The 70,872-nt window shown below is 44.7% G+C and overlaps 3 protein-coding genes and 1 pseudogene across 9 annotated transcripts in view; 2 read left to right on the top strand and 2 right to left on the bottom strand.

Annotated features, from left to right (window-relative positions):
- The window catches only part of mecom (MDS1 and EVI1 complex locus), a 67,605-nt gene extending 48,021 nt beyond the window's left edge, over positions 1–19,584 (bottom strand). For 3 of the 4 annotated variants that reach the window (XM_029844065.1, XM_029844067.1, XM_011618072.2), the window contains exon 1: positions 19,255–19,584. In XM_029844065.1, the coding sequence (XP_029699925.1) occupies positions 19,255–19,291 (37 nt within the window). In that variant the 5' untranslated portion in view covers positions 19,292–19,584. The remainder of the gene's footprint in view (positions 1–19,254) is intronic. The other variant, XM_029844066.1, reaches the window with a different exon arrangement.
- A 6,268-nt stretch (positions 19,585–25,852) lies between these two features.
- stard10 (StAR related lipid transfer domain containing 10) lies at positions 25,853–31,950 on the top strand. The gene is made up of 7 exons (XM_011618074.2): positions 25,853–26,331; positions 26,421–26,622; positions 29,399–29,546; positions 29,639–29,742; positions 29,930–30,047; positions 30,462–30,514; positions 31,298–31,950. The coding sequence occupies exons 2-7, from the start codon at positions 26,467–26,469 to the stop codon at positions 31,505–31,507; spliced, it is 789 nt and encodes a 262-aa protein (XP_011616376.1). The 5' UTR covers positions 25,853–26,331; positions 26,421–26,466; the 3' UTR covers positions 31,508–31,950.
- A 4,144-nt stretch (positions 31,951–36,094) lies between these two features.
- On the bottom strand, positions 36,095–37,878 carry LOC105418502 (uncharacterized; annotated as a pseudogene).
- Positions 37,879–38,693: 815 nt separating this feature from the next.
- Positions 38,694–65,374, top strand: LOC101069934 (arf-GAP with Rho-GAP domain, ANK repeat and PH domain-containing protein 1). Of its 4 annotated transcripts, XM_011618075.2 has the most exons (34): positions 38,694–38,818; positions 41,804–42,828; positions 44,792–44,955; positions 47,136–47,230; positions 47,313–47,392; positions 48,218–48,364; positions 49,633–49,702; positions 50,116–50,236; positions 50,340–50,518; positions 50,725–50,831; positions 51,825–52,024; positions 52,096–52,181; positions 52,259–52,441; positions 57,128–57,302; positions 57,375–57,509; positions 57,586–57,721; positions 57,800–57,896; positions 57,975–58,167; positions 58,982–59,021; positions 59,208–59,371; positions 60,489–60,701; positions 60,791–60,896; positions 61,017–61,164; positions 61,360–61,437; positions 61,596–61,673; positions 61,760–61,877; positions 62,133–62,240; positions 62,321–62,454; positions 62,534–62,616; positions 62,858–62,902; positions 63,282–63,345; positions 63,445–63,603; positions 64,198–64,243; positions 64,579–65,374. In XM_011618075.2, exons 2-33 carry the CDS (start codon positions 42,083–42,085, stop codon positions 64,216–64,218), a joined length of 4,473 nt encoding a protein of 1,490 aa, XP_011616377.2. In that variant the 5' UTR covers positions 38,694–38,818; positions 41,804–42,082; the 3' UTR covers positions 64,219–64,243; positions 64,579–65,374. The 4 variants fall into 4 exon arrangements, with proteins under 4 accessions (XP_011616377.2, XP_011616378.2, XP_011616379.2 ...); XM_011618076.2 differs by lacking the exons at positions 38,694–38,818; positions 41,804–42,828 and adding an exon at positions 43,502–43,797; XM_011618077.2 differs by lacking the exons at positions 38,694–38,818; positions 41,804–42,828 and adding an exon at positions 43,840–44,037.
- The last annotated feature ends 5,498 nt before the right edge of the window (positions 65,375–70,872 follow it).

The raw sequence follows: 70,872 nt of genomic DNA, 5'->3' as shown, positions 1-70,872 counted from the left end.
TTGTTAGATATCCCGTTAACACTTGTTAGATATCTAGTTAACACTTGTTAGATATCTAGTTAAAACTTGTTAGATATCCAGTTAACACTTGTTAGATATCTAGTTAACACTTGTTAGATATCTAGTTAACACTTGTTAGATATCCAGTTAACACTTGTTAGATATCTAGTTAACACTTGTTAGATATCTAGTTAACACTTGCTAGATATCCAGTTAACACTTGTTAGATATCTAGTTAACACTTGTTAGATATCCCGTTAACACTTGTTAGATATCCAGTTAACACTTGTTAGATATCTAGTTAACACTTGTTAGATATCCCGTTAACACTTGTTAGATATCTAGTTAACACTTGTTAGATATCCCGTTAACACTTGTTAGATATCCCGTTAACACTAATAAACGATGATATTTGTGTCATTTAGGCCGATAAGGAGATATGGAAATAACCACATCAGACGTGGACTCTAATGGCTAAAATTACTCCCAAAACACTTTAGTGTTGCAGGTAATTAAATAATGAACTGATTAATAGCTTTATTTAGACTTAATGCCTACATTTATTCATAAATAGATGGCCCACACTGAGTAAACGCCTTTGAAAGCCAAATTAAGAAATCAAATATCGTTAAAGTGGAAAGTCTACTCCTATAAACGCCACATGAATGGACTGGGTTTTTAAATTTGTTTTCATGACTTATCAGTCAAACGTAGTAAATAAAGACCTTGGCGTGTTCTCCCTTTAGAGAGAGAGAGAGGGGGAAAAAAGCCCAAATTAAAAATGTATCAGTGCTTTCCTTGCAATCAATTTGCAGCCAAATTAAATATCAAACAACCTAATGTTATAAATCGGCGAAACAAATCCGTATTATACGTGTTTAATTAAACTTTCAAATCCAAATGTACTAATCAGTTCGTAGCAGAGTACGCACTTGTTTCCCCCGTGTGACATGTCATGGCTGGCGAGCATGGCTTCACGCCGGCGCATTAACATGGCAATACCATTTCCATTTCCTCACGGACCGTTGCGCTTTTCTTTCCCTTTTTTTGTTGTTGTCTTTTTCTTCCTCTCTCTGTTTTTGCCTTTACATCAAAGAGACGAATGAGGCGAACGTGGAGCATTATCAGCACATCTTACAACAAATTAAATACTACAAGAGTTCAATCATTCAGCGATCAAAAAGACACTCGTCCATTATGTAATTAAAATGAAGGTGGAATGTTGCACTTCTGAAAAATTCTATAATTAACAGCTGTTAATTGCACACTTGCTGTGTCTCAGTCTTAATTAAGAGAACAACTTGTTACTGCATGATAAGCAATGAGGGTTTAATCAACAAAGCAAGAGGAATTTGTTTCTGCCGTGGCCAGCAGCAGGCTGGAAAAATCTTCAAATAACCAAGGGAGATTAAAAAGTGTCCATTAGGACCAGTCAGGTTTTATTCAGGATGGCAGGAGCGGGGTGCATTTTTAAGTCATTCTGCCGCAGAGTTCTTGGTGAATCACAGCTGGGTGGGTAATTCTAATCAGCCAGCTGCTGGTCCTGAGTGCTCAGTAGAGGAATTGTACCCTGCTGGTGGTGAGGAAGGAGGGGAGGAAAGGATGGAGGGGGAAGTAGCCCATCGCTTTCCCTTTGCTTCACTCACTCCTTCCTGTTTGATGGCTTTATATCAGCAATTAGTGTGGAGAGCCGGCAAAACAGCCCCTAAACCTCTACAACTTTTAGGGATTGGCACTTTCACACATTAGTCACGCAGACCTTCTGGCAATAAAAGCAAAAATATCTTGCAGGATGTGTCAGAAACAATGACAGGTCCTTTCTGTACATACCAGAGAAGGGCCTCTCACCTATTTCATGATCTGTTGAACTCTGGCAGCAAAATATAAACCGAGTCCAAAAGGGACGGCGCTTGACGGGCTTCACATGTGATTATAAATCACACTGTGTTTAAATAAAAGAGACGTTTACCTTTGTCAGCACCACTGAGCGGCTCCCAGGCCTTCAAAAGTTGTCAGTGCAACAGCCACTTATATGGTACATAAATGCCTGATAACCTCATCTCCCCTTTCCCTGACCTCCCCGTATTAAAATTGTATGCTAGGAAGTGTCCTTCGCTAGGCTGCCTCCCTTTCAAGCTCCATCAACAATCTATCATCAACACCAACTATGTTATGATGAGAAACCTGAAGGAGCAAAATACCTTGGGGACTCTGTATTGTGTACGATATGATATCTGCGAAGTGACATCTAGTTTGATTAGATGGATAAAATGCGCACCTTACAAGAATCAACAGAACTGTTTGGGGTTTTCCCAAACCCCCCCAGAGTGTCGCTACCCTTTCGGATAATGGCTTCTGGGTTTATCTAAGGAAACAGTCACTCGGACAAGGATGGTCTGGCCGTAATGCCAGATTAGTCCAGCTCAGGCCCACTTCCTGACTACAGAGGGCACTAATTCCAGGACAGACAGTGCAATAAAATTTGACAGTTTGATAGTTTGTACTTAGGTGTGATGTCACACCGTGCACGGTGGTGGGACATCGGAGGGTGGGGGGAACTCGTGGAATTGTTGGCCGCGTAAAGAATAAAATCATTTAAATTGTCAGTGAAGTTTCAAAGCAGCTGTGCACACACACACACACACACAAATAAATAGAGAGATGTGTGGCACACTAATCAGTAGTGGAATTGTGAGCTTCCTTTTTGTGTGTCTATTTAGCTAATAAAGGCCAAAGGTTAAAGACGATACCCTCATCACTCACAGCCACACTATTAATGTCTATAAATATAAGACAGAAGGAAAATCCATTTAATCAGTTATTGATTTTATTTTCATCTTATAACTATTACGAAACAGATCAAGAAAAATATTTTACGACACTCTAACTCTGTTTTTGTATGGAAATTCTAAGTACACAATTTCATGGCATCCCAAGTATCATGTTGAATAAAAAATATTGTAAAAAAAAAATGTTATTGGAATGTGTATATATATTTTTTTTTTGTTTTGTTTTGTTTTTTAATTATTTATTTTTTTGTTGTTTTTTTTTCAGGCTTCTGCAGGTGTTTCTCAGACACAGAATCTAGCTAAGGGGTTTGGTCATGTCAGTGGAAGACAATTTGGCCCAAAGGAGAGGGGCCGGAGGGCCCCGGCCACATCCCCATCCATCATTGTGACATTGCATGATGCAGTGCAAAATACACCTCTGTATGGATAAAGGTGGGGAGGGTGGGCAGGAGGCAGAGCGGAATATTCAAAGCCGAATGTTCTGCATCCACCAAAGAATGAAAAAAAGTACAAAACAGCTGTTTTCCCACTAATAAATGATGCCGCAAGGATATTAAAATGTAATCTGTTAGCATTAGGCAATATTCATTCGGTTCGTCCAGCCCCTCCCCCCACCCCTCACCCCTCCCACCCCTGCCCCAGCCTGTCCCTCACAACACTCCAGACAAAGAACCGGCTGCGGAAGATAAAGGCTGGGAAAGCTGCAGGGTCAGATGCCATCAGGCCCAGGCCCTTCAAGTCCTGTGAAGACCAGCTGAGCTGGAGAGCCAGGCACGTGTCCAACTACTCAGAATCTATCAGGCCCTGAGTGGCCAAACTCTCCACAACAGGGTTTACTAACCTATAGCCATTATCCAAGTCCACATTATCTAAGTCCTCCTCTGCACCCATGATGTATGTTTGTTCTTCTCCGCTTTCTGTGCTCCACCCTTGCCACATTTCCCTTTCTCCTCCTCCTTTATCTGGCCAGCCATCAGCAGGAAGATTCCCCCATATGAGCTGGGTCCTGCTCAAGGGTTCCAACTGCTAAAAAGACACTTTTCCCGAGCCACTGTTGCATCAGAGCCAGGCTCTTTTTTTAATAAAGCACCTTGAGACCATTTTGATTGGAACAGGTTCTTAATAAAGCTGAACTGAAGAAACTTTCACCCTCTAAACAGGCAGATCCTCATCAAATAACAGCTGTCAAAAGTTATTAGCAGTCAGATTTTTGGCTCTTGTGTTGAAAATTTGAAAAAAGTCCCAATTTAACATCATGTTAAAGAAAAGTGAAGGGAATTTTTTTTTTAAAGGATGGTTTGGTGCAACTAGTGATCCAAAAATAACCTGACACTGATGCAAAAAGAAAGATTCTGTAGAAAAACTACAAAATGTAGATGCACCATCAACAATTTCAAGGCCTTCATTAAAATTTGACTGTCCTTGCCATAAAATACACATTTTTAGAAGCAGATTATCCAGGCGAATTCCTGATGGTTGTACAATGAAAGTGGCAGCAGCACTTTTCATGAGCGGCCACACATGTGGCACCAGACACATCAGCAGCTGGAATATTGATATCAGGGTCGTCGAAGTAACAGCAGCTCCCAAACACCTCGTTTTGTGGCAGTTTCCAGGGAAGACGAAGAACTATGGGAGTAATTTCCATGACTTGGGTCATTTTTTTAACTAATTACACATCTTTTAGGCCTTTTTTCCCCCTACGTAAAAAGGAAAAACATTCAAACAAACAAGTCTGTGTAAACATAGCTAACACATCCATGTGGATGTCAATATTTGGTGGCAATATTTCATGTTTGCTTATTTTATAGAGACTATCGGATCAACATGTAATGTCCTGTAAATATGACAACACAGATTTTTTAAAGAAGAAGGTGTATGATAAAGAAACAATAAAACTGAATTCTTTTTTTTTGGTCAAATTGATCTATAGAATTCCCCCATCATTTTTCTGGGGGGAAATATGTCTTCTCACAGGTGGACCTACAAGAAGAGGAGAGCTTATCTGAGTCTATTTGGAAAGGTAAAAGGACGTATTCAGGCTTGCTTTGTGTAAAACAACCATTTAGCTTTAAGTCGTTTAGAACGAAAGAAACGTTTTGCAACGTGCAACTACTTTGTTGAATCCAATTTCATGGTCGGCGTTCAAAGTTATTGTAAAGTATGAGGTTTACAATGAAAGAATTACAATGAAATTAACAAATTCATAACCAAAAGATTAAAAAGCCTTTCAATTATCTGCCTCATGATACACACAATCATGTGCCAACGTTCGACCCAACAGAGAGTGGTGGTTCTGGCCGGTAAAAGTGCTCAATTGGCTGTTTGTTAAGATCTCTGTAAAGTTAAAGTAATATTAACGAATGTTCTATTGAACATTGAAGCGTGGTCCTTCAACTGCCACATTGAATATAATTTTTTTGTTTCTTACCACGAAGCTGTAACAAATGAACATGTGAGAGAAGTTAAAGGGTCTGAAACTTACTGAGTGTAATAGATGCAGAAATGTAACATTTTAAATGACCTTTTGGTGAAGACCCCACACTCCCTCCCCCAGTTGAAGGGGACTCATTAGAACAGAACATATTTACATGTGTACATTGTAGCACCACCTATGGTCAAGATGCCATCAAACCTTGTTTTTCATCAAATTTTTTATCACATAGTTTGAATTTGGATTTGGTTTAGTTCACACTTTACAAACTGGAAGCACCATCTTCGTGCAGTCAAGACTTCAACTTCTGACTGGGTAAAATGTTCATTTAAATTGATTTTGTTGCAAAATTTTCAAGTTTCAAAACAAACCAATTTTTTATTTTTTCAAAAGAACAACATTTAGACTTAAATTTGACTGCATCCTTATAAAGCAGCAGACAAACTAGCCTAATCAGGTTTTGTGCACACTTTATCCTTCTCTCTCCTTACATTTTGCAGGAGAAGAAAATAATTCCTCAGACATTCATTCCTCATGGCTTTACCTTTGTGTTACAGTAAATGTTTAAGACTCCTGGAAAGACATTACCTTTGCAAAAAGCTTTGTTGCCAGGGAATGACAAATCAACAACAGCATCATAGCTCCCAGGGGCGAGCGCCGAGTATTATGCGACTCTAAATCTCCCCACACAGATTTATCTGATTTTCTGCAATCTATTTATGTTATCAGTTTTCCCTTTTTTCTTCTTCATTGTAAATTAGGCAGTAAATAAAGCGATGGGGCCCAATGCATAGTGAAATCGGTTGAAATTGGCCTATTTAAGAATCCTGGTGAAGTGTAGCCGGAGCCATCCTCCTGGATTTGGAGAAATTCAGCTGATGCAAAACATGGAATTAATCTGATGGGAGCGGCCTGCACATCGAGCTCGGGGCTCTGACAAAGATGAATGGCATCATTCCAAGCAAATGGTAATTTCACTTTTTGTGACAGTGCTTAAGAGCAAAAGCGACTTGGGAACCACGAGGCATTTGCAATCCCATTGACAGACCTGGGTACTCACCTATCAGACACTGCGCATTGTTTAGAAATCATCTGATATTGATTGGTTTCAGACTAAACTTTAAAGATGAATTAGAGTGGGAGAAGGTTAAGTCCTAACCTTGAAAGATTTAGTGTCTATTCATCTTGTGTATGACTCTCCTCAACTCACTGAGAATAGAGAACCTTAAAATTCAATAGGGGCAGAGAGACACAAAACATGTCACATTCACCAAGTGAATCCACTGGAAGAAAACAAAAGGACACAAAAAAAGCATAATCTTTCCCCCCAGTTGATAGAAATGGTAATAGCGTGAGATGTATAATACTTTAAAGCCAGGCCTTGGTTGGACAGACTGCCTATTTAGGTTAAAATGTAGGCAACAACAGCTCCTTCTTAACGCTTTTGTTAACTTCTTCACAGCAAATGTTTACAAAAAAAATGTTCAAAAAAAAAACCCTCTTCAAATCCACTTTGCATCTTTTCACAATGTGGCGCTTCTCTCTCAAACATTCCCATTAATCGTTTTCTGTTTAAAATTCCAATTCATAGAATCCAATTTTCATCCTCTTGAAATAGACAAAGGCAGTTTGTTAGTTAAGGGGCTTTTTCTTGAATATATTAAACAACAGATTCGAGGATAATGCCCAGGATCTAACGACTCCACGCTCTCAAGACACTCAAGTCTTGCTGCAACCTTTCAATGGCTCATATTAAGATATAATTTTGTTGTCGCTAACTAATATGATGTCGCTAACTAATAACAGGACACTACAGGATTTTCTTGTTCCTCCTTGATACCATGCTGACATTCTGACAACTGAGGGCCTGAGTTGGGTTTCCTAAGTTTGTCAGGATGTACCATCTCACAGCACGGAGCTCTAAATGGACCACTGGGCAGCCCATCACAGCTGAGACACACCATTTAACATCATCTCCCATCCCCACCCCCCTTCCCAGCTGAAACGCTATGTTCTACTCTGAGGCTCTCTGGCCCACTTGACCTGTGTTTACAATACAGGCTAAGATGGGCAGGCAGCACCACAGAATGCCAAGTTCAGAGATTATCTTATGGTCTGATTGAGAGATGAGCAACCAACCCACAAAGTTAAGTCAACGTCCCTTTACCAAGAGTAGAAATGTGTGTGTGTGTGTGTTTGTTTGCATGTGTTGGTTTATATTTAATTACACCGAGCCCCAAACAGCTTAACAGTAGTCTGTTTAAAAACTACCCTAATTTCATGATACTGACACGGGGAAGTATGGCTGTCAATAATCACACACACACACACACACACAATGAGCCTCAGGATTTAGTTAACCTCCTAAGCCTGGACAGTCCTCGTTCTTGAATGTGCAGCACTTAAACTTTACCCCCTTCAAACAGCCAAGCATAAAGAGAGGAATACATCAGCAGGCTCCTGATGGCCCCACAGATGACTGAGCATGGACAACAGGCAGGTCCCTTGGTGAGACCCTAGATAATATCCCCACGTCCTCCATCACATCAGCAGCTTCACCCCTGCGCTTTTCATGTGAGACTAGATAAATGACAATTCTTTCTATAGAGCCAGTTTGAAGCAGCAATTCACTGAGGGTAGGGTTGAGGCGAACTCAGTGCTGCAGCTGTCCACCACCACCACCCACCATCCCAGCAGCAGGTTTCTCCCTATACAGAAATAGAAATACACGCTTCATTACATCCTCTCTCCCTGGAGTGGCTAGAGGCCTTTCACTGGAGATAAGCCTCTTAGACATGAAGTATTGCTAAGAGCAACATTTGAGTGACAGCGGCAAGGTTTAGCCATTCAGCAGACAATGCTCACATTCTCTGGCTTTAATCTAGGAGGCGGACAACGTTCTGTTTTTTAGACCTTATCTCCTCTATTTTTCCCACAGAAGTGACAGGCAAATGGAGGAGTAAAAGAGACAAGGGCTGAGGGCCATCCAGGAGCCCGAACCAGTATCACCGTTAGTTCCTATATTTTGTTGACAGTCCGTACTGTCATTTGTGTCCGTATGTGTTTGGGAAAGTGAAAGACACTAAACCAGATGGATCAATCACCCACATAGTCAGACATGTAGGGGTGGAAACAATTGCCTGGTGATGGTAGAGTGAGTTTGTTAGGGTGATAGGCAGGCATGGGATCTGGTAGTGGTGGGGCTAAGTGACTAATCTATGCATAATTAAATAATAGGAAAAGGTATGGTGCTTCAGGACAAGAGCAATGAGCACTCACTTACTGGCACTTAACAAATACAAATATAATGATTAAATATCATCTAATGGTGGTAAACAACACAGAGAGGCAAAAAAAAAGAACGTGAAACTTTGGATTTAATAAATCTTTGATCCTTCTTTGGGAGTAAGCACGACTTCTATAGTTGGGGATCGGACCATTTTGGACCATTCCTCTTTACAAAACTGTTGAAGTAGCAGTATTCTTGAACCGTCTGGTCTGAACCGCTCTCTTGGGGCCTTCCCACAGTAGGATTGAAGTCAGGACTCTGAAGCCTTTCTGTTGTTGATTTCTCTGTGCATCTGTCGAGCTTGAACTGGTGGAGAGATGGTCTGAACTTATTTTTCTCTCCATCACAGCAATCTGCCCAGGTCCTGAGGCAGAGCAGCCCTAAACCACAATGAGGCTTTGATTGTGCCTTTTCAAAACTGTGTCTTCCTCCCAAACGACCCAAATGTCAGCTGCCCACAGTTTTGCCGGTAGTGCTGCGGAACGTCCAAGCAGCCGAACTTTAATCAGCAGCAACGTTGTTTGGGACAGCAGTGTCTTCCTCTCTGGTGTCCTCTCATGAGCTTCATTCTTCTTTTAGCTTTAGTTGACACTCTATGACTCTTCTTCTTCTCATTGAGCCTTTAGAGCTCTGCTCTCCCAATTATGGCTGCATGGTTGCCACATCTAGGGACAGAAGCAGCGCTGCTGAACTTTCTCCGTCCGTTCGACACTGATCAATAAACATCCAGACCAACAGACTCAATTCTGTAACCCTTTCCAGTTTCATTCATGTCAAGAATTCATGATGAGATGTTTGTTGGCTGACTCCTGACGAGATCACACCCTTTTTCACCCTGCACCTCTTCCAATTCAAAACCTCCCCAAAACATCATCACATTCTAATTTTTGAGTTAATAAAAGGTGATTTAACGTGTGAATTTAATTTTGAATTTTCAAAGACATTATTTTTGCGTGTTCTGTACACTGGTTTGATCTTCGCTACTTTTTATTATTTTACTGTTTCCATGATGATGTCATTTTGTTCCTCCAATTGTCATCAATATCAATTATTTATTTTCTCAGGCAAAGCGTATGAATTGAAAGTGAGGCTTTAAATTATTCTAACTTTGCAAAAAGCAACATTTCCAACATCTTAGAAAAACTACAAATTAGGTGATTTTCATGATGAGGCTGCCCGCCATTTGTCTGACACTGATTGGCAGATCACACACAAGACACAGTCTGTACCATTCCAGCTACGACACAGATGGACACAGACCTGTGGACATTCAGACAATCCCTCTATAAACAGATAAAACAATTAAGTCAGGTCAGCTTATTTTCATTCCCTTGACCCTTGCCCTCACCTCCTACACAGGAGACAAATTACTGATGCAGTTGGTTTTGACCAGCGACTCCAGGGCAGGAGAGCACCCAGTGTGAAAGCTGGGACAGGACACATAAATCATACCTGTATTTGATCTGTGGTGGGTTGGCGTGACAGCTAGAACGCAGCCTAAATCTCTGAAACGCTAAGGTGATGAAATGGTTTACTTGTTCGTTGAGGTGAGACCTTTTTCCCTATATGGACATCTTTGGGGACGCTTGACAAACCAAAAATTTAAAAAAGATGATCAATGTTTTCCAATAATGTTTATTAAATGTACTGTATGTGATAATGTGAATGGTAGTTGAAGCTTGTTTGGTTTTTTGTACATTTATTTTTATGAGCAGGAGTACTAGTATTATTACTACTACTAATAATAATAATAGCCACAATAACAATGTGAAAAGTTCATATTTGGCATTCCTTCATCTGACTTTATCTTAAAATCAAAGTTTTCCAATAAATACGAATACGAAAGAATAATAGTTATTTCGCAAATATGTTGCACAATTGTCAAGCGTCCCAACAGAAAATTACATCAGAAAATCAAATTTACCACCAGTGTAACTGTGGTGCTGTAAACCATCCTTTATTTAATGCTTGGTTTTATGCTTTTCAAAATCACTTTAATACCCAGAGGTGGCTGGGCTTTAGGAGCTCAGGCAAAATCAGAATTGAATTAACACTGTAAGAGCAATTCATCAGAGTGAAGAAAACACTGCTCATGGAACCTTGTAATAGAGTTTCTCCTCTCACTACTGCACAAAAAACATTTCAGCTCGCATTACACAAAGGTTTACCTGGTTTTGTCTACAGAAGTACTCAACTCTGACTGACGAAATTGTGTAGAGCAAATTGTATTTATAAAGAGAGAGATCCAACGCTAGCATCTACAGAAAAATACATTAACAGTCCAAACTAGACAGAATACCTGTGGCAAAATGTGAGACGAAAATAGTAAAACAGAAACAAAGGAGAGGAAGTGTAGGATTTCAAACTGACTCTGTGTCCCTCAGTTGCTCTGCACCAAAAGGAATTTTATGCAAGCAAGGAATTAAAAATCAACTAAACTATTAGTTATGGGCTCTGGGCAGCAGTCCGCTTTGGTCCAGAATGCAGAGATGATAATGCAGTTTAAAACTTAACTCATCACATAATAACAACAATAATAATAATAAAATTAATAGTAATCGTTTGCTGATCAATCCAAAGCAATAACATACAACCATAGGGAATATAAGCCAATATTATGCATGGACAGTGTGACAATAACAGCAGAAGAGAGTCAGTAGGGGATTGGGCACTAAATTGGAGGATTTCTGCTTCTGGTCATGCCAGAGAGTTAGAAAGTGGGCTGGTAGAACTACCAAACTACCAAAGTTTCCTTGAGCAGAGGCTCAAAGTCCCTGTCATATGTTGCTGTCATCCGCATGTTGAGAAATGTCCTGCTAACGAAAAAGGTATCTTTCTTCCATATCTTTTTCCTTTATCTTTCTTCCTCTTCTTCCTTATCTTTTATACAGCATTGCTCATTGACTAAAACAGCAAACTTCCAGACCGAATACCCAACCTGCAGCGTGATACCAGGCCCATCTCCTGAGCACACATAGAAAATTTTGTCCAAGGACAGGCTTCGACCAGAGTGACAGGACGCCTTCACTGGAGAAAAAAGAAAGTGAAGTCATAACATTGTTTAAGTAAGCTAATCTGGTCATGGGTAGTACAGTGAAACCATTGACGTGCAGAGAAACGGTAACTCCAGGATTTGGAGAGGAGAGGAATTCTCACTCCATTAGAGAGGACACAGCAGATAACGAGTATCGTCTCTGTAGCCAAGCCAACTAGAATGATCCCAATCTCTATTGACCCTAAACCACTGAAGAGAGCACTGAAAGGGAGATTTCCCCTAATTCACTATTGATGTCGCTCTCTCTCAGATGTCTATTTCAAAAGTATTCCTAGTCTGTGATGTGAAACATGGCTTTTGGCATGGAAAGGCAGATAAAGACTGAAGCTTCTGCCATCGGCAACACATTTGCCACTCCATTTGTCCATTATTGACGGCTGAGTGGGAAGAAGCACAACAACAGAAGCAAGAAAGCTCCTGTAGTGCCGTACTACCGATCATCACGAATAATGAGAGCATTATGAGAAATTCAATTGCCCTTTAAGTTTCAAAAACTGAAACACAACATACCCCAAAGTCTCTTTTAAGGACAGTCTAGTGAAGAGACTCCAAAATTATGATACTGAGTTAAGCTGTGTAACAGGCCCTGCCCATGACCAAACACTATGGGAAGATATAAGGATGATATCAGGTTCAGAAAAGAGGGTAAGGACACTTAGTGCACTGAGACATTACCCAAGATTGCTTTAATCATGCAGTAGGACGATGCCTCAGATGGGCTACAGACTGGGCCTACAGGCAGGGGATGAACGTGTCCTGGTGTGACATATGCAGGGAAGGAGACAGTATACCCTCAGGATGTGGCGTTTAGGCCCTGTCAAAGTAGGAACATATTTGTTTTGTAGGCCAACGACTGCTTGGAGGTGGAAGATGGATACACTTAAGGTAGGTTCACACCAAATGCAAATCACATAAATCGCAGGTCCAGATTGAATACAAAGTCAACACAAACGCACAAGAGGACGCAAATTCACGTGGTACGAATGTCATGAAATAAGTGGCGCATAAATTTCCTGCGAATTTTAGCTGAGCTTCTCCCTCCTCGGTGACTGACCGGAAGGTCCCTGATATATATTCTTAAGAAAACTACAATAATCCAGCTCCAAATCTGTACCTTTGGGCGTGTCCGTGTATTTGTTGCAACAGGCTGCATTTGGAGCGACATCTTGTCACTCCCTCTGCCTCTAGAGACCTCTAACCTTATCCATTCATACTTCCTTGCTCCTCTCCCTTTATACCTACATTCCAGTTGACCTTCTCCTACACAATCCCAATCCTTTCTACTTGTGTCTCAGCTCTCATACTACAACCCTCTGCCATTGATTGCTGATGCGATTGGCTGCTTGCATTCCCAGTAATGGCCTTTCCTGCCAGCCAGCTGCTCTGCGCAGCCACAGGCAGATTGAACTGTCACATGGCAGCAATTGATGGTCAGACAGACAGAAACAGACTGGCTGCTGCCATGTCTCATCGTGTGCTGATCACCAGTGGAATATCCAATCCCAACTCCCACTGTGCACATAAAGATCGACGTACAGTGTGCACGCTTGTGTGTTTCGTCCAGTAGGTGAATACATATGCAAATGTGAATCAGTGTTAAGCTGCTACGCGCCCCTTAAGCATAAAGTATATAGTCTTGCTGCAAGGGGTGATGGGAATGTAAAACAAAGATGAGAAAAGGCACCTTTCAGTTGTACATGTTGACTCAAATAATGTTATTATTTGTATGGAGCCATCAAATTAGCTTTAGATTTCATTCATATGTACTAAGAACCTCCTCTATAACCAAAAACACGTGTGGTGGTATGTTGGTGCAGTGACCCACAGAATATTTCATAGCGACCACAATGTTCAGCGTAGGTGAGTTGGTAGGGTTAGCATTGTTCGTTCTGTGGTGCACTAATGGGAAAGGGTTTAGACCTGAGTTACCTTGTTTCAATGTCATATGCAGCGAAATGACCCAAGGAAATAAGCTAACCTTAACATTCTCATTATCTTACAAGTACTAACTCCACAGAAGTCACCAATAAAGTTAGTCGCTAACAAAAGATAGAAGAGGATTCTGGCAAAGTGAGAAAGTACAGCAAAAGAAATACATAAAAATTAGGAAATGTAACCCTTCAACAGTGAGCATGTAAATACCGTAAGGACAATAAGGCTTAAGTGAACTGTGTGAGCCAGAGATAAAATCAATTAGCTTGTTTACTGATCCAGAGAACAGCGAAACTCCCCAGCGCCCCAGCCCGGCGACAGCCCAGACAGAGGTGTCCTTTGCGGGTCCTTGAACACTGAGGTGAACCAAATGGTGCCCTCCTGTCAAACTAAAGCTTTCGAGCATCAACTGAACAACATGTACGAATGCTTCAATGATTTCTGACCCCACAGTGGACAGAAGGAGAGAGGAGGGATCTAGTGTTGGCTTCTAAAACATAGACAACTCTGTCAGAGCAGCTCCACAACATCAGCAGTTAATTAAATTTCACATTACTTTCTTTCCGTCTGTCTGTCTTTCTTTCCTTCTTTCTTTCTTTGAGCACAAAATGTTGGAAAGAGCATGTTTTGGATGTTCCTTTAAAAAATGCTAAGTAGCTGAAAACAGGGAGATCATTTTGGCAAATTTCACTTGCAGTTAAAAGGTAAACAACTTCGCCTGGTGTTGGTTGCACCTACTGTAATTTCATGGTGTCATTCCTTCGCTTGATTTCCTCTGGCAGAACACTGAGTGAGGCGCTCCTCCGATTCCTGGCTCACTGCAGCGTATTTGACCCCGGGGGTCACACAGTGGAATAGAGTAGTTGTGTCAACACTTTGCTGGCTAGCTGGTTAGAATAATATTTCTGTGGTGCATTTAGGATGCTAATGCTCATCAAAACAGGACATCCTGAGGAGGGCCGTGCTCTCTCTTCCCTGGCCCTACTCAGTAGTTGTTTTATGTTTTTAATGTTTGTAGAGGAGCGACAATCTCAGGAAGCCATGAGGACGGCTCATCAAAGCAGCAAGTGTGGGGCCCTGGCTTTAAGATCGCTGGAATGCAGCAGGGAAAGGAATCTTGTGCTGTCCTATTGTTTCCTTGTTTCCTCAGTCTCATCACACACTGACACTTCCAGTTCATTTACAGGTAAGCAGCGATAATCAGCCTTCCATTCCTCTGCACACAGTTGCATTCTTTCCTCTACTCACTGACGAGCTACACTTGTGTACATGCACGCTTCCAGATACACACTGAGGGGAAGTCATCAACACAGATCTGGGAGGACAAAGACAATGTGTTTCCTTGAGTCAGACATTCAAAGTGGACACTGATGGTCGGGCTGACGTGGAGCCGCGTTAAGTTGTGATTCTCGTTACAACCTATCTTTTAAAAAAGCTCTTAACCCTTTTTTCTTCTTATTCAGTATAACCAACACTGGTTTAGCATTACAGCATGTGTGCGACAGCTAATATCAGAACAGCTCTCCTATTAAATTGGCGTAGCACCAGTTTTATCAGAAAAGCCCCACCTTTGATCTGTAACCCTCCCCACGGCCATTCTTAGAGAGGAAAAACAAACTATTTCAAATATAATATTTATAACGATGTGTTTAAGGCTACGTTTACACTGCCGTCGAAAGTTACCCTAATCCGAATCGAATCTGATTCAGGCTACTTCCAAATGTGGTACCAAAACGGATACGTATCAGATTTTCTCGATTGCAACCCCCGTCTGAACAGCTGGTTCCCGTTTAAAGCTACTTTGGCTTCAAAATTCTGAGTCGCTGACAAACACAGAGGCGAGACCTAGAGTCGCCATGACGACTACAAACACGGAAGACAGCGATGATGGCGTTAGAGACTAGCTTCAATGGCTGCCGCCATGGTCATTTCCGTCAACATTCTGCGCGTGGCATCAATAATGTCAATCCAAGTATGTGGGTCACTTCAGGAGTGTGAGGTGTTCACTTTACAGTCTGGAGACAGGACACATTTACACGTAATCAGCAAAATAATCGGAGTTCAGCCATAAATCGGAATTGAGCATTTCGGCCTGCAGTGTGAAGGTAGCCCAATATGTTCACTTTTGGATTAAACCAGATACACAGAGATACACAGAAAGTTCAAAATCTTGCATCTTGCACCTTTATCGTTCGTAAGAATTACATAACGTGAAAAAATTCCCAAGTCTTTTTCAAAATGAAAATGAAACTGAATTCAAATCAGAACATTTCTTATAAAGTACAGAAAACACAACCCCCAACAATATCCAAAGGTAAAGTTATGATCCAATCCATGTTTTATTACAACTCCCTGACACTAGCTTATTGAATTAACTAACAGACATCGCTTTTCCAGGCGCGCTTTAGCATCTTTATAATAGGTGCAGCTTTATGCCATTTTATTAATGACTTCCGAGAACTGCATCCGTCAGCGATGTGTTAACACTATAACTCTTCAGATATCATATCGACACACAAATCAGTCTGACGCCCCGGCTAAATTTTTCAGCTCAGCAAAATGTCATTTATCTTGGAGCAATTGTTGATGAGAAATTGGCTCCGTGTCGCATTTGTGACAGCTGCCCAATAAACTCTGCAGAGTGCATTTGTATTCTGCTGAAAACTCACGTGACCACAATCAAACAATCACGAGCACGTTCATTCAAAAAAAGATGCTTTTCTAATCGATAAACATGTGCTAAGGTTGGGAAGGGGCTGTTCCATTTGGCTTTAGCCTTGGCTCAACCCTGACTCTGGCCTGGTCGTCAGGATGTGGATCGTTCCAAGCTGCTACTTCTACCTTTGCTATCCGGACCAAAGAAGAGGAACGACCACACAAACTACCACGTGGTGGTGACATATGAGAGGAAACCTGGTGAAGCTCTAAATAACAGTGAAGGGGCAAACATCCGGTTCACACATATGCCTCGACATTTTTAGCCTTGACAACTTTGGAAACAGCTTGTTGCTTCTGGATTTGAATGAGAATTTTCTGTCTTTTATGTCAGATGAATATGGGGAAAATAGGAGCTTCCCCATGGGAGCATTGGGAAGCAACATGGGTCATTCCAGGCAAAGCCAAAAATGGCATAAACACACCCCTTTTCATGATTTTGGACACACACCTCTAGCATGGCTAGGCTACGTTTGAGGGTTGGCTCATGGTTGTTCTTCTATGCGTGGAGGCATCTCACTAGCGTGTCATTATTTAGCAGGTTTGTTCAAATGTCCTTTTATCAGCCCCATGTTTGAAAGCGCTGGATGAGAAATGAGTAAATCTATGTGGCAAATCACCACAGACAAACTTGTACACAGTTTTACGTTCACACAAACACACACACGCACACACATCCTTAAACATCTATCTTTGTGAGGTCTTTCATAGCCTTAATGCATTACCCAGCTCCTTAACCTAACACTAAAAAATGTCCTCACTTTGCTAGTAGAATGCAGATTTTGGGAGTCGGTGCACACCAAGTACAAGAACACACACACAAAAAAGTTACCATGTACTGACTTGCTTTAAAATGTACATTCCCCCCCCTATTTCAATCCTTTACAGCTACTTTGGATTTTCTTAATTCTTAAAATGACCTGAATTATTTTTTTCAACTTACTATCAGAGAAGAACCCCCCCCCCAAAAAAAAATTATTGTACATTTTGGTTAAATTGAGTTCACTGAGGATCAACATTAATCTAATTTAAATTTAATTTAAAGATGCCTTTAGTGAACTGTGATCACTAAAAGGTGCATTGTACCGCGGTGTAGGATATTTTAGTTTGTTGGTCTGTGTTTGATCTGTGATAATTAATGGTGGAGTTTAAAGAAAGGTTAAAGAAAAAGGAGCGAGAGTGGCCCCTGTCACTGGCCTCACTTCATTTCTTAAGATGATATGGCAGATTTATACGGGCCTTTAGACTCGCTATTGTGAGGGCTGTTGAATTGAACCTTCTCTGTTTTCATAAGCCAGAATGGTTTACCTCTCAAGTTGTAAATGGGGTAATCTAATAACCATTTCAATGATCTCTGTCAAAAAAACACGAGGCGCTGAGGTGCACGCCCCCCTCCCCTCCCCCCTTGTTGTAGACGCATCCGACACCTCGCATTTTAATAACAATAGAATTAGTAACAAAACATTGCAAATGTCAAGTACAATAGTGAAACACCAAACTGGGGTTCTTGGGGAATATGAGTGATGAACCAAGGAAATATTTACATGAAGTTTTAGCTAAATGTGCTAAACGAAGCAATCCTCTGTGGATTTGGACCGTCTTGTGGGCCATATTGGGAAATGAGGGCATGGGTTTGTGGGGCACCACATTACCAGTGGCGAACCTCTATCAATACAATTTCCACATCTTCTTAACTTTTACTACTTTTTTCTGCAAAGGAAGATCCAAACAGGTTGATCGGGAATATGGCCACCGGCTGGGACGGGGGAGGAACTGGGAGGATTAACCAGCAGAGCTCTCATTAGTGCTGTGGGGAGTTTAAATATTCTATATTGACACCAGGCAGGCGCGTATGAGCCGATACTCCAGGGACTCACAAAACATACTTGTCACGATTGTATTTTCCCAAATTCTTTGCCATGTGAATGTGGAAGCTGATAGATGAGGATTTATTTTACCACCTCTGGGTGAGATCATCAGACTGCAGGCATGCAATAAATCAATTTGGTTGCAACTTTTCCCCCCTCCCCTGCTTGGCCAATATGCAAAGATGAAATGTCTGACAGAAAGATAAACGTAAGGCGAAGACTATAAAAATTACTGATTGCCTTTTAAAAAAACGTAGGGTAAAATTCTAAAACTTCTCAGACGCCTGATATAATGAAATTCTCTGTGAAAGTGAATAATGAATGATGATGATAACGAAGCTAACTTTGCTAAATTCTGCTTGCAGCAACTTCATTTGTTTATTTCATTGGGTGTATTTCCCAATAAATACATAAACTACAACAATAAATAGTCCTGCATATTTTAGCATAACATTTCTTCAATCGTTTTTTATTGATACAAATTGACGTTATAATATTTTTAGAACGTATTTTACATTCGGTATAATTAAAAATAAGGCAAATTTTCACGGCTAATACTAATCAAACTACCGTTGACAGTAATTATACAAGGATACAAAATTATTACGCAATCACCTTATGCCATGAAGAAGCAAATGAATAATTTCCTTCCATAAAGTCTTGTCGTGAACGGACTATTTGAACAGATTGATTTTATCGAGGTGTCTGAAAAGTCTCACTTAATCAATCGGAACCGTTCTAAAAGTGCATCAAAGTTGGATTAGAAAAAGCCACCAAACAGTTGCGATTTAATCCCAAAAATCGATCCATCAGCCTTCTCCATAAAACGTCTCTCACGAATTTAAGTGACCAGCAACAAGCAGGGCAACAGCGGCGCGGCGGAACCACCAGAACCACCCGAGCCGTCCGGTACCAGAACACTAGAGCGCCCACTACACGCAACCTGCGGCTGACAAAGTTCATCCGCTCCATAAACTTTTCAATTTTACAATTTCTTGTGACATTTCTTTCCACTTCTCCCCCGTCAAGACCAAGTCGGCTTGTTGTTGGTCTTGAAAGGTGACAGAGTGTTTTTGGTTAAAATGAAATCGGTGCAGAAAGCGTTAATAAACGCGGTAATAACAGTCACAGTCGGTCATTCAAAAGGGAAAAAGAAGGGATCATGCACCTACTCATGGCCAGTTTCCGTGCCCTGCCTTTGGACCTCATGATGCCGCTGTCTCGGCGTCGGATAGTTTGGAAAAAAAAATAAAAATTCTCCTATTTTTGTCCTCCTTTTTTAATTTTTTTCTTTGCTCCTTTTCACTGACTTTCTCAATCCAAACGCGCTATCTCTCCAGCGTTGTCAATGTACCTTTGCACATGCGCACATCGCCACATTTGCGGGGAGAAAGTGCCAGCAAAAGTTTGGTGCGACTTTGGCGTCAACCCGCTGCGGGTCCGATACGCGCCGGACTTGGACGGTGTTCCAGAAGGTCGCACATCAGCGGTGTCCGGCGTTGCTCCCGGGAGGGGGGGGTGACAGGAACATCAACCCAATCAAACAGTCGCTTTGCTTCCCACTAATTGAAACGCTGCCTTAAGGCGCACTCAGAGGCTTTGATCAAGCTGCCGGGACGGTGAATTAAAGGATGCAATTCTTTAAAATGTCCTATAAATTCATTTAAGGTGGTCGTATTTTAGTTTGGGTACTGGGAAGTTGATTATGTTCAATGTTCAATATTATTGCATGTTTATATCATCACCAAAGATGCGAAAAATCTGATTTTCCTTTGATTCCATGTAAAGGGAATCATTTCTGGATCTCCCCCGCCCCATCTCCACCCTCAAATAATAATAGTAATAGTAATAAACCCTAAATAGACAACTCGGATGTGAATTAAAACTCGCACATCTTCCGTGTTCATGTCATACCTCATAAAATTTGGGTAAACTGGTTGCGAAAAAAGGGCGGGAAACTGTATAAACACTCATCAGTTTCTTTCAATTTGTACTGAGAAATACGCAATTAAAGCAATTGGTAATTAATTCGATCTCCGTGGCACCAGGTTGACCCTGCAGATTAACTCTGTAATGAGTCGGGTCACCAGTTATCGATGCAAGGCCGAGACATGAGCGAAGAAATGGCAAAATGAAGACATGCCAGGCTATAAAACAACATTTGTCAAGTTAATTTACTCATTCAGGTTCTGTTAAGATTGCAACGACTCGCTTGAAGGCCTATTTTAATCACTATAACTCACAATTACACATTTAAAATGAATTTATGAAGTTTCAACAGGATTTCGCGGTAATCTTGGCATGTTTTGTAAAATGTTGGGTAACATTTATGTATTAGAAGCAGGAAGGATGCTGCTAAAATATCGTGTGATTTATATCAGGAGTTGTTGTTGAAAAAGGTTTGAAAAGGGGAAATTCCGTCAGAGGGAATTTACAGCTGTAGGAGAACAGTAGTTAATTAATTAACAACGATATTAATCACTGCTTTACCCGGAAAGGTGTGTCTGGAAACGCAAATCACAGATGTAAAGTCACAATACTGATATTCAACAACGACAAAAAAAACAATAGCTCAATCTGATAATTAGGACATTTCGAAGAGGAATAAGAATGAAAAGGCTGAGGGTCACAAATCTACGACTACTAATAATAGTAATAATAGGTACTCTGCTACAAACGCCTTGTTTCACAGATTATTAATTAAAATTAATCATGAGAATGAAAGAGAGGAAAAAGAGAGGAAGAGTTCCAGTGAACATTAAAAACTATAAAATAATTTGATGAAAACAATTACATTCGTTTTAAAACAAAAAGCCTTCAAAACTGACAGAGGAATGGGATTTATCCTGTTCAAGCATGAAATATATTTTTTAAATAACCTATGTATTATGTGAGCTGGCAAATGCAAGTTTATATGAATCGTTATTAAATAATGGCGCAAAGATCATTCTGAATGAAATCTTAATTACCGCTCATGTTTTGTATTATGTTGTGAAACTAAAATTAAAAAATGTTGAAGATATATATTAGATATATATTGATTTAAAAAAAATAATATAATACTGTATAAAGTAAAATTAAAATACAGAAAGTACATATAAATAATATTTAGTAGGAAATGCATAAAATGAAAAACAAAAACACAAAAAAGCCCGATTTCAGACAGCGGGTAAGAGTTTATTTTTAACTTTAAACTCTTTTGAGCGTCTGCCTGAAATATAAAGGGCCTTGCTGTAGCTGATTGTATCCTGCCCTCTAGTGGACACTCGTCCTACGTACATGGACATTTAGGAACAATTGTAATAAATTACAATTTTAACCTTTAATCTCGTGAAATGGGAGTTTGATGTCACATATGTGATTCTATATGTAGAGAGGTAGTTTTGAGGTTTGGATGTATAGTATGCGAGAGTCCGGTGTCCACACGGGCGAGAGTCGAGTTTCCAGAGTGTGTGTTGAGTAGAAGAGTCCGGCTTTCAGAGTGTGTGATGTAGGGGGAACGGTCAGAGCTTTGGTGAAGTGTTCCATGAAAACAAAAGCAGTTTTCACCAGCTTTCAACACTGAAGTGAAAAGATCTTTAAAATCCCTCCGTCAACTCCGAGGAGTTGTGTTCACGGTCTCAGGAGGAAAACACAGAGTGGCGGTGTTGATGACGTGGTTATTCCTGCTGTTGTTGTCACCAATGATGAGCATCATCAATAGAGGACCTACTTAACAAAGAGAAACCTGGCTCCTGCTGGAGAGGAGGAGGACTGGATAATGCCAGGTTGAAGCAAGTTCTTCACCTAATTTTCCATCAGTTTTCTTTCTGGACTGAAGGGAAGAGAGGAGGTCTTTAGGGATCGGAGGCCCTGGCACCAAGTCAATGGAATTAAAACTTCCTGTGTGGTGGAAGAGGAGAAGGTTTACTCTTGATAAAGACCTTGCATGGATCATTATAAGGCCCTGGAACTCCACTAAGCTCTGGGCTAAGAAGGTGTGACAATCCAGGGCTGCATGATACACGCCAGGGTTAAGAATAAGAGAGAGGCTGTAGCTCTGAGCAGTTTGGACGGGGGACCACATTCAAGGTTCAGAGCTCTTGCTAGGGTGTAGTCCATCAGACTAGAGTCAGCCCCCGAGTCAATTAGGACTTTCTGAGTGACAGACGTGAGATAGACGTGTTTTAGATTACAGCATGTGGAACTCACCGCGTTCTTTGAGGAGGAGGCCCGCAGAGGACCTCTTTGAGATCAGATGGCCAAGCTGATGTGCTGCGTCCCTCGTGAAAGTCACTGGACGGGTTCAGATGTTGCAGAATACACTGTACGCCAGGATAAGTTGAGTTTACTTTTAAAAAAATGAGGAACCTGGTTGCTCATTGGTGACTTTTCAGATAGAAAAAGAGGAAAAGAAGACAATTAATGAGGCTCCACCACTTAGTGAGCAGACACTTGATTGTCCCTGTCGAGATGTGCCCACAGGTGGTCCACCTGGACCATACCTCGCTACTTTCTTGAGATGGGAAGGTGATGTTGGCCATCCTGGAGGGTGGTCACCCAGTCTTCCAGCAGATACCACAGAATCTTGAAGATTTGCCCTGCCTAATCTGCCTTCAGCCAAACAGGTCAGTGAGGATCTTAGGTGAGGTGTTGCCTTCAGCCTCTCAACATGAATGGAAGCAATGCTGGTGCCTTTCTCATCCTTTCTTACTTTAATGGTACTCTCGACTTCAGACAGGCAGCTGGTGTCATTGTTGAGTGTGTTACGCAGAGGTGTGGGGGTAGAAGGATGTTCTGGCTTTGGGCAGTTTACCACCTCACACAGGTGTTGCCCCCATCTTGCTGCCTGTTAAGAGGTTGCTCCCATCTTGGCGTTCAGCCTCTTGACCTTTAGAGGTTTCCTTTGCTGAATTTCCTGGCACAAACCAGGCGTCAGCCACTGCTTGTTGTTCTGTTCTCTGAAGCCCAGGATTTGGGCCATATGCCATTTATTTGAATAACTTGTTTCTTGGATAGAAACCTTGTATCCTGGAGCACATCTGGGTTTGAGGAGCTCCCCCAGAGATGCCCTCAGCGATAGGTTTTGGGCACAAGTGTAGCTATCACTATCACTAATGACAACAGGCGAAACAACTGCACAACTGCTTGTAATTCAATTCCACCTCGCTCGTTTTGACTGTGTTTTTATAATTCACCTTTAGTCTTTAATTCAGTCTATTGGGCTGAGAAGCGACAGGTTCTGGGTTCAAGCCTTGGTGAGGATAAACCTCGGTAGGTGTTCTGGTAGCAGGTAGTGGTACCTGGAGACCTTCACAGCACTGCCGAGGTACCCTTGAGCAAGGTACCGACCCCACAAATACTCAGTTAGGGTTCTGGATGAGCTCATTCAGCGGTGCCCCCTGCCTTCACCCATATCTAGCTTTGATAGGCTCAGCACCCTCCCAGCGACCCCCAAAGGGATAAAGCGGCACAGGAAAATAGAATAGAAATGTGAAGTGAGTGGAACTCTCAAGATGAAACATTTCTTTCCATCGGCTCCTGCAGTGTCGCCTTTTCAGAAAATATGCTTGATTTCCAACTCCACTGCGGAGAAGTAGGAGGATCAAGGCTTTTTCACCTGTTGCCATGGCGAATCACATTATCTGAGTTCCACTGATGAGGGCTTTTAATATCTTCATGCATGAGCCTCACTCAGGGCTACGTTGGCGGGGTTGATCGATAGTTCTGGTACTAGTGGATGTTTCCCTCAGCTTAAAAGTATCTGATTTGTGTCTGTGTCTAATAGTTGTGAATGTAGTCGAAAACTGTTGGTAGCGTGTCAGCTTTAATGACCGTTGGATGCTCAGCTGGAGAAATGCTAGTCTGCACCTGTTTCTTTGTATTTCTGTGGTAGTTTCCTGAGGTACCGGTAATTGCTAGCGTGTGGCCTTGGGGGGAGCCAGTGAGTCTGACACCTGCTTATCTCTTTTTAAAAAATAAAAAAAAAACAACGCAAAGCCACTAAGATGCCAACAGAAGCGAGACTGGAGAGGGAAGGGACATATATACATTAAAACATATAGCCTAATCCTTGATCCCTTGGGATTGCTCACGTTTCTCCTCTGCTGTACCATCGCTGTTTTGGGAGAAAAAACATTTTGAACTTGACTCTCCTGATCTTCTGTGACTCATTTGGACTGATTTGGTGCATTTTGCACAACACGAAGACAAGGAAAGCTCCGCGTCATGAGTCTTATCTCAAAGTTGGTGAACATACAGTTCCCGATACGGGAAGAAAGCAGGAAGTAAAAAGAACACAAATGAAAATAAGAAAATAGAGATCGACCAAAACAAGAGGCTAAAACTCACAGGGAGAAACAGGAAGGGACCACTGACACCAGAGTAGGACGGCTGGGAGGGAGACCAGGGGACAACACAGGGTTCAGGGACTTGACGGGACCAAACGCAGAATGTTACCATCCCTACAGGTGTGGATACAAAATGAGGCACTTATAAGAGGTGGGGAATCTTATCAGGAAGACATAAAAAGACTTAAAAATAAAACAGGATATGAAGTCACACAGAAGGAACAGGCCAGACGTGACACTACCATGGGACAAGGAATAGCATCCTACAAGACAACAGAGAACCCCCCCCCCCCCCCCCCCCCCCACACACACACACACACACACTTATGTACACAGCTGAACTGGGAATTGTGTGTTGTCTGACAGAACTCAACTTACCTGGGGGCCACTGGAGGTGGAGTCTGGTTCAGGCTGGGTCTCATCAAGTATTCCACAAAAAAAGAGCTACAAAGGGTCTAAATGAGCATTAATGGCTCCTCTGAATTTGAACCTTCTGTTGTTGTGAACTGTTGTTCAGAACATGGACTCCATTAGCCTCATGTTAGCTCCATTAGCCTCATGGTAGCTCCATTAGCCTCATGGTAGCTCCATTAGCCTCATGGTAGCTAAAGGATTCATTAATGTTTAAACATATGATAGGAAGTAACAGGCAAAGACAGAACGCATCTTTTATTCATATATTTGTATTGTTTTGTCTACTTTTGAATGTTAAATTTGCTTATGAATTACTGTATTTCGCAGAATATTTTTTAATCATTATTATTACAACATTGTCATATTTTTATGTCAAATAAATGTTGATGCAAGAAACCATTTCAGTGGAAAGGTGGGAAAAGATTCAATTGATGCTTCAGCAACAAGAAGTAACAGGAAGTATTTCATGGATTGGTGAAATATGTGAAAACAGCAGCATCTGCTGGTAAACAACAACAACAACAACAACAACACACACAAGTATAAAGGCTTGGATTTAATTTGAAAAGCTTTAAAACTACAACAAAATCCCCAACACAAACAGGTCATCTGGTCACCCTAAAGTCAAAGATCTCCACATTAATTAGGGTTTGTTCCTAAAATCTGCAATATTGTTAGATCACATCATGGTCCACATCGAGTCCCGGTTAATTGCAGCAGTGTCATAATAACTGTTATTACACTTTCGGCCTCATTTGCAAATAAACAGTCTTTTTGAGTAACTAAAACTCCTTTTTTAATGACTTGAAAGGTGGAGTAGAAAAAACCCAGAGATACAGGTAATGAGAAAGTCTCTTTAGGTTGAGATCTTTCTTCAAAAGATCGTTTCCTTCCTAACTTTGGATTACATAAAACAAACAAACAAACAAAAAAGCATCCATCTACTGTCCATTGGCGTTTTTGTCGCCCCCCTACTTGAACACTGGCGTGTTTACGCATGTCCCTGAAGGCAGCGCTTTACGGAGAGCACCTGAACGCATCACATGGGGGCTTTTCCGCAGAAGCCGCAGCGTCGCTGCTGCCAAGCGTGATTTCCTCCTCTGCTCATCGGCCTCATCCTTCCGCCTTTCCCCGTCATATTCCCTCGCATCCCATAACTAACACCTGCCACCGCCGCGAGGGAGTGCTGCCACATCCATGTGAGCCCGCCAAAGAAAGTAGGACCGCTTGGAAGAAGCCACCGAGGGGGGGAGAGTTAAAAGAGCCCCGGAAATCATCCGCATGCTGATGAGAGGAGCCTCCGGATCTAAGCCGAGCTCGGAACCAGGCACCTTTCTAGCACCCGTCCTCCTTTCTCGTCTTTGTGTGGCTCTTCCGGCGCTGGTTACTTTGGAACGGGATTGCAGCTGTTGCACCCGCCCTGATCGCGCACGCGTCCGCGCGCACGCGTTGTCCATCATAAGACGCAGCCTGCAAAAACTTCCCGCTGGCAGCAAATTGAATTAGGCAAGTATTCGCAAAGCAGCGGCGGGCAGAAGCGCCCGCATCTGCTGACGTGTGTCCACGGTCTGTCCTTCTGTCTCTGGGCCCCGCAGGGCCCCGCCGAGTCCCCCCTCCGCGCCGTGTCCTCGATCACCGGCCATGTCTGGACAGCCTGCCGTGAGTATTCCGGACGACCGGGCATTTGCCAGCTTCAAGGCGGAGTGTCTGTGCGAGGATGGTTGGACCAGCACCTACAGCAAGCACGGCATCACGGTGTGGAGCCAGGACGTGGACAACTCTGTCCACAAAATCAAGGTGAGACCAAGCATATGTTCAGATCCAAACCCCGAGACCTGTGCCAGGACTGAGGGCCAGTAACTGTCAGGCAGTGTGGGACATTACCCATCGCTCCTCTCGTTGGACATGTCCAGACCGAAAGTCTTGAGACGACAGAAAGTCCATTTTAAAAATATAGAAATAAATAAAACTCAGTTCCTAAAACGGACATTTAACCTGCTGTGGATAAATAATCGTGTCCTCTTTTAAGGGCTGTAGACGTAATATTCAGGTAGATTTTATACATCTTTATTTAAAGTTCAGATTAGCTTGTGTTAAAAACCCAAACCTGTGTGTGTGTGTGTGTGAGTGTGTGTGTGTAATTTCATAGGTGATTAAAGAGCGACCAAATTAGAGCTGTAACAGGAAGAGGCAGAGTTAAAGTAGGACAAATGTAGTTAAAGTTAAAATCCTGAAACATTCTTAAATAAAGAGCGGGGAAATTTCTGTTTGTATGTTTCTTTAATATATTTCACTTTAAAGCGTTTCCCTTCCTTTTAAGGAGAAGCGCTGTATAAATAAACTTCATCCTCTCTGAAAGCCAAGAGAGGAAAATGTGGTTGGTGCGCTTGTTTTCCCCCAGTTTTCATTGTTCCACATCCGGACGGGACAGAAACTCCAGGTCCAGACTGTAAAGCAGGCAAATTTTCGGTCCCCTAAAGTTTCACTTGAAAAACCAATTTGGTTTCTTTGCTGAGAGCGTGAGCAGAAGCTCCTGGAATGATGCAGCGCTCGCACGTCTCAGCTGACGCACGTGGTTGTGGAAAGGTCCTATCCTGCTGGAACATCCGGGACTGGCGAGCCGGAGCGAGCCGACAGGTGTTTACTTTACGTAATGTGATGTGTGCGCACCTCACTGTGTGTTTTGTTGGGGCAGAACAGCAGAGGGCTTTTTTTTCCCACCAGTTTACTCTTTTGTGCACGGCTTAAACAGGCTAATCAGGAAGTAAATGGGCCTAATTTGCTTGTCATTCCTCAGGATATGTGCAATGTGCGCTAAAAGGAACAGGCAAAAAAAAAAAAGCGTACGCTTTGCTAATTCATCCCGGTTTGGACAGGCCAGGTGTGTTTTCCAATGACAGCTCTGTAAACTTGAGTGTAAAGTGCACACAATTATATTTAGAGTTAGGGTGGGGTTTTTACTGGTGCCCTTTATATAAATATGACCAACCCTGGAAGCCAAACATGCAATACACCTTCCTTTTTAACGGCAGTGCAGTTGAAATTGTGTGTATTTAGTATGAAATTGCCTCTGAGAGTGTGTGTTTCTATGTACGCATGTGTCAGGGCTCTAGACAAACACTGTCCTGTCATCCTGGGCATGTAAATATGTGTATTTTATGTATATGTAAATAGGAGAACTGACAAAAGACCCACAAAATCAACAGTAAAGACAATGCTACTATGTTAGTCCTGCTACTGTTAGCACAGGAGTGCTTCATCATGCTTCGGTTTTTTAAAGAAGAAAAACTCCTGTGTGTGTGTGTGTGTGCGTGCGTGTGTGTGTGTAACAGAACTGAAAGTTGACGCGCTACTATTTGACTTCTGGAGTTGAACGTAAAGATGATTAAAGCATAGCTGCAAGTTTAGCTAGCCAGGCTATTCTGCCTCTTAACCACAGGACACTCCCAAGATCTGTCTGTCTTTCAATCTGTCCGTCACACACTCTGGTCAAACCACAGAGTGTATTAAGGGCCCAGGGTGGGCTTTGCTGTGTGTGTGTGGGGGGGGGTGATTCTATTTCCAGGAAGTTCTTGTACAAAACCTCTTAAAGCTGACAAACGCCACTTTAAACACTTTCTAAGCGGATTCATCCCTGCTGGGGGGTCTCTCTGTTCCTATATTGTTCAATAAAAATACAATAATTTAGTGTTTTTACGCCAAAACACGTGAATGATTGGGCCCTAGAGCAGTCGCTGGGATAGTCCCAGTAGTATTTGGGGACGATCTCTCCCTCTGAATGGAGAATAATGAAAGGAGTAAAGAGTCATTGATGTACCAGAGCTGCATATAGATATAATCTATAGCTTAGGTTCGAGCTAAAGCTTTTGTAAAGCTAACCCCAAAAGCTAGAATATGTAGGGAAAACACAACAGGACAAAGCCTTGGTCAGATGAGCGACAGGGTCCAGGACCCGTGTCGAGGCCTTTAAGTCCTCCCCAGTTGCAGCTGGACGAGTGGAACCGTTGAGGCTCAGGAGGCATGCTGGGTAAATATTTAAGGTCGAGGCTGTGGATACTGGACCTGCTGGGTTAAAGAGGACACCATGAAATTGGTGAACATGCAGATGGGAAATGGGTAATTGAATCTGCGCAGCATGTGATGAGGGATTGTGGAAGATACGGGAAGGAGATCCGAAGATTGAAGGCAGCAGCACAGACAGTGTGAGCAGTGTTTCATCTAGAAAATCTGCTTAGAGGAGGAGCTGAAGGAAAATCTGAAGCCTTTATACGCGTTTCTCCAGAACACAGGTTTAATTGGAAGGACCCGGGTTCTTTCTTTAAAGGATAAAGGCTCCGGAGGTGCTCGGAATATTCCCTGAAATGGGAAGCAAACGGCCACAAAGCATAAAAGATGGAAAAAACCTACCAACTAAATGTTACTTGTGCTCACTTTCGGTTTCATTTTAGAGTTAAAATCCATTTTAAAGTTGAATTCACTGCCTTAAAGAGTACGAGGGGCAAAGGCGCGAGGGTACTTTGTGGCATTTCTATCCCAAAAATGAAGTTTGCCTCCTCCTGTGTGTGTCTCTCAGTGCAGAATGGTGTGTAAGGACGTCTCGGCAGACACCATGTATGACGTCCTCCACGACACGGAATACAGACGCAACTGGGACAAGAACGTCATCGAGACCTTTGACATCGGAAGACTCACCGTCAACGCCGACGTTGGTTACTACTCATGTACGAGCCTTCCTTCTGTCAATATGTCCATTTAGTTTGGGTTTTTTTGTCGCTAATGGTGTTTTGAGGCGCTGAATCTGTCTTTTTAACAGGGAAATGTCCAAAACCTCTTCGAAACCGCGACGTCATCACTCTTCGGTCCTGGCTCCCGTTAGGGAAAGATTACATCATCATGAACTACTCGGTTAAACACGATGTAAGTGCATGTAGTGACCACACTCGTCAGAATAATGAAGATGTGTGTAAAACGGCTTCGTATAGCAGCCAATTTCCTTGGAATTAGATTATGTGTAAGATAAATCAAATCTTTTTCTGTTGTTAAGAATATCTAAGAAGGAAAAAATAGTAGCAAAAATTCTTCATTCTCTTGTCTCTTGTTGCAGAAATACCCACCCAAACAGGACGTGGTGCGCGCTGTTTCTATTCAGACCGGTTACCTGATCCAGTTCCAGGGACCTAATAACTGTATCCTCACCTACTTGGCCCAGGTCGACCCGAGAGGTAAGTATGAGTTACACACACACACACACACACACACACACACACACGGGGTGTCGTCAATGGCAGGACGAGACGATGATCCCCACACATGAATTAGTTATGTAAGGAAGATTAGCGTTAGCGTTAACTTTAGCGTAAACAGACCAGACCGTGACCGGTAGCTTCGGCGTTAGCATTAGCAATCGCATTGATGTAGCTTGAGTGGTTACAATGTCTCCACTGTGTCTAAGTTCACTTTCAGTCCCCGTGGGGGGGGGGGGGGGTCAGAGGTCAGCCAGGGGGAAGCAGGTGGCACAGTTGTTCAAATTTCTCTGCAAAATGTCAGAAAGGTAAAAATTGTTTGATTAACTTACTAACTTTACTCTTTCGAATCCTATTTTTTGCCCCCCCGACCCCCGTTTTTTCTCTTTACAGGTTTATTGCCAAAATTGGTTGTGAAAACGTCCGCCTGCTTCGTTGCTCCTCGTGTAAGTCGCCACCAGATGAAAGCAGCATCTAAATCCTCTCCACATTTATCAACACAGCCAAAATTTGTGTTTCCAAGCAACAGCAAACGTGCATCTTAGCTTCACCATTTAACGAGGAGGTGTCTCTAAACGTGACCCAAACCAAGGTCCTGGTTCTGGGTCCGCTCCCAGAGGCTCTGACCCAGTCAGGTGGTAGCAGTCGGTCAGTAGGGGGCACTAGGACACCGCTCCCTCCTTAAATACACTGTTAAACATTTTTCAAAACAATATTTGACTTCTCCTCAGCATAGATTTACATTTCAAAGTCAAATTTAAAGTGTAAAGTTTAATCATCTTAACTGACTGAATGTGTTTTACGCTGCTCCTGGAAGGTCATGAATATGGCCACTTGTGGCTGGTGAGAAGGATGTTTAGCAGTGTGGAGGAAGTGGGGAGTTGGCTAATTCAGCTAGTTATTGCGGTGGTGGTGGTGGTGGGGGGGGGCACTGGGTTTCAGTCCCAAACTCTTTTAGTTTTGCTTCTCTGGTATGTTTGAAAGGGAAGTGTTCTGCTAGAAGTAATGATTAGAGGGTCATTTTTAGCAGTGCTTGATCATGAGCGGTCACAGCCCCACCATCCACCAGTCAGGCGTAAGATTATGGCCACATGCCCAGTGCATTGGTCCCAGTTTAGCTGCCAGAACAGCTCTGGGGGGGGGACCGCCGCGGTTTGTTGTCCACCGTTCCGTGGACGCTGTGCATTTACTGTCCACTCTCTTGGATTTCTGCCTTTTGTCTTCTCTAGACCATGAAGAAGATTCACAAAGCCTGTTTGAAGTATCCCGAGTGGAAAAAAGGACACAACCCCGGCTTTAAGCCTTGGGTCTACCCAGATCAATCAACTTTACCCAGGATCCCACTTTCTGAGCTCAGCATTCAGCACGCAGAGAGCTTGGAGAACATTGACGAGAGTTCCCTGGGCGACATTCAGCTGGAGAGAGAAGACAGCGACTAAGGAACACGACCCTGTGTCCCAATGATCACTCCAGCCTCATATTTGATTCACAGCTATTTGCATATCTTCCGTTGCATACGCCGACACGCTAACAGGCGTGCACACAGACACGTGTTCAATTCTCATATTGCAATTAGTCAGAGTTGAGTAATTCATTGAATACATAAAGTACACTGTCATGCAACAGCTGTACCCCCTCACAACTGGAGGTGGAGTAAGATGGTAAACACAGTGTGTCCCAAAGGGCTGCCATTTTAAAGTGATCTGAAAGGGCTGCCATTTTCCCAGCAGTTTTACATGTGTGAGTTTAGACATGCTTAAAAGAGGTTTGTTTTCCTTTCTGTATCTCATGCCCATGTTTTGGTAGAACATAAGAAATGTGCAGGACTATAGGAGGCTGGAACCACCAAACCAGCCAATAAATTTCAAAGGTTTTCAAATTTTACTGTCATTTCTCATGTTGTTGTGTTTGTTTGTTGCTATGGTGACGCAAAGTTCAGGATGCCTCCATAGGTGGGATTGTTCTTGAGCACGGTAGAGAATTCCAAAGCAGCATTTTAAGCTGCATAATTGGTGATTTCTCATGATAAAGTGGTACCGTCTGCCACCCACGTGTGGATTTAACTCTAAGGAACCGAGAAGGGGGACTGGGGCTAGGGGGGTGGAGAGGAACAGATACAAGTGAGTACTGATGTTATCTAGAAGATAGCGATTTAAAACATAATGGGGGAGTGGAGTTAGATCAGCATGCAGCTGTAGCCTCTGCAATGCAAAGTTCTTTAGGTGGTCGAGGATGACTGGAGACGGCTACAGACAGTGGCTAGGTCAGGCTTTATATTCATCAACACTGAGTTGGACCTAGCACGATTAGCACGGCTGTTAAAACAACACGTGCACCACCTCATTAAATATAAACGATGGGAACAGCATTGGCTAATGCTGTGTCTAAAGTGTACATAACTTCAAAGGTAATATAAGGATTTCAATTTTTCTGCGTTCTGGAATTATAAAGTGGTTATTATGGGAATTATGTGGTCCAAATGTTTGTTTGCATGCAGGCTACAAAGTGTGAGAATGTTCTTAACAAGAGAAATAAATGTTCCTTCCTGCCAGGTGTGGGTGGACCATGAGTGCATGCATAAACCCACCCTAGGTCTGCACCAGGAAGCAGATAGATCTTGGTTTTAAACTTCATAAAACACCTTTTTCTTCCTTTTACTGAGGTTGCAGAGGTCCTGCAGAGCTTGGTAGATACCAGGCAAGACAGATGTGGGTGGAGTGCTACTCAAGATGTTAAGAATTACAGTTTGAAGTTGTGTTCAGGTACACAGACTGTATAATGTGGCCTTGAGTCCGGTACGTTGAGGTCAGGACTAGCAGCAAGTTCCGCGGCTCGTTAGCCACCCCACATTTATCAAAAGTTTGACCCTGAGAATTCTCATGGTTCCTAAATTTTTACTTGCTTTACCGACAAGTTGGGCGTAGGATTCGCCTCGTGTCTTTAGGCGACACAACCAAAAGCAGTGACATGTGACTCCACCTCAGATTCCTGAAATGCTGGTAATAAAGGAGACGTTTCTGCTCACATCAAAACCTTGAAGGCTATTTGAGGAAGGGGCTGGTTTTTCTAGCCTGTTCAAAGTGTAACCAGCAGATATTTTCATGGCCTCATTAGATTCCTTTAATCTCACTTCCTTATCTCTAAAGTGTGTAACTGCAGTCATGGATCATACTCTGCTTTTCACTAAGCTGAAGACAGGCTCAACAAATCTTGGTCTTGGTATCCTTACTGGACCCCAGAGCCTGCGGAGATAAAGGCTCAAAACAGGGCAAGCTCTGGAGACAGCTGTCTATCAGATCTGCCTACAGGTGGGGTAGCTACCGCTAGTTTGTCCTGTTTCTCTGTGGAGGAGGATTTCCTCTCATTGGTGCTAATCAGACACGGGATTGGCAGCAACGGGAACCTCGTCTTAAAAACAGTTACCTCATTTTTAATATCCTTTTTTACAACATACCTTTGAATGGGAATGCTGTAGCGGTCACTTGTATTTCATAATTCTCTACAGCTGTTCATGTCCTCAAATATCATAATTCACCATAATTGTTCATATCTGTTCCATTGCCATAGTCCTGTTGAGCATTTTGCTATGTATGAGTTCCTCATTCGCTCGCACTATTTGCCGACAACTAAGTCGGGTAATTTGGCACGGTCCCTTTAACGGACCGTGGGCGTTGAGGGGCGGGGGTGTGTGTTTTTCCCGCTCTGATTTGATTTTTCTACTACTTGTTGTTGTGGCTTTAATAAAAGGCACACACGATTGTGTGTCAATGGTAATCTAAGTTGTATTGCCTTTACTTTGCAAACGCAACAATGCGACGATTATTCGCTCCTCAAAAAGGAGGAGTTCTCGATGAAATCCTTTAAGAACAAACTCATTTTACCACCACACAAACTCACCAGCAAAGATCATCAGGTATGGTGACGGATCAGAAACCGGTTGAGCCCTCAAATGTTAGATCCCTCTTTATACAAGCACAAGAAAAAAAGAATAGTAACACTTGACAATCAATAGAGGGGGATTCAAAACCAGTAGAGAAAATAATAACTCTTCATTTGAAACAAAAAAGACAACTGAACGAAGGTCTCTGGAGCAGAGAGAGTGCGGGGACGTGCCCAACAAATGAAAGAAACAGCAAATTAAGGCCAAAGAGAAGGCCTACAATGGTGGTGCCATCCCATAAAACTAGTGGATTATAGACAAAAAGGACCTACGTGTATGTAAAGTGGACAGGTGAAAAAGTGGATTGAGCGAATCTCTATCTATGTATGTATGATGTTCCCAGTGTGCGTGACTGAATATGTGCACATCATCACATCATCGTTTATGGAAGGACACATCTGTCATATGGATAAGCAGAAAAAAAAGGTTATTGGTGCGTAAAATAAATGATTGCTGTAGACGTAAACAGGTCAGTTAGCTGTAGAACACTGCGACTATATTTTCTCAAAATCATGAAAACGTCTGTTTTGTTTTTTTTCCAAAAAGAGGGGCACTAAAATTCATCATTACCCCAGTATTCTTACAGCTGGGATAACTACGTAATGTAATTAATACCTCCAACATATACGCCACAACCTGGTTTTGTCTTTGACAACCAACATAACAAGCAGAAAGAATGGCGGAGAATTTTTAATGGATATATCTTGCTGGAAAAATCGTCAAAATGCCTTTTTCTAATGTCCAAACTGAAGCTCTGCGCCTTCATACGAGCATTAATTGATTAATTAGCTGCCTCGAGAAAGGAGTTGGTCGGCGTTGTTGGCGACTTTATTGGGCGAGCAGTAGAAAAAGCACTGCAGAAAATGGGAAAATCAATAACCGGAAATTAGATTTTTATTATTTAGTTTTGGTTTATTGGTTCTGTTTTCAGCTGAAAATGGAGGGGAACTACACCAGTCTTCCATTTTTGGCTTCACAGGACAACAGAAGAATTAAATATTGTCTCATTCTTTTCATTTGCCAGATTAAATGTAATTACTTAGTGATCGGATGCTCCACAGACAGCACACTTTGGGCATCTGTCACTGTTAGCTAGCAGGATGTGGCAGTGCCAGAAGAGGACCTCAGCTGTAATGACATTAACACAGATTTATTTAAACTCGATGAAAGGACTCCTCTCATGCTCCTACATGCATCTAACAGTCTCCAGAGCAAGGACAGGAGCACCAATGCAGGACAACATGCAAAATGAACACGAATGACAAAATTCAGACTTAGCGAAAAGTGATTCCGTGTGTGATGAGGCTAACAAAGTCTTGTTTAACTAATTTGATGGATCCAATTAAGTGCAACTGGAAGCTGACATCATTGCTGGTTTGATTAACCTTGAAGACCATTGTGTCAGACTGTGGAACCACTGGTGATCATGTCTGCATGTTTGATACTTGACATTGCGCAAGCCTTTGTATATTTTATATTTATTATTACAATTGTCACTGTTACCGTAACAATTTAAGTTATTAGCGATTCTATGTAACATGGATCCTCCTGGGTCAGAAATAAAGAAAGGAATGAATGGAAAATTGTTTAAATTCATCTTTGTTTTGAGAAAAATTAACAATGTCTCCGCAAATGAGGTGCAGAGAAATAAAATAAAAAAACGCGTTACGCATTGTTAATGTTTTCTTCTGAAGCTAACCGTTAGCTAAAATGGCGGCACGTCGACAATCTAAACGTTGTTTGGAGACATCAGGACGATAAAGTCACAACATGCATGCAACACAAAAACCAACTCTTTATAACGTAATGGATAATGCTAAGCTGTCTGCTTCTAAAAGGTAGAAACTATATTAATCCACGGTTAATTCCTGATTACATATATATTGGTAATGTTTGTGATAAAGTTACTAATCATTGAATAGACACATTATTTAGATAATGTTTCCAAACCTTCAGGAGACTTCACTTAAAAGATACATCTCCTGGATGCACTGGGACACATCATCAGTGATGTATCCTGGGTTCATAGGGTGTTTCGGGTCTCACAACATCATACACCCTCGCCCAGGCGACCCAGCCGGGGTGATCAAGACCCGGCTTGTGTCCCAGTAGCAACCCACGGATCTGCCTTTTTCAGCCACAGCCACCTCGTGGCTTTCTCTGCAGCTTCACTCGCAGCTTTAATGGCCCTCTTTTTGGCTGTCCCTGTGATTCCCAGTCAGCCAAAGGCTTTGCAGAGGGAGCGTCCTGCAAAGCCTCTACAGCCAACTTCTATGGGCTCGTAGAAGGTCCTCCAGCCCCTGCCCCTGCACTCCTCCACCAGCTCCTGATACTTGGCACGTTTGCTTTCGTTGGCTTCCTCAATCCGCTCTTCCCAGGGCACTATAAGCTCCAGCATGATCAGGTGTTTCGAAGCCTCTGAGGTGATGATCATGTCTGGCCGTAGAGACGTTGTTGCGATGTGCTGGGGGAATAGCAGTTGTTTTCCCAGGTCAACGTGCAGTTGCCAATCAGTAGCTGTGTGGAGGAGTCCCGTTGTTATCTGTGGACCTGCACGAGGTCTCTCTCCAGCTTTTATGAAGGAGATTGCCTTCTTCGGAGCATGATGGCGTTTGCTGGTGCTAATGGCCAAGGCTATGCTCTCAGCCACTGCTTTGAGTACCTGGTCGTGGCGCCAGCGATAGCGACCATCAGCCAGGGACTTTGGGCAGCTGCTAAGGAGATGTTCCAGGGAGCCTCTTCCGGAGCAAAGGGAACAAGTGGGTGTCTCACTCTTTCCCCACGCATGGAGGTTTGCTGGGCTGGGGAGGGCATCGTAGACTGCCGCCACTGCATGATGTTTGCCCAGGTAACTTTGCGCTGTAACGCGCTCTCCCACCTTGTCCATGCCCCCTGCTGCCGGAGTCCCACTGCCCTACCCACTCGCTCTTCCTCCACGCCTGCTCGGACCTCCTCCTGAAGTAGGTGGTTTCTCTCTTTGCCCCGGGCATGGCTGACTTGGGTGTTTGGGAAGTAGCCCAAGCCTGTTCTTCCTGTTGCCACGGCCCCAACCAGTGCCTTTTGCCTTAGGCGTGACTCAGCCACCTCCACTGCCTTTTCTACCTTCCACTTCCTTCCTGTCTTCACCTCAATCCCGGCTGATGACACCTTGCAGTCCCTGGAGTCTCTGTACTGTAGGGCTTCTCTTGTGCGTGCCACCTTAAATTCTTCAGTGAGCCCACTGAAGGGTAGCTGCAGGGTGTTACTTGTCCCGTACAGTGCAGCGCTGTTGAGGCTGCGAGGAAGACCCAGCCATCTGCGCAGAAAGCTGCTGATCTTCCTTTCCAAGGATTCCACTGTTGTTACTGGGACTGCATACACGAGGAGAGGCCACAGGACTCTGGGAAGGATGGAGTGCTGGTAGATCCAGGCTTTAAATCTACCAGGCAGGCCAGACTTGTCCACCTTAGTGAGCCACCCTCCAAGCTCTTCCGTAGACTTCTGGATAGCAGCAGTGTCCTTCAGGCTGGAGTCAAAGAGCTTTCCCAGGCTCTTGACTGGTTGCTCCGTGATTGATGGAATTATGGTTCCTGAGATTGAGAATCGGAATCTGTCCACCACTTTCCCCTTCTTCAGTACCATGGACCTTGACTTGGTGGGCTTAAAACTCATCCTAGCCCATAGGATAATTTATATAATGATATAGATTGTAAAAAATGCACGAGTCATGACATAATCTCTTACCTTATTGTAAATAAAGTAAGAGATTTTAGTTTTTACAATTACTGACACACTTCTCTGCTCTTTTTGTGGCATTACTGATTAAACAATATCTCAATCTTAATTATTTTGAGAATCTACTTACCCTCATACTTTTTGGATTGACCTTAATACTTTTCCCAAATTGATTCTTCATTTGAATTAAATATTCAACACGTACTGTGTAGTTTGTTGGAAATGAGAAAATAAGCCTATCAGCCTTCTCATAATTGTAGCCAGATTTCAAATTAACTGTAATGATAATGTAAAAATCAAAATGTAATTAAAAAAAACCCCAATAAAACCCATAAATGAGGTCAACTAAAACACTCACCTTATGACATTGACATCGTCGCTTTGTAGCTCAAACACGGTGCTCTTATTGTGAAAATCCTTGTAGTCCTGCAGTTGTGAGGAAACAGTCCAACGATGACGTTGTATCATTATTTTAACTGTTAATGTGGGTTTGTCAAGTTTATACTCATTTCTTTGGGGGTAAATTGGTCCCTGGAACCAAAGCGCTTCCAAATAAGAAGCTTTTACTCTGAAGGGTTTCGGCTCCCCACTTCCTTGTTCAGTTTTCATTGTACGATTAAATAAAGGGAAATCGGGCATTTTGACGCCGACAGTTGCACTGCACGTCTGACATTAGTGGAATGGGAAATCACAACAACTTTGATTTGTCATTGTGCGACGTGAAACACTCGATCCGAACTATATTTCCTCCACGACCTAATCATGACGCTACGAGATTCCATGAAAACGCACCGGGTGGTGCGGCGGTCACGTGACGTCAGTGCGGAAGTGACTGTGGGTTTCAGTCAAGCTAGCAGAAGCTAGCAAACAAATAACCGGAAGCACTCAGATCCTCGCCTCGAGCTAAAACTACTCATACGACCACGAATGAGTGTAGCTCTTATTTTGAAAGATATAACAGGAAGTGTTGCGTTGTATACGTCTTGGATGAACATGTTCACTCTTGCTTGTGTTTGTCCGAGGCTCTAATTTTTTTTTTTTCAAAGCTGAACTTCTGTAAATTGAAGTGAGTTGATGCCGCACAAGACCCGAGTGGGTAAGTTCATGAAATAAACAAGTACTTGGGATATTTTTTGGATAACAACAAACAAAGTTAATTAGCAAATCGCAGAAGAATTCAAAAGAATGTGGTAAAGTCATCCACAAACAGGGTTGGTCAAGCGTAAAAGTTTCCCCGAATCCGAGATGCTACTGTCAAAACGTGGACTGAGCTGTATCTTGGTTCAACAAGAAACACTAAATATTTCTGTAAATTCTCAGTGTTGCTTTATTCCAAAGTTTAAACTGCAGGCGAATTAAAGGGATTAGTCCAAAAGGTTGTTAACGCACAGCGGAAATCATTATGCGCAGCATTAAGGGGTTTCTGCTGTTTTGGAGATGGAGACGTCAGTGTCAGCTCTGCTTTAAACCTGGCCTGACCTGGAATTATCAGCCTCTTTACTTCACTTTTCCCCTAATTTAAGCGAGGGCTTCTATAAGTTCTGGTCTATAGTTCTAAATATGTAATTTGTGGATCAGTGAACAATTTGAATGTGTTTTCCTGTTAATGCAAAATGGGTTAAATCTGTCTTTTACAATACTGCCTCTGACATGGAAGCTATTTTTAATGTCAGATTTTTATTGGAGCAGTTTTGATTCATCATAAGATCACCAACCAATGGCAATAAATGGAACCATGCGCTCATTTTCTCCCCTTTTTTTGCTGTATTTGGGTGAGTAATAGGTGAGTGTTTTGCCTCCGCCATGTCAGCATTCCTTTATTTCCCACCTGATCAAGGAACAGGCAGTTTTATTGACATTCTACGTCCTTTTGCACTGAACTCTGAGGGCACTTTAGGCTCAGGTTGATCCAGTGATATCAAGGTTCAAAGCTGCATCTTTGACGCGTTTGTGTTCTTTCTTAATGAGTGTGCGTGACGATGGTCTCATCCATGTGACACGCTGTCGTGGTTGATGACACTGGTAGTTTTAACTGACGCACATGTTTTAGTAACACTAACCTGTCCTAGGAGGCACCTTTGTGAGCCTACAGGCCCCGTGCTGTTACACCTTAAGATGGGAGTTTGATTTCCCATCGGTCGTGAGAGTATCCTGTGGAATGTGGCTCTTTGGACACATTTGCATATGTTCAAAGAGTTGATGACTAGAGGCCATTGTTCTTTAGTGGCAGGACTGAATCACTATTCAATCCTGGTGGAAAGTGGGCTGGACGCAGCAATGTCCTTGTGATGGTGACGTAACTCGTGATGGAAGTGCAAACTTTGGCATCTTCACCATCGACCTCAAATCATCAGATGACTAAGATGCTTCCAAATGGCTTCGAATCAGAGTGTGACGCATGTTTGGCAAGAATTTGCTACATCTATTTCCATCTTTTGTCATATACCTACCGAACAGTGACACAGAAAAGGAATCATGATGCATTTAAAGTACAGCCTTACCCATTTGGGGTTCAGAAGATTCACAAAAATGCAACAATTCTAAATACTGTAAAGTGTTTTTCCACCTGTACGTAACTGCCACACATTTCTTTGAGGATTGTGGTTTTTAATATCATCAGCAAATCCACCACAGATATCAAAACTATCGGTGCAGTAACGTCAGCTATAAGTAAATTCAATTAAAACATTTCTAACTATCTATCTAGTTATATGCTAATCAATGCTTGTACTCTGTTAACGTCATTAGGAGCAGGAGTGGGAGCGTTCGCTGCACTTGGGTTTTTATTGCGAGATCCTGGAATTCTTAATGGATTTGTGTTGCCAGAGCTCCCAATGCTCCCAGTGTGCACTCCCAGTTACCGGGACTGGGAGCAAGATATGCTGGAAAATGATAATTATATCAGACAATTATGGCACATCTAAAAAAAAAAGGCGTGCCATTAAAACATATTAGAATCTATATTTCAATGACAGTTTAAGGTTGATTATTACGACTGTTTGGGTGTGCAAACGTTTTGTAGTTCCTCTATTTAAGAAGTGAAGGAGATTCACACTGAGCTCTGCGGTATTTAGTCTGTTAGGGGAAACATTTACAGGAAACGAAAAGCAACATTGCTAAACACACACACACACACACACACACACACACACACACACACACACACACACACACACTCACACACACCCACACCCCCATAATAGTTTTTGAAGGTGGATATTTGACACTTCGAGCTTCCAGATTGCACATCAGCTGCTGTCAAACAAGCCGAGACTTTTAACGTACATTGTTTTGTATAAAGTGGGAGCCAAATTCTCAAATGACACCCATTATGACATAAATGAAACGACATAAATGAGAACAATTATAACGTATCTCTTGGATAAGAAATACAGAAATGACAGACCTAATTATTTTACAGAGATAATGACCGTAGTAGCGGTTTGTCCACGACTCTGAGTGTAACACAGCACCCCTAGTGGACAAATACAAAAATGTCTTTTTTACATTTGTCATATATGGTGTTTGGCGGGCCAGACTGAAGGACTTCCTCAAATTAGATGGTTCTTGTTCTAAAAATACTGCTGCTCCTTTCTTGGGTGCGCCGACAGCGGAATATCGGCCCACCGCCACCACACCTTCAGCTTCCAGCGCAAATTAGCACGAGACAGCATTTAATCATAAAGAGAAACTTTTTCTTGTGGCGCAAGATCACGCGGCAGCCCATATTAGAACGTTCCCCTCTGCTCTCAGTGACGCTCGTGGCCTGTTGCGCAAACACACTTTAATTCCTTATTTCACGATAACCTGACGACGGCTCCCCCTCCGACAGGTAGCCAAGGGTCGTTGTTTGTGCAAAAAAATAGCTGCGTTTAACAGCGGTGCTACTTTGCAACGCGGCATTGTTGATATTTTCCTGTCCAAGATTTAGAAAAAGAACCAATCAGCTCATGTTGGAATATGGAAGGAGAACCCCAGCCTGGTCCATCCTCAGTCTCAGTCTTAACAAATAAATCAATAATGTTTCACGCTGTCTGGCTGCCGTCTTATAAAATATGCATTTGTTTTTTCCTCTCTCCAGAATGTGGCAGCCATGTTCTGAGGTGTGGGTGAACATAGGTGCATGTGTCTTCCTACCTACGGCTGTTACACGCCTCGGCCATGTCTGAGCTGGAATCCGTCGAGACGGTGCCGGAGTGGTTGCACGCGCTTCACCTGGAGCAATATTGGGCAGCGTTTCAGCGAGCTGGGCTGGCTACGTTACATCAGTGTCGCAGCCTCTCTGCAGGTCAGCTGGAGTGCATGGGAATAACTCTCCCGGGTCACCGCAGACGCATTTTGTCTAGCCTCTTCAAAACGCATGGTATCGGTGAGCCCGGGCTTAGAGAGTCGAACCCCCCCCCAGTGTGTAGCCCAAACTGGGTATGTCATCCCAGGGGAAGAAAACTCTACCCACAAGGAAGGAGAGGAAAGATATAGAGAGACTTTGAGCCCTTCAGACAGAAGACAGAAACCTCTCCCCAGAGCGAGACAAGTGTCCAGAGTAAAAGAGGAACCAGGAGATGGAGCACAGCACAAGCCAATGCCCCGGCCGAGGCGAATGCCCCCTACAATTGCACAAAAAGGCAGTTCAGTTGGAGGAGTGGAGCACCCTGTGCCTAAAGAGAGGACTAAGTTTTGTGCTAATGTCAGCAGCCCAACTGTTGATGCTTCTTTACCCCCCATCCCCCAGCGGAGCACTCCCAACTGTCCCCCCGTGTGCTTCACCTCCCACCTGAACCTCACGCCTCCCAACGCACCCTCGGCCTCCCCTGACCTGAAGAGACGAGCCCCGGTGACTCGGGGAAGAGTCGTGTCTCAGAGTTTGATCCACGCCAACAAAGCGTCCGACAAGCCAGCGCATTCCTCTCAGCCGGGAACGTTAAGCCTTCCGCCACCGACGGGACCTTTGAGTAGGAACGGGGGAAGAAGAACTCTAGCCACCCCCAGCCGAGCTTGTCCAAGTACCCGCACACATGCTCCACCGCTCCCTCCCAAAGCAGGCGTGACAACGAACTGCCAACCATCGATCCCTCAGTGCGTCAGTCCACAGCCTCCAACTCGCAGGTGAGGGCCATTTTTTTTAACATTTGCACTAATGAAATAACGATGCGCCCTCTGTTTACAGGCGTGTGAGGTGTATGTTAACATTATGTTATGCGTGTATGTTAACAGACCTAAAATGGTCTACGTGTGCCCACATGCTTTCAAATGCACCTTTTTGTGGATATAATGTTGTGTGTGTTGGTACCGTATTTTCTGGACTATAAGTCGCACTTTTTTCATAGCTTGTCAGGGGGTGCGACTTGTACTCCGACTTATTAATACATTATTACAGAATTTCACATGTTTGTTCTTTTCACACTGACAACCACCAGAGGGCGCTCTAGGCGTGTGTACCTGAGGAACGAGTTCCTTTAGCGACGCAGAAGAAGAAGTGGTGCGTCGTCTATGGAGTTAGACTTGATTGTTTGGTAAACTTGCTCGGATGTTCTTTATGCTATAGTTATCTGAATAACTGTTAATATGTTACGTTAACAAAGCAGACACGTACTCAGTTCGTTGTGGGTCATGTAGCTGAATTTGTTACGTTAGCATACCGTAACGCTATTGCTAATCTATGCTAATTGCCCTTCAAGATGAAATGTATGTTCTTGGTCTCGGATTTTATCAAATAAATTGTCCCCCAAAATGCGACTTATAGTCCAGTGCGACTTATAGATCTGTTTTTCTTCTTTATTATGCATTTTTTGGCTAGTGCGACTTAAACTCCGGAGCGACATATAGTCCAGAAAATACGGTAATTGCTTCATCGAGCTGTTCCAACAAGGCTCCACATGCCCTTCTTTTGACCGTACACCGTTTCCTGATGCGACAGAATCAGACTTTTCAAAACCTGTTTGTAGACTTCCTGCTGTCATCGCTCCAGGTCACTTTATCTTCGTTCCTTAATGTTTTAAAGCCAGCAGAACCAATCGAACACTGACGTGGAGGTTGGACAACAACCATTACAGTCAGTCCTACACAATTCCAGTCGTAAGTGGTTGAAAATTGACATTTGCTTGTGACGCCAGAGATTAACTGATGTTAAGCGATAAAATGATTGACCAGGAAATACTTTTGAAAGCATGTAATGACTTTCTTTTGAGTTCTCGCCTTCCCCCGTCTGTTGGTCTATTCTGGGTAATTCCTCCTACATTTGCAATTTCCTATGTCAGTGTTGTTGTTTTTTCTGCTCATTTTGGAAGAGGACTGCTCTTGAACACACCAGGGCAGGTAACGCCGCTCCTTTTATTTGGCTCTACTCATATTCAACATGCACTTTATCACCATCCGTTCTGCTTTCAAACTTGTCTTCATGTCTTTTGCAGTTACAGTTTCGTTTGTCAAACTCTGTTTTCGTAATGTTTAGTTTCCGAAACCGAAGCGGGGCTGGAAACTCAGGATCGTAGTTTCCAATTCTTTTGAGCCTTCAGTAATAAGAGCATGGCGTAGCTGCATCCTAAATAAATAAAGTAAGGATGCATCAATAAAGCCAAATCACTGATACCGATAAGGCATGAATATTATGTGTAGTATCTAGATGGCTATGTCAGCACTCCTGAGAAAAAGGAGGAACTGTGTCAACGGATTAGCTTCCTGTCATTGTGTTGGCTCATGCATATTAGGGCAGGAACCCAAGTATATGACAAATAGATGATGAATATATATATCAGGACTTTACAGGATTGCCAAAAACAAATCTTACAGTCGAGTATTTATTTAGGCTTCTGTCTATTCGCTGTGGCTTAATTTATTCAGTGCGTCAACCTCAAATTGCTGTTTTTAAACTTCCTCTAGAAGCGTAACTCTCCAGCAGTTTAACAACCTTTTCTGTCTTCTTCTTCCGAAACCATTTTTTACGAGATGATTTAACCTACAAACTCCCGGTTTTTGGAGTGGAATATTCCCTGTGAGCCTGATGAATGACCACCAGGCCAGGTTCTGCCCCCTCCTCCTGCACACCAAACCTCTACCTCTGTATCCTCAGCCGGTCCAGCACCCAGGCAGACGGTGAAGAACAACAGATGGACCAGATTTCGCAGGTTCCAACCTGCAGCAGGACAAACCAGTCGCAAGAAAACACGAAACCGCCAACACAACCTCAAGTTGCCGCGACTACTGAGACTGTTGTTCCAGCTATATGTCGGTCTGGTAAGTCATCAATACTTTCTGTGTGTATAGATTCCAAAAGAAAGATGTTTCATTCCGTTAAAACTTGTTTAAAGGCAACAAAAAAAGTTCGATCCCCCAGTTTAAAACAGGTAGGTTTGATGGTCTGTCAATTAAATCGATTCCTACTGAAATTTCGACACTATAACAGAAACATCAGAAGAAACAGTGAGACAATCAATAACTGTGTCCTCCCTCCTCTTAATCCTCTCCTGTGTTTCATGTTTTATTGAGCAGTTTTTACTCAGAAATCTGTAATTCAGTCAGTGAATCGCTGGATTCTTATTGCACTGGAAAGAAACTGTGTCATAGACGTAAAACCTACAGAAATATAGGTTTTATCATCCGGATTTTACTGGTTTTCTGGTGGGCGCCTCCAGGCAAGAGGTGGGATTCACCCTGGACACGTCGCAGCTCATCCCAGCGCTAAAACACACACACACACACACACACACACACACACACACACACACACACACACACACACACAGACTCCAAAGGTCCATTTAAAGCAGCCCCAAACGCATGACTTTGGACTCTGGGAGGACGCCGGAGGACTGGAGAGACCCAAGTCCTCTCCGCTCACCCCCAGGAGATTAGAACCAAGAACCTTTAGCAGGGTTAAACCAATCCACCACAGTGCCATACCTACAACGGATATGTAAATGTTAGGTAAGTAAAATTAAAGTTACAATGGGTGTTTATAGTCCTGAAACATCTGCCTGGGGACAACTGAACAAATAAATGGCTGGATATCGGCTTTAGTCCTAATCGCCGAGCTAAAAATTCCTCACATACAGCTTTTGATTCTTATTGGAGGATTTGCCCTGTGGCTTGAACCCTTCAGAGAACTTTTCTGAACTGTAATTTGCAAAAAATGAGGCAGAGTCGGGAATTTCAGGCCTCTCTTTCTTCCGTTTCTTTCCGTCCACCCTTGGTGGATTTATTGGGGTGATTTGGGTGGTTGTCATGTTGGGTCCAGTTCCATTTCCCCTCAAAGGTTTTATTTTTTACAGCGTTCTACATGTTCCCCGTGACGCACGGTGGAATTCATTGCATCCTGATGAGCTGTTCAGTTCCAGCTCAGCTCCTAACTATGACAATGCTGAACAGCTGGTGGGAGGTTCTGTTGCTACAATGCTGGATTTGATGTATAGCAACGATGTCCTCAGTTTCATTGGTCAGAACAAATCAATTTTTGATTTATCCGCCCAAAGAACCTTATTCCAGTAATGCTAAGCCTTTATTCACAAAGAATCCTGAGACTAAAAGTAGCTGTTAGCAACGTCATTTTAAGGAAAATCTTAGAATTCTCCAGTCATAAGACAAAAATTACAGTTGAAAACCTGTTAAGAGGAGTAAGGAGGACTTTTAAGAGGCCTAAAAGTGTCTTAAACAGAGAAGTTGGTGGAACAATGGAGAGGAAGGAGGGATGTTCTCAGGGGTTTAATTATGCTACTGACTCGGTTCTGCAGGGATAATGTTTGTGGTCTTTTCGTTTTTCTTTCTCCTTTTTTTTGGTAAAAGGGTAGACAATAATGACCTTCGGCCTACGCGTGTTCCACTAGCTCCCTTCTCTCTTGTGTTTTCTTTATATTGGAAGTAAATCTCATCTGTTGGGAAGGCGATAAATGAGAATTGAATGAACATTTTCTCTGGCTTTTTTTTAGTTTTTCTGGGTTCCGGCAACAAGACTTAAAATCATTTGAAGGATTGCACGTTACTTAATGCAGTCCGTTCTGTGAACGGTTAATTCTGCCGTCCATTCATGACTAGTGGCTTTCAGTAGACCGCGTCACCTAGCAACGGGTCAACCACCTCCTCCTGTTTCGGTCTCTTCCTCAGCGTTGCTCTGAGAAACATCCTGTAGCACTCTTTAGCAAAGAGTCCTTGCTAAGAAGTTTTAGGCTAAGTGTAGACTGTTTTCTAGACATCCCATAAGGTCGAACAATCTTCTGTCTGTCTGCTGTATGTAGCATTATGGTCAATCAGTCCAGATCAGCACAGAGTTTAATTTTTCTTAATTCCTAATTGTTCGTGTGAAATTACATAACTGAATAAATGTTTCCTTGTTCGTTTGCTAATATGTCATTTTGTTTTATTAAACATTATCAGTCACCATTAATTAGGCTGGTTAAAACTGCATGTTTCTTATCTTGTAGGCAGCCCTCCTAGTCTGGATCCACTCGGGATGGAGGACTACGAGGGTCCAGGGACGCACAACCCCCAGGTTGATCGGGTGAACACACCAGACAGGGTGAGTGCCAGTCTTAGCATACTATAGAAACACTGACCTAACCCCTCATTCAGCCCAAAACATCAGCTGTCCTCTCCTATAGGAAATGTCCCTGCAGGTGCCAGGAGAGCCGGTGAGAAGGTTCAGTTTATGCAGCGATGACGGGCTGCTGGGCGACGATGTGTGAGTTATTGATGAATGAGCTCAATGCATGAAAATGCACATCTATTGTCAGTGTAGTCTCATTTTAGTCTCACATTGTGATTCGACTTAAAATGCTGAAAATGCTACACAGCGTGCGCTAATTAGCAGCAGAGATGTTGGCGACCCTGGTCAAAATTTCTGTGGCTCATGATTTTATCGCCAAAAAAACTTAGAAAGCAGCACCCAGTAGAATTGAGCTCTCCAAAAACCAGATCTTGATTAGCCTGTTGGAATCATGGCCCTTAAGAATGGCCAGATTCATTTAATCACCTCACAACAGTCGTGGGTTCCTCTAAACAACGTATAGGTGATTGGCGCCTACAAATGAGGGAAATGCCAGTTAAACTGTTTTCAGGTACCTATTTACTTTGTCGGGAATTTAATGAGGAAACGGCAGCGACCAGGAACCAAATAAAGTCTGAGAGATGAAGTAAACAAAGAGTCAGATTTCACTGCAAAATACTGGATTCAGTTTATTCCAATACATTTTGCAATCCAACAGAAAACCACCATTAAAAAAGCTGATTGAAAAGAGGATGGTTTGATCCCATTAACTGAAATTCCAACTGCCTAATATTCTGATATTCTGACTGAACTCTTTGCCACTGATCCCTATAAAACCTGCTCAACGATCTGATTTCACTCCACTTTTGCGTCATGCTAATGTGGAATATTAGCAATATTATCCGGGAGAGTAGAGCGCACGGATGTACATGTAGGATAATGCTGCATTTTTATTACAGTATGATGTGAAATCCGTTTGGGGTGTCAAAGTGACATATTTTGTTTTCATTTCTGTTCAAGGTCTAGTCTGTTGCAGGAAGAGGGTCTCAGAAAAGACAGCCTTTTCCAGCAGGCATCCGGCCGACTCCCTCCAGTCGATGCTGACGACAGTTCCGAGCTCCCCGCTGTCATCAAGATGGGCTGGCTGGATAAGAATCAGCCGACGGGGTATGAGTGATTGCACATGAGGTTTAATCCTTCTGGGGGTGTTCGACTGTTCCCCAACCTAAAGACTAGACCTAAGACCTAATGATAAGGTGCGAAGGTAATGAGGTCAGACCTTTTCAGGGCAGATTTCTATGAATCTGAAACTACACATGGGATGTGTAATGTGTAGATAAGGGTTCTTGGCCATATTATCACACTGAAGTGAGTCACACTAACCCGACTTGGAACGGGCCAGCGGTCCCACGCAGTCAATTATTAATTGCTGAAAAGGTTGGCTGACCACAGGGATGGGGCGCAGCGCTGCAGGCCTCAGAGTCTGGTCCGGTTTGTCGGTCAACTGACAAGTGTGGTTGGACGGAACAAAAGTGGAAACATCGTTTTTCATCCGGGGCCAAAGAAAGCCCCTCAGCGTTGTTTTCCTGATCCCAGAATGGCCTGATTCATCATGAGCCACGTTTAAAACCGACCGGCGTGAACCGGTACCACGGTGTGAAGCGCCGGACGAGCCAAAGGGATGTCGTTGGGCGGCGCCCACTTCCTCATTAACTGCAGATCCTGCCAAAAAAAAGGAACAGTTGTACAAATCAGCCACACAAGAGCCGCCCTGCTGCTCGGCAACCGCTGCTCGGCAACCGCGTCAGCAGCGTCTCCCGACGGGCTGGGAGTGACACGCGGAAGAAGGCGGGGCTTTTGTAGGTGGCGAAACGCCTGGCCCAGGTGCCTCGTTAAGGGCGCGACACCGCCACCCGTGGCCATTAGACACGAAGCTAGGCTAAGGACAAGGACGGCAGTGTTGTTTCACGCCGAGGAAGAGAAGAGGCGATCGTTGATGGAGAAGGTCAGAGACGTTGTGTTTGCGTCGAGTTCTGGGGCGGCAGAGCTGCGTGCTAGTGGTCCAGGGCAGGTTTGAGAGGTGGTGAGGGACGAGTTCACCGCGGAGGTGGGAGTGAATCAGGGCTCAGCCCTGAGCCCATCACCTCACAACGGCCCTGGAGAGGAGAGGTATGGACACAAAAATCCCAGACCTCCGTCATGCAGGTCATCTCCCCGCTTATTGTGGCTTATGTACCGTATTTAGGCAGTAGCTAACATAGCTACATAACATCGTAGGTCAGACAGACTGTCTCCAGCCGTCCTTGGCAAAGGTATCAAAACAACTCTGACGGCGGTAAAAATCATTCACGTATTGAAACGGAAACAAGTGAACTCACACATCAGGCAATGAGGTCATCAGCGTTTTACTTTTACTGTTCTTTGTTCTCATACAGAGTTCTAATTTACCAGAAGCGGTGGGTCAAACTCGATCCATTCTACCTACGATACTTTGACAATGAGAAGGTAAGAGCAGACTCCCTTATGCTAACACCTTTACTGACCAAGCCTTCTGTTGGTGTTTTCAAAACCAGAAACTATCAAACCGATATAATATGTAACATAAGTGTTGTCGGTAGTGGTGCTAATGTCAGTGTGGGTTCATTGTAGTAAGATCTAAAAAGCTAAGTAAGATTAAGAAGGCTTGTTTAATTAAGGGAGCCAGTGGGGGGAGGCCAGACTGGGAGCGGCGTGCTCCAGGCAGTTCCAAAACCAAAAATATACATTTCTGGATCAGTAAAATGTTTTGGGTTTTCTAATTTTTCAAGATTCTTTGCAGAATCCTCATTAAATGTATTGCATAACAGCTCTGTGTGTGTGTGCGTGTGTGTGTGTGTGTGCGTGTGTGTGTGTGTGTGTGTGTGTGTGTTCTGTTGCAGGAGGTGTATTCTAAGGGGTTCATCTCCACAGCTTTCATCACTAATGTGAGCAGCGTCGGGGAGCTGAAGTTTGAGGTGGCCACAAATAACCGAACGTTCACCTTCAGGGCTGAAAGTGATGGTGCGTGACTCCACTTTCCACACGTACACATCTGCTGCACGCAGGCTTTTGTCTCCGTACGGCTGAAACGTGACTGTTACCGTGTGTTTGCGTATCCACTCAGTTGAAAGGGGCGAGTGGGTCGTGGCACTGGAAGATTGCATCGGGGAGAAGCAGCAGCTAAACGCCATCGGCGCGTCTGTGGTCCCACACTTTGAGGGCTTTTTAGAGCACCGCGGGCTGCGCTCTAAGATTTACACAGTTGTCCTCTCAGATAAAGTCTTCCTCTTCAAAAATATGGAGGTAGGGGAGCGTCTTTGTGTTGTTGCCTTCATGACTGCTATATGAAACGGATATGTGTTGGAGTTTTTACTATTATTCGTTAAAATGCAACTATGCTAGCTCTCCCGTTTCATCGTGTGTATCAGGAGTCATTTCACGTACTTGACTGACACTGATACCGAAGTATCGACAGCAACGCAGAAGAACTGGGCTTTGTTTTCTTCCAGGACTATCGGATAGGAGTGGGAATCACGTCTATCGAGATGAATGTGGCAAATGTGAAGAAAACAGACCGGCGCAGTTTTGAAGTCATCACTCCATACCGCTTATTCAGGTACAGGTCAAATTAGCATAAACCTCTGAATCGTTGGACTGTAGCTTTGCATGCAAAGCGTAGTAAATATATACAGTGGGACCTCTACTTACGAACGTCTCTGCATGCGGAATTTTCAGGTCCGCGGGAAAATATTCCCTCTTGTTACGAAAGAAATTTCAGGATACGAAAGGCAAAAATACGCTACCGCTGCTACTCGCAGCTCGCGGAGTTTAGCGAACGCAAACGTGCTAGTAGCTGCTCTGCCATTGGCTATCGCTTAGCCAATGGCGTCGCCTTTGTTTCACTTTTATTCGCTATGGACCCCAGGAAAGTGATGGAGAAAAGTGAAAAAGAAGAAGAAGAGAGCTCTTTTGTCCATACAAACGAAGCAAGAAATAATAGAAAAGCATGAAAAAGGGATGCGTTTGGTTGATCTCGCCAAAGAATATGGCCGTAACCGGGATTTATTGTGGGTGTTAGTATGTTTGTCCATTAGATGGCGCTGTTTCCACAAGTGTTAACGTTCGTTGCTAATGACGGCTAATGTAAGATTAGCCTGTAATAAAGTTCATTTTGTTCCTGGGGAAGCCTTGCACTGAATTCCTACATTTATTGTGCGGTAATCTAATTGTAATATGTATTTGTTACATGTTTTGATGCATTTTTATGATTTCTAAAAATCTTTTCGGGGGCTTGGAACAGATTAGGGCATTTAAATGGAAAACGCATCTCTACTTACGTAATTTTCAGGTTACGAAACAACTTCCGGAACCAATTAATTTCGTAAGTAGAGGTCTCACTGTATTGACTTTTGTCAACAGTGTGTGTTTAAGGTGTCTCCTATGTTGTTGAGGTGGTAGCACAGCATCTTCTCAGTGGGTTAACTCTCTGTCCGGACAGTCCCACGTCCGCGGTTGTGAATATTCTGCCGAGTATGAACCGGACCTGCTTTCTCGTCTCCTTTCTGCCGCCGTGCTGATGCTGATACGACGTGTTTATCTTGCCCTGCAGTTTCATTGCGGAGTCGGAGCAGCTGTGTAAACAGTGGGTCGATGCGATGCAAAACGCGGTGCACGAGGCCCTGTCCAACTGTGAGGTGGCAGAGCAAATCTGGGCAGAGCCGAGCAACAGTTTCTGCGCCGACTGCGGCACAGCCAAGCCAGAGTGGGCCGCCATAAACCTGTGCGTTGTGATTTGCAACCAGTGCGCAGGTTCGTGCGGGTGGTAAGTTGGGATCCGCGAGGGGGCGTTACGACTTGGATTGAATGTGTGTCTCCTTTAGGGGAGCACAGAGGACTGGGCCCGAGCATCTCCAAAGTTCGTAGTTTGAAGATGGATCGAAAAATCTGGACGGAAGAGCTTTTACAGGTATAAACATGCATGTGTGAAGAGTACGATGCGTTCAGGGTCCGTCCCACGTCCTCTAAACCTCACCTGTGATTCAGGTTTTCCTGTCCATAGGCAACGGGCGAGCAAACAGCTTCTGGGCCGCTAACGTGCCGCCGAGTGAAGCTTTGACCCCCTCTAGCTGCAGAGAAGAAAGACGTCACTTCATCTCGAACAAATACCGCCAGGGCAAATACAGAAAGTACCACGCTCTGTTTGGGAACCAGAAGGAGCTCAACAATGTAAGTTCAACCCCTGCTTTGGTTTTCCTGTCTGTTCCCATTTCCAGCCTTTTGTGGATGGCACCACACATATGATAGCCTTTACATGTACTTTGACAATGAGCAGGGATCCAAAATGTTCGGACGACGAGCAGACATGGCAGAAATGGGACTTTATGCTGGGTCCCCCCCCTCCCCATCCCAAGCAAACATTTGTTTAGACCAGACATTCAGGTTGGAACGCTTCCCACTGGACAGTAGTACAAAGGTTTAATTCATGCGTCTAATGCGCGTATTTGAAGACATCTAACCGAAAATGGGATCACGTTACAGCCCGATGTCCAAGAAACTGGCAGCACATGATCCGACTGCTGTGAGCTGCTTTGTCGACAGAAAGTCCGCTTGCATAAATGATTCACGCCGTCGAGCGAGAAGTGTCGTCTGATTCATGCGCGCGTGTAAACACGCTCATCTCTGAGCACCCTCCTCTTTAATTTATGGTGCTTGTTTTTCTTTATTTTGAGAGCAGGCTGCACTTTGAGTGTCTTCAGGAATGCTAATAAGTTAGACTGCATCTGAGAGGGAAGCTGGGCAGAGTGGGAGAAGGAAGCTGGGCAGAGTGGGAGCGGGAAGCTGGGCAGAGTGGGAGAGGGAAGCTGGGCAGAGTGGGAGAGGGAAGCTGGGCAGAGTGGGAGAGGGAAGCTGGGCAGAGTGGGAGAGGGAAGCTGGGCAGAGTGGGAGAAGGAAGCTGGGCAGAGTGGGAGAGGGAAGCTGGGCAGAGTGGGAGCGGGAAGCTGGGCAGAGTGGGAGCGGGAAGCTGGGCAGAGTGGGAGCGGGAAGCTGGGCAGAGTGGGAGAGGGAAGCTGGGCAGAGTGGGAGCGGGAAGCTGGGCAGAGTGGGAGCGGGAAGCTGGGCAGAGTAGGAGAGGGAAGCTGGGCAGAGTGGGAGAGGGAAGCTGGGCAGAGTGGGAGAGGTAAGCTGGGCAGAGTGGGAGAGGGAAGCTGGGCAGAGTGGGAGAGGTAAGCTGGGCAGAGTGGGAGAGGGAAGCTGGGCAGAGTGGGAGAGGGAAGCTGGGCAGAGTGGGAGAGGTAAGCTGGGCAGAGTGGGAGAGGGAAGCTGGGCAGAGTGGGAGCGGGAAGCTGGGAATCCTTCTTCAGCTGTCTGCGTTGTGAAGGTGTTGGTGGTTGAGAGCCAGCTGGGCTGTTGTAGCTGCACAAACACCACGTGAGCAGATTGTGCACCTGACCTCCTTTCCTTTTCAAATGTGAGTGAGTCACTGTGCACTCTTGCTTCTGAAGGAGGTTATGTTTGTTTACCCCCCCCCCCCCCCCAAAGAATCCAGACTTTTCCACGTACCCACGACCTCTGTCCGCTCTGGGCACCTCAGCGCTGCAGAACCTTTTCTCTGCTTCCCTCCCCATGTCTGTGCCTCAACACGATCCGGTTTGGGCCCACAGTTCTGACCCGCCCCGTCCACCTGTCCAAGTCACGTCCAATCAACTGAATTCACCGTAGATGGACTCCAACAAACATATAAAGCATGATGAGTGGAAACGGAACAACTGCAAGTATTATTGTCTGCTGTGTTTTTAATGGTATCAGTGATTCATAGTCTCCCAACAATCCGGACCTGGACCTTCTGGCCCCTCCCTACACCAGCTTGCAGTGGAACTGGTGCAGAATCCCAGTGCTGCCCCCTTGGCTGGAGCACTTTGTTGTGCCTTGGGACGTAGATAGTTCCCCAAGACTTTATGTGTCTGGGGGGGGGGTTTATGGCCATTGACTAGTTTACTACTGTCCTCTCATGAGACAAGCAGCTGACAGTGTGTGAAGAAAGACGCATGTGTGCTAAACCCCCCCAAAACCACTGGGTTTGAAACACCGATTCTCCACGTTCTTCCCTTTTAAACGCAGCTTGGACACAGACGCCTCATTTGATGTAATAATGAGCTATTTCTGTACCCGCTCTCGTCACTGATCAAATTCTTGACATTCTTCAGACGTGTTGCCATCTTCTCCGCTGGGTGTGGCTAGAAAGTGTGTTTATAAAGGGATATCTTCACGCCACCGTCGCATTAATCCCAACTTTTGTGCAGCAAAGCTGCTCCTTGACAGTTGAAGACAATATCCAGGTTGGCTTAGTTTGCCCTCTTTCCCTGCGTTCATTCCCTTTCCCGTTTTCCCTGGATGTGACATCACTTCTCGGTGCTCTGACTGGAATGTGCCGAAGCTCCGCCTCTTCTCTCGTCTCTGCCTAAAGCCCTTTACTCTTTCCCCGAGACGACTGAGAAAAGTCCGCCTAGCTCCCGGCTCCTCGCGTTTGTAAGTCCTTCCTACTCTGTTCTCTTGTTGATTTACCACAGTGCATTTTTCATTGATTTATCGACCGCGGTAGAGTTCTCATACCTGGCGCCGGGGCGGGAAAGGAAGCTAAAAGAGGCTGCGTGTGGTGCTGGTGTGTTTGTTATCAGGACTGCAACTGTTGCGTCTGTGCTCTGAAAACCTTCTGCTGCCCACGCTGTTCAGGTCATGTGGGTCTGAGGTAATGGCACTTTTATTCTGAAAGGGTTCGTCAGCTCAGAAGCACTTTAACTAGCTGGGTCCACTAGAGTGGGGAGAGTTATTAAATATGTATAATAATGTATGCGAAGGCATGCATGATTCATAAGCGTGTGGCTTCCTAATGTGTGTGTTTCATCTGCGAAGCTGCGTCTGTTCCATGAGATGAGTAGTTATTTTGCTCAGCGCATGTTATTGAGTCCCTTATTGACTTTTTTATTCTGTCCACATCATCGTTGTCCTAAAAGCTGAAACGCAACTGTTGATGTTTATGGAGGACTGTGGACGTCAGGGTCACATCGTCCCCTGCTGCTGCTCTTCTATTTTGGTCTCTTTCTTTCCCCTTTCAGCTGATTCTCCACTTCCTTGTTCCAACTAGATTTTTCCGTCCACCTCTGGCTGTAATTTTATATCCCTCCTCTTCCAGAAATATTCCCAGTCGGTTTATAATGGAACACACATTTGAATTTCAGTGGATGATCCAGAAGCTTTGATCAGCTGCTTTGACCTTTGGATAACCAGAGGTCAAAGTTCAGAATCTGCAACATCATCCAAATTGGATGAGCTCTTCCTTGATCCATTATCACCATTTCCTGAAAGTTTCATTAATATCTATTCCTAACATTTCCAGTTATTTCAGTAAGCCGGACAAACAAATGCCAGCTGTCACAGAACTAGCTTAGCAGCGGTAACGAGAATATTACTTTTAAAAAGCACTAAAAAAGTCAATAATAAGAATTTGGGATAAGAGCTGGTTCCTCAGGAGACTCTCGAATCATTTTCGGTTGAAATAATGGCAGCTAAAACTTGAGTCAAGCTTCACTTTCGCTGTCTTCTTGATGAAATCTCTGTTTTTAAGCAATGTCGGACAGTTTTATGATGTAACCAGAGCACAAGTAAGTGTTCTTCAGACACCTGCCGCCATTATGTCTTGTATAATTTTGCAAAATAGCTGATTGATGTCGACGTGGCCTATGTGTTGTGTTTCCTTTTTGTTGTTTTTGTTAGCAATTCTAAAAGACCAGTCGATCTGGTATATCTTGAATCTACTTAGCTTAGCCTCATCTCCCTTATAACAGTGTTATTGAATGGTCATTTCCCTTCCAGCTACGGTTCACCTGTGCACCTCTGCACATGCCAAATATCCATCAAACACGTATTCAAACAGGTGTTTGCTGGCGTGTTATGCCCTCCTAACAATGACACAGCTTTGAATTCATCAATGTAGCTGTGATACGCCTGCAGGAGGAGCTGAAAGTTGTGTTACTGACAAAAGTACAGTATGATTCAGCAGTCAGAGGCGTGTGGGACGTTTGGGGTTTTTCTTTCCGTGCACATGGTTCGTGGCTACACCCTCCGGCTCTTTGGTGACGTTACACTCAGCCTTCACACGCGCTGCAAAAATAGCTCGATGTGCTGAAGCTGTATGTGCAGACTTTCTCATGCACCTTAGGCGCGCACGGTTGCAAAAATATCTGCTCAGAGTCCCTGCCTCCAAAAGCTAGTTTCAAAGAGTAGTCTCAGCCCTACGTACGCCGTCCACGTGGCGATAACAGCAGTAAATCATTGATTACTTTGGGTGAAAGAGAAGTAATGAGCTGACACAGCTGATTGAATTTAGCCCAGGCATGGGCAAACTACGGCCCGGGGGCCACACGCGGCCCGTTAAACGTTTTAATCCGGCCCGCCAAACTTGAAAAATTAAATGAATAAACCTTGTTAATGTTATATTTTCACTGCAATTCTGGTGTTTTCCCACTAGAAAAAAGACAGTCAGGAGGAGAGTGATAGTGATATCCTGAAGGATAACAGAACTTTCAGTGCTTTAAAATAGAAATGGTTATTAATTTTTTTTAAAAAGGCACATTTTATTCATTGGATTTTAAGTGTTTTAAGACTCATTCCAAAGTCAGATATTTTGTTGTAATGCTTCTCTTCATTTTCATTTGAAATTAAAGCACATGTTTTCTCCATATCCCAAGATGTGTATTTTTTCTCCAATGAGGTGAGGTTACCAAAGCACTCCATCCATCCATCTGCTCCTGGTCCGGCCCCTCTGTCAAATGTTAGAACCCATTGTGGCCCACGAATCAAAATGTTTGCCCACCCCTGATTTAGCCTATTGCGTTGCTCTTTCTCTGTCTGCAGGCGCTGTGCATAAACGTGCAATGCAGTGATTTGCAGGAAACCTTGAGCCTGATCTTCTGTGGCGCAGACGTGAATTGCTCCACCGGTGTGGCTGATTGGTCCTCGCCCATGTCCCTGGCCGCGGCACACTCGCAGCCCTTACAGGCCGAATTATTGCGCCACAACCTCAACACAGGTAGACTTTATATATGTCATATCTACGTTTTAGTCCAGCCGTCGTTGTCCTAAAGTTCCTTCTGTCTTCTAGAGTTTCCGAGATCCGAGGTGGCGATGTCCACGAGCACGGTGCATTACTCGGCGCCGCCCTCTGTCTCTCTCAATGGCTTCCTGTTCAAGACTGGTTCCATGACCCGGGTTATTGCTGACCGCAAAGGCAGAGAAGGTGGGTGAAGTCTCGGGTGACCCGCTCGCGCCCCTAGCGGACGTCTTTTTTCCAATGTTCTTGAACTCCCCTGCAGAGTTCAGTCGACGCTGGTGTACGCTGAACGATGGCGTCTTCAGCTACTACGAGAGCGACAGGAACTCAACTCCCAACGGAGCTCTGAAGGCTTCAGAGATAGCGTGCCTGGCTGTGGACACGCCGAAGAAACACGGGTACACGCCGACCCCCCTCCCCCACATTGGCTTTATTCATGTTCTTCTCCTTCAGCTTCATTTGCTTCCCTCTCCTAGATACAACCACACCTTTGAGGTGTACTCTGACCGTCTGTATCTCTTTGGCACTGATGACCCAGAAAGTCACAAGGAGTGGGTGAACTCTATAGCTAAGGTAGGATCTCCATTTCTGTTCACCGAATCATCCATCGATCCGCCACGATAGCTCCGTCTGCACCCTTTCTCCCCGCAGAGCCTCCTCCCAGCCGCTGCAGAGCCCCTGCTGAGGTTGAACTTTGAGCGTATAGGGCGGCTGAGGTACAAAGGCCTGAACTTGCAAACGTCTAAGGTGGGTTGGTTTGCGCTGGTGGGCTCGACGCTTCACGCGTACCTGTCAGACAGCCCGCAGGGAGAGGAGATCCAGCTCCGCAAGCTCAATGAACTCTGTGAGTGACACACACCTTCAAATGCAGATCCTATATCCTCTGGTATAGGAACACTTGCACAATGCTTTTTTTTTTTTGGCAAACACTCAAGAATCATTGTGTAACCACTGGAATGCCGGTGGATCCCTCTTTACGCTGTCAGGAACACGGCACAATAATCCTGCTAAGCCTGCTAACTGCTAATGTTGCACACTGATACAGTTGTACTCAATAACCCGATCCATGTGTAGAAACAGCATCTACGAACTAGGGAATGAGCAGAGACATATAGAAATGGTTGGTTAGGATGATATGGTATTACCAACCGTTCCACCCAAACAAATTCCAGAATGAAATAAAGGAGAAGGAAGTCGTCTTAGGTATTTAGGTAGTGGTTAATGATAACTCTTGGTCTCCACAGAGCGTGCATCTGCCCAGCTGAATATTATATAAGCGGCCTCTTTTCCTTTGTTGATTCCCGGGAGCGCTCGTTTTGTCATATAACGCCTTCACAATAGTTTTCTGTTGAAAGCAGCACAGATGGAGGCTTTTTCTTTCATTTCCGTAGTATCCAGGGAGACCTTCCAGTTTGAAGATGTTTAGCAGCTTTAGCTGGTGGTCATTACACTTTTATTCACAAGATTTCAGGTGAGAAGGGTCAAAGTCCTCAATGCTCGCTGCCGAGCAGCGGTTTAAGTAAAGAAACGGATGTTTTCAAGGATTGAATTGATTATTTCGCTGTTACGTAGCCCTTCAAAAGCTCAGTAGAGCTACTGCACCTTGAAATGGATGAAGCATGACAAACCTTAATGCTCTGGCATTTTCTTATTTTCAGCGACTCAACAAGACGTGCTGGTTCTGGTGGAGAAAGGCAGGTGCGGGTCGAGACCAATAACCTTCTGGTTAAAGGAAGGACAAACAAATCCCTACCGTATAATTCCTGCATTTGTGTGTCCAGACAATTCCCATTTTAAGATAGGAAACGCTATCTCTGACAGCACAATAGGACACGGCCTTTACACACGGAATATTTGCATCTCTCTCTCCTCTCTTGTAAACAGAACTCTGTACATTGAAGGAGAGAAGAAATTAGCCTTTGCCAGCTGGTGTGCAGCCATCCAGGCAGCAGCAGGCAGCGGAGGAGACTCGCTAAGCCAGCAGCAGCTAATAGACACGGACATTCCTGTCATTGTAAACAGTTGCATCAGTTACATCACACAGTTCGGTGAGACACGCACACACACACACACACACACACACAGTCCATGAACTGACCTGCAGGGTAGCTCCTCCCCCTCACGCACAGCCCCGGCGATGGCCGAGTCATCAGAAAACACCTGGAGGTGACAACTGCTAAGTGAAGTGTGGAGGGCAAATAGGACGCCACGAGGGGCCCCTGTGCTCCGGATTATTACCTCAGACACACACTCACGCAGCAGCACCTCAGGTGTGTTTCCATAGTGGGAGTTGCTTGTAAACACTGAGGGCAGGAACTTGACTTGGCTCTCGCCAGGTGGAGATCAAAGCCACAGGTCTGTTGTGGTTAGAGTCCTGGGTGTGCGCGGTTTTTGGAATCGAGGCCTAAAACGCAGGTTGGAGATCTAATGAGCCCCTCCCAAAGCGGGTCAGGGCGGTTGATGTCATCACCATGAGAACTGCAGTGTGTCTCCACGCCTGGAATCAGTTCCACAGCTCTTCTCACCCTGGGTGGGCAATCAGGAAGTAGATGTACGAGGTTGTGATCAGGCCGTCCAGGCAGGGGATTATGGGGGGGGGGGGGCAGAGGCATCCTTTACATTAGCATACAGCAGGTCCGTCATCGTTCTCTCCCTGGTGGCGACATTTAGGCAGAGCGGAGGAGAGCGATGGGTGATTGAAGTCCCCGCTGATGAGCACGAGAGATGGCGGGTGTTCGCGTCCCCGCGTCGGCCACGGGAGGGACGTAAACACAATCAGCTGTGAGCGCTCCCTCCGGATGTGTCGGGATGAACGCTGACAGCGACCGACTCCGCGTCTTTGGTGCAGATTTGCTCCTTTGCCGCGATCCCTCATTTCTAAACGCCACAACCAGCTGGTGTTGACGCCTCTGTCCACCCGCGGAGGTTTAAATCCCTCCAGGTCGGCCACAGAGCCGTTGGTTCACGCCTCGGTAAAACACGAGACTGCAGCCGGATCAGCGCCACCTCGGGCTAATTGGGAGGGGAACCCTCCCCCGCCACGCTCCCGAAAATGTCACTTTTAAGGCTGGAACAGGCTACAGTGAACACATCGTCTCTAAAAACTCTTAAAAACATGGACACCGGAAGACTTTTCCCTATTCCTGCTTATTGGTCGTTTATTAGGCATGACGTCCGAGGGGATTTACCGGAAAAGCGGCGTGACGTCACGTGTGACGGCCCTTCTGGAGCAATTCCGCACCGACGCTCGCAGCCAGTGTCTACGGGAAGGCGTGAACCTGGTGGACGACGTGTCCTCCACCCTCAAACGCTTCTTCAGGGAGTTGGAGGACGGATTGTTCACATCGGTGGACGCGCGCAGCTGGCTCAGCACTGCTGGTAAGGTTTTCCAGTCCCACCTGAAGGAACGTCCGCATGCACCTGTGTACGCATAGATACAAGTCTTGTACCTGCTTTTGGATTTTCAGCCGCCAGGGATGAAAGTCAGAAAGTTTCCAAGTACAAAGTGCTGTTGGACCGACTGCCTCGTGTCAACAAAGCAACACTACAGGCCCTCATCAACCACCTGTACTGGTGAGAACCCTCCCAGTAGAACCCTCCCAGTAGAACCCTCCCAGTAGAACCCTCCCAGTAGAACCCTCCCTGCGCCCTCCCTGCTGCCTCTGTAAGCGTGTGCTCGTCCGTGTGTTTCAGCGTGCAGTGTTTCTCCCAGTGTAACCAGATGAACATTGAGAACCTGGCCATGGTGTTCGGGCCCACGCTCTTCAAGAGCGACGGACAGGACAGCAACGCTCGGCACGCCATCGTGGACTTGATACACCACTACAAAGACATCTTTGAGGTCTGCTCACCGGAGGATAGCAGGAAAACACTGTTAGCTTAACTGTCAGCCTTGGAAAATGGCAGCCCAAGCTCATATTTCAGTAATCGACAGTAGCATTTGTTACATTATGATCAATTTTATAACTAAAACCGGCACAAGAACAAGGTGTTGGGGGCTTTAAAGTTGAAATGTAGTTTCTGCTTCTGTTTGCAGGTGGATGAGGGGCAACTAAAGAAGCAGCTGGAGGAGATAACGCTCATCAACCATTTGCGGAGCGACTTAAATTTCCCTGTTAGTATGATTTCATGTTTTCATATTTGGTTTTTAACTGCGAACCTTCTTGTAGGAACGTGACCTTTAGAAATGTGTAAATCGGACGCCGAATACACCCGATTGAGGGGGAATTAGCTCTATAAACACCTTGATCTGCTCCGTATGTGGTCGTTCAGAGAGCTGAACCTGGAGGAGACTTCATCTGTACCGTGTACTTGGAGGAAAAGAGCGACATGGCAGCACAAACCGTCAGGGTAAACAGACGTTCAGCAGGGGGGAAAAGCTCATCTGAGTTGCCCAGGCGATCTCCTGAAGGGTGTGTTCTGGTTCCGTCCCTCAGATTTCTGGAACTATGACGGCAGCAGAACTGACGTGTCAGGTTCTGGATCTCCGCAACATCCATTTTGACAAAAACGACTACTGGAGCTGTTGGGTGGTCAACGAGAAGGAGGAAATAGGTGAGACCTGGGGAACGGGTGTGTAATGATTACACGAGCATTTATAGGGGAACGGAATGTAACACGCCAAAACAAAGTCTACCAGGAACCGGTGATGTTGAAACTCCCCTGGAAGCAGAAAAAAACACCTTTTCACAGGTTTTTGACGAACTGGAGCATACGAGCTTAGTAATTAGCTGCAGAATGGAGCAAACTTAAGTCTCTGTTGCAAGAGCGCACCTGTCATGGTCTTTCTAACGTGGTTCTCCTCCTCAGAACGGCCGGTGCACTACCAGGAGAGAGTCCTGCTCCTCTCCTGTGAAACGGACGCCTACCTGCTCATCAAGAAGCACCTCCACATGGAGGCAATGACCAGCTACCTGGGTGGGCGTTCAAGTCCTCAACATTAGTTTCCTCCTCTGCGTCCTCGGGCTAATCTGCCACCTTCTTTCCTTTGTTTTTAGCTACTAAAGTGCTGGTGTCCAAAACGGGGACGATGAAATACAGAGAAGAGCGGAACCTCATCATATCCACCGGGTTCCACAGCAGATATTTCATTCTTGATTCCAGGTTCCTCAAAATGTTCAAGGACGTCAGAGTAAGCTTGACAGGTTCCTTCTGAACGTGGTGTTCTCATGCAAGTGCCAGAGTTGACGGGCTTTGTTACCCTCCGCCAGAAAGACCGCGCGGAGCAAGAATGGGAAGTCAAAACCCTCAAAATCCACCTGGGTATGAAGAAGAAGCTGCGGCCTCCGACACGGTGAGCAGCCCCGCCAGCTGGAGGGTTCAAACACGAGTCGGCACTAATGATTAATAATAATCATGGCTGTCCTCCTCTCCCAGTAATTTAGGACTAGTTAGCTTTGACCTCTTGTAACCTTCAGAGAAAACTGCGAGGCTCTTTTAACCGGGTGTTGGGTGGAAGACTTTGCTGTTTCAGGTGTTCTTGTTCCTCTGAGAGCGTCCTGCATAATCCTGCTCCATTATGTGTCTCTCTTTAGTTGGGGAATGACAGTGGTCTGTGAGAAGACTGAGAGGCAACAATGGTCAGTCACCTGCTCACCCACCTGCTTATTTTGCCGTCTGTGTTCGCCTATGTTGAGGGACAAGCTGGGGGATGTTGCTGAATTAACATGGAAAGGTTCCCCTTCCTGGAGCGTCCTACTGGACTGGAGACGTTAGCGCCCGCGTGCTCAGTGACAGCTTGACCTGAACGTGGGTAACCCCAACCAGAGGGGGTGTTCTGACGGCTTTAACGCTGGTTCTGATAGAGTGATGAGATCCCCAAGAAGCTCAATTTTGTAGTATTTCCTGTTTTCTTGCCTTAAATGGTGCACGCCCCCTGCGTAGTCCCCTCCCCCGGACACTTGTGCAGCACCACCTCGTTGTTTTCACACTGGTTCCGTCTGGTGTATTTGGTCCCAGGTACCTCTGTTGTGAGTCCCAATCAGACCTGACGGAGTGGTACGCCACCTTCCTCAGCATCCAGGTGAGCTTGGAAATGCTCCCCGGCCACGTTGCTGGTGGAACCGCGCGCGTTTCTGCTCTATTGTTAAACGGCTTTTGTTGCCCCCCGTTCCTCCCAAAGCACGATGGCGACTTGTGGCCCAAGGATGGAATTCAGAACAAGCAGATGAGCCGGGCCTTGCCAGACAAGCGCCTTGGTAGCGTGTCGCTCATCCCACTGCGCGGCAGCGAAAACCAGATGCGGAACAGCGTCGCTGCTTTCAGCCAAGACCCGCTCTCGGTGAGTAAAGGGAACAAACACACACTTAACACACAGGTAACATCAGGACCCCTGACTGGTGGCGTGATTAACACAATAGAGGAGCTACTGCTAAGCTAAAGCTGCCGTCTACGACGTGTGTTTATCGTTTTAATAAAACACTTGTTGCTAATGCTACAAAGGGCAAAACTCTCTCCTGCTCTCCTCCTAATACCTGTCCTCCATCTGGACCCCCCCATCCTCCTCTACCCTTACCCCAACCCTCTTCGTGAGGTCCTTTCTCACGTGGTTAACAAGCTAGTTCCTGGCAAAGAGCCTGGAGAAGTTGCACTGTAATGCTAATGTGTTGACCCACATACACACAGGGATGCAGGACAACACGCACACACACGCACACACACACACACACACCTCTGATCTGCAGGTAGTGCATTTTCTAAAGACGATAAAATTTAACCGTTAGCGGCTCATCGGCTGCTCTGCTGTTGCTGTTGTGTTGCTGTTGCTGTTGTGTTGCTGTTGTGTTGCTGTGATGCACCTTTCTCCATGCCTGGATACACCTGTAGATGCGACACTTGTGACAGGCTTGTGCTTTTTCTGTCCCCCCACCCACAGCTTTTTCGAGATGCCCCGTAATGAACAAGGCCGGTGCAGATTAAAGGTAAGGATCAAAAGCTCGTCTAAAACAAGCCAGTCGAACTAAATTGTGGCTTTCAGTCACGTTTCATGTCAAATCGAATTGATGAACTTTTAATAGAATATGTAGAAGTTCAACTGATTTACTTTTGCAATTCTATGAATATAAATGCATTATAATTAGTTTAATAATGTCCTCCGGCATAACGCACAGAAAACAATGTCTTGATAACGGGTGAAGAGAAAAGGGAAAATAGAAAAATAACAATATGTTCTGCCACGTACTTTCCTCACAGTCTGAATGTGAATCAAAGTTGTTATTGTGGACAACAGGTGACTCTTGCATTTGTGTTTTTATAGGATTTTACAGGTGCTGTGGGGCCTGAGGACAGCAGCAAACGGCGTAGAAATGTCGACTTCATGTGACTGAACTGGTGAAAGAAGGTGACAACAGGAAGTTTACGCTCCACAATAGAATGTAAAGTTCCAGGCAGCAGGTTAGACTGTGTCAGCAACGTTACGCTCATGGTTATTATCCGCGTTGTTACCGTTATCGGTTGTTTTATTGTCACTAAACAATGTTCTGTGGTTTTCAGACCCCATCGAATGTATGTTTTCGTTGAGCGCGGCCGTTACAGAGGTCACAGGTTCGATTATTGTTAAAAATAACAGATCAAAGCCGATGATGAAAGGAAGCAGAAGAGGCAGTTTTCTTTCAGGTGGTTCCATCAGGACGAGGGAGAAAGCGCAGATGTCTGTTTGATGTGTGTAAATAGCATCAGGAGTTGGACCTTTGTGTCATTAATCATGTATTTAAAATAACTAATGTTAAGATCGACGTTTTTAGCTGGGTCTAACTAATCTCTCTAGTAGAGCGAAACCAGCCGTAGCTTGCGAGCGTGAGCTGCTCTCTCGTTACTCTGGGATGTTTGAGGACTCTAACGATGCTGCAGGTCGTGCACCTCCCCCGCCGGCCACGCCGCCAGGGGCAGCGAATTGTTAGTGTTGTGACGATGTTTCAGTCACTTGTGTTACTGTACCTTTATTCCTTTCCTCTATATTTATTTCATGTTATGTTGTTTTCAACATTGTGTACTTACAAGTGGTCGAACGAAGACTAGAAAGGCACTATTAAAAACAGTTCACTCTCTCGTTATTGTCATTTTGAGTTTGACTTTTTTTTTTTTTTTACAGAATCCTTGTACACAAAAGGCTTTTTTCTATAATGTACTTTGTAGAGTAACAGAAAAGTGTGTGTGTGTGTGTGTGTGTGTGTGTGAGAAAATGTCATAGCGCTCCACCAGTTTTCTCTTTAATCTTCTAAGCAGAGCTGACACAACAGGGTCATATAGTACCTACAGACACACACATGACAGTTCCACAGGGCACTCTCACCATCATTTCCACATACATGCGTACAGGAACCCCACTGGGGGGCATTTACACAGGCACACGCATCGAGATGGCCTTTACGGGACCGGGGGTCACCCTCAGGGTCGGGAGGGCCTTTTGGCAAGGTTCTGTTTTTAGTCTTCCGTCATGGCCGTCGCGTGTTGCAGCCCCGTGTCTCCAGACATCTTGTTCTCCAGGGTAGCTTCCCGTTGCTCTCACCAGGCAGGTTACATTCTGGAGCTAGAAACCCGTATGCTGGTTCCCAGTGTGGGTGGAACCTTCTCCAGTGTCTCTGTGGGACTAAAACATCCGAGCTGCTTGAGTTTGTCCCACCTTCCACATCAGTGAGGTGAAACCAGAGAAGAAGAGCTTCTTGGTGCCTCCATTAAGTGCTGGTCGTAGGTTGTATGGCACCTTGGGCAGTGGGCAAACACACCAACCCACCCCCACATTGGGTGCAGGCTTAAGATGCTGTGTGCCCTCCTGAGACAGTGGGAGGTGTTTTACACATGAATTATCAATAAATGTTAATGATATTCTACGTCTATTACAACACATTCCTAAGTCACGGTTGTTGCTATCCAGGTGACCTCCCTTGGTGGAAAATCTTCTCACCCAGAGGTTACTGGCAGCTCTTCACACCTGCTGCCAGCCCTGGTGTGTATCTTTGCTTTATTAAGTGCTGTGTTACCTCCGCTACCTAACTACCGCTGAGCTGTACCAGCATCAACCGTTCAACAGCCCAAATGACAGAGTGATAGAGGTTCTAGGCTGTTTGCCCCCTGCCCAGGGTGCTAGACCACCTACCCATCACAGAGAGAACGCTAGCGCTACATCTCCATCGGACTCTAACTCCAGGATCTACTCTGGTATCGGTGTGACTCTTTACCAAATCACTCCAACGGCCGTTAGCATCGGTGAACAGTTGATGCCACTTTAGCAGATCTGGAACAAACATATATTTATGTATTTCTTAACAATTTACATTAGCCATGTACATGTGTAGAAATGTCTCTTTGTAAATACTCTATACAATCACATTCACAGTTCTTTTTTTACTGTTGTATTATTTTGCATCCACAACCAAAACAAGTGACAAAAAAAGACAATTTAAAAAAAAGCTGATTTGTTCGTGTTTCACCCTTGAAATGAGACTGTAAGTTTTTAGGATTCTTCGTTTAATTAGTATCACTAAAGGTCATAAAACTCATCCGTACGTGTGCTGAAGCGTAAAACACTCCCAACACTCGGACATTAGACACCCCTCGAAACGCGTCAAAGAACAAACCAATGACGTTAAAATGCTGCTTAAAAATATTGGTGGTTGTAATGGAAGTCGATAGAAAACTTGGTTGAACAATATAGTTCGTCTTCCAGAACGTCCAGCCAGCAGGTCTGCAGCAGACAGAGGGAGCAACTTCCAAATTGATGAGATCCAGATTCCACGGTACAATAATCCTTACTTCGGAAGTGCTGAGGGAAGGGAATCAGACAAGAACCAGGCGCGGGAGCAGCTGGAGACGAGGACCACAGTAATTTACCAGGGCGGGGGCGAGACGGGCAGGTCGGGAACAGGCACAAGAACGAGGAATCGCTGTCCTCCAACAAGTGTCCTTCAGATGCAGGTGACCTGCTGAGTCCTGGCCTGAGGAGCTGGCTCTTCTATGTTGGGCCAGGTGCTTGTGAAGCGGTTGTTTAGTCTCCCCGATGTACAGGTCTGGGCGTTCCTCGCTGTCCTGGGCTGCAGACACTGCGTTACTGTGTTGGTGTCTCGGTTCTTTGTCCTCTGGGTGGACGAGCTTCTGCCACAGGGATGTTGTGTTTACTGAAAGTCCTCCTGAGCTTCTCAGAAAGCCCTGCAACATAAGGAATGACAATGTTGTTCTGTTATTTCTTGTCTGTCCCTTCTGGGTTTTCTAGAGGACTTGATGAAGGACCAGCCAGGGTAGCCCCAGGTTTTAAGGGCTGTCTGGATGTGCTTCTGCTCTCTGTCCTGGTGGGCATGTTCTGGGCCCGGTGGTGTAAGGTCTGTAGGTTTCTGTAGATCTTGATGTTCAGGCTCCTTCGATGCGCACGGCACAACCCAAAGAAGGCCAGACTTGTTCCCCTGAGGATGTCGGAGGAACCAAGAGCCACCAGCACCTACTTTGCAACTCCCACCATCCACTGGAGTCCGTCACAATGGTTTAAACAGATGCGTCTATTTGGGATGAATTGTTGGGACCAGCACCTTCCACTGGTGCTGCTCAGCCTTGTTGGCCCGGCTGCTCTTCAGCTGCCTGATTCCACGGATGAAGCTCTTCTGGTTGCTCCTCCCTTCACCAGTTTGTCGAGGTTCCCTTCATAACCGCTGGCAGTTTCCTGATTTTTGCTTTCTAGTAATTTATTTCTTTACTTGATCTAAAATAATTGGGTTTGAAACCTGCTTTGTGGGTTTTGTCCGTCTGTGACGACTCATCAAGAAGCTTCTCTCATCTCGTCTCAGGTTTTTTAGGGTCCGTAAGAATCGGAACCCCAATCTCGAGGCTCCTTTCTCAAATTTAATCTGTTTGAGTTTATTTAACTACCTGTTGACCTGAGAGAATAAAAATGCATTTAAGTTTCCTCTCAGGGAGATTTTCGCAGTTTTGTGATCTAATGAGGCCTAATGTGAATTTTCCAATTCAGTTATGGTGTCGTCCTGCGCGACCGCTCGACTGTTTCCTACTCGCCAAGTAAGAAATTATCTGTCCTCTGAGTGCTGCATTATTAGATTTTCATAATGTTGAGTCTCCAACATGTCGTGTGTCATTTGTAGCTACAATTTCGGTTTCAGAGAGCTCTCGTCTTTCAGGATTCCGTTATCAAATCTCCACAAATGATTGGGGTTGAATCCAGGGACCCTGGCACAAGGTCACATAAAAATGGGACAAAGTTGGGAAATAACTCAGATTCTAAGAACATGAAGTGGAACCTTGAGTTAGAATTGGCGAAAAAAGAAAGAATATGCTCGAGTGGTGGCTTTGTGTAATCGCCAAATAGAAATCAACAAATAGAAAAGTTGGATCAAGAAGGCTTCAGCGGTTCGGAGACCCACAACACAATTAATAGGCCCGAGGGGACCAACATGCTCTTTCACACCTGTGACGCTCGAGAGAACCATGGACAGCCTGACTGTTGCTGTGGGTTCATCTTTGACACGTCACAGTGGGCGCGGCCGGCCTATCGGGGCTGGCGGTTCGAGGGGAGGCAAGTTCCTATTAAATTACGATGGTCAGAGTCAAATCTAAGGTATTGTTGTGGCCTCAAACTACCTTTGCAGGTCACATGAGCACAGAGACGGAGTTTACAGCATGTAAGAGTCAGCCAACATTTATAGTCACAAGTTCTCTGTGGAATCTTTCCGAGAGCCGACAAGAGAGTTCTTGTAAAAGCCTCCCGGGGAACTCCAGGCCTTCGAGGTAGCACTAAGACAAGGACACAACATAAGCATGAGGCAGAGAAAGTCATGTGCAGAAGATACTGTTTTACGCTTGAATAATGTCCACACGACTTCTGCATTTCTAAATTATATTTTTTTAATTTTAAACAATGGGGGAAACAAAAGGAGGCCAGCAAGTCTCTCCTCCTCGGCTCCCTGGAACCAGATCCCATTGTCTTGTCTTTGGTCTCTTGTACCTCATTGCTACCGCTCCGAGCCGGTCGCTATATCATGGGAGCAAATATATGTGCTAATATCAGTAGTTTATGTTCATGCTGTGTAGCCTCCCAGACAGCAGGGGGCGCTCAGAGGTGGAATAGTGAAAAGCTACGCAAGGCAGACACGTCCTTGGTTGCTGCCGTATACGTGTGGCGGAGACAAGTCCGACAAATGACGTGACCTGTGACCACTGAGGACACGCACAACAGGTGAATGACTACACAATGCTGACGGACACAACAGGTGAATGACTACACAATGCTGACGGACACAACAGGTGAATGACCACACAATGCTGACGGACACAACAGGTGAATGACTACACAATGCTGACGGACACAACAGGTGAATGACCACACAATGCTGACGGACACAACAGGTGAATGACCACACAATGCTGACGGACACAACAGGTGAATGACCACACAATGCTGATGGACACAACAGGTGAATGACTACACAATGCTGACGGACACAACAGGTGAATGACTACACAATGCTGATGGACATGTCTGTCTGTGGAACAACCCCTGAAGAAGACGAGTCCAAACTGCCAGGTACAAACATCCGTTCAGCCATGTCTGTCATTCCCCCCCCCACCACCCCTCTCTCTCTCTCTCTCTCCCCCTCCCTCTGTCCCCCCCCCCTCAGTCTCTCTCTCTCTCTCTCCCCCCTCCCTCAGTCTCTCTCGTCCCCCCTCCTCCCTCAGTCCCCCCCCTCCCTCAGTCTCTCTCTCCTCTCTCTCCCCCTCCTTTCATTCCTCTCTCTCTCTCTCCCTCCCCCTCCTCAGTCCCCCCCTCCCTCAGTCTCCCCAGCTCTCTCTCTCTCTCTAAAATACCTCTCTCTCTCTCCTAACCTCTCTCTCATCTCCCCCTCCTCAGTCTCTCTCTCTCCCCCCCCTCCTCAGTCTCTCTCCTCTCTCTCTCTCACCCTCCCGCAGTCTCCCCCCTACCCTCAGTCTCTCGCCCCCCCTCCCTCAGTCTCCCCCCTCCCTCAGTCTCTCTCTCGCTCCGCTCCTCATCCCCTCCCTCAGTCTCTCTCTCTCTCTCCCCCCTCCCTCAGTCTCCCCCCTCCCTCAGTCCCCCCCCCCTCAGTCTCTCTCTCTCTCTCGGCCACATTGCTGATTCAACCTTTAATTCCGACATCAATGCAGTTTGTTTTTCCTTTTAAACCGAATTTGCAACACACAGCTGTAAACCTGCATTTGAACTGAATCATTTCAGACACTGGAATTAGTCCTCGCTCAATCTTGGTCAGTCTAGTTGGAAATAAATCACTACTAGTGTCAATGTAATTGTGATGAAATCAAGTGTTCACAAAAGTCCTCTTAACTTATTCTGAGCAAATAAAGACGTTCCCCTTTGGCCAAATGTAGATTAAAAAAAAAAACTTTATGTGACAAGTGAGCATGTGGTAAAAGAATAAAGCTTTTGAAAATGTATGTCACTAAGTGTCCAGGTAAACAACGGAGGCCCTCTAATTCTGTTCAGGGCTCTAGAAGTTTCCATTTTAAAGTCACGCGCTCCCTTTGGTTGTCAGTTCTTAAGCCCCCAGCTGCAGCCCGGAGCAGCGGGCCAACAGTT

This window comes from Takifugu rubripes, chromosome 11 (genome assembly GCF_901000725.2).
Source record: "Takifugu rubripes chromosome 11, fTakRub1.2, whole genome shotgun sequence".
In the NCBI taxonomy this organism is placed as follows: Eukaryota; Metazoa; Chordata; class Actinopteri; order Tetraodontiformes; family Tetraodontidae; genus Takifugu; species Takifugu rubripes.
This window is presented reverse-complemented; position numbering and strand designations above follow the sequence as displayed.

What these genes read in the sequence shown, in the direction of transcription:
- stard10 (XM_011618074.2), top strand. Translation starts at nt 26,467, where the DNA reads ATGTCTGGACAGCCTGCCGTGAGTATTCCGGACGACCGGGCATTTGCC. An exon ending in ACTACTCGGTTAAACACGAT is followed by an intron (nt 29,743 to 29,929) that starts GTAAGTGCATGT and finishes CTCTTGTTGCAG; the next exon opens with AAATACCCACCCAAACAGGA. An exon ending in CCTGCTTCGTTGCTCCTCGT is followed by an intron (nt 30,515 to 31,297) that starts GTAAGTCGCCAC and finishes TGTCTTCTCTAG; the next exon opens with ACCATGAAGAAGATTCACAA.
- LOC101069934 (XM_011618075.2), top strand. Translation starts at nt 42,083, where the DNA reads ATGGTATCGGTGAGCCCGGGCTTAGAGAGTCGAACCCCCCCCCAGTGT. An exon ending in GGGTGAACACACCAGACAGG is followed by an intron (nt 47,231 to 47,312) that starts GTGAGTGCCAGT and finishes CCTCTCCTATAG; the next exon opens with GAAATGTCCCTGCAGGTGCC. An exon ending in AAATGTTCAAGGACGTCAGA is followed by an intron (nt 62,455 to 62,533) that starts GTAAGCTTGACA and finishes ACCCTCCGCCAG; the next exon opens with AAAGACCGCGCGGAGCAAGA.